Source organism: Salvia hispanica, chromosome 5, assembly GCF_023119035.1.
Source record: "Salvia hispanica cultivar TCC Black 2014 chromosome 5, UniMelb_Shisp_WGS_1.0, whole genome shotgun sequence".
NCBI lineage: Eukaryota > Viridiplantae > Streptophyta > Magnoliopsida > Lamiales > Lamiaceae > Salvia > Salvia hispanica.
Genome location: NC_062969.1, coordinates 18,723,164 through 18,786,803, shown reverse-complemented (window position 1 = coordinate 18,786,803; position 63,640 = coordinate 18,723,164). Strand labels below are relative to the sequence as shown.

The 63,640-nt window shown below is 36.9% G+C and overlaps 5 protein-coding genes and 1 pseudogene across 5 annotated transcripts in view; 2 read left to right on the top strand and 4 right to left on the bottom strand.

The window, feature by feature from the left end:
* Positions 1–6,684: 6,684 nt before the first annotated feature.
* Positions 6,685–8,473, top strand: LOC125188438 (heat stress transcription factor A-2-like). The gene is made up of 2 exons (XM_048085288.1): positions 6,685–7,045; positions 7,743–8,473. The coding sequence occupies exons 1-2, from the start codon at positions 6,728–6,730 to the stop codon at positions 8,325–8,327; spliced, it is 903 nt and encodes a 300-aa protein (XP_047941245.1). The 5' UTR covers positions 6,685–6,727; the 3' UTR covers positions 8,328–8,473.
* Positions 8,474–8,887: 414 nt separating this feature from the next.
* On the bottom strand, positions 8,888–14,297 carry LOC125188439. The gene is made up of 4 exons (XM_048085289.1): positions 14,126–14,297; positions 13,605–13,971; positions 13,469–13,521; positions 8,888–9,318 (listed from the first exon to the last, which is right to left on the bottom strand). The coding sequence occupies exons 1-4, from the start codon at positions 14,166–14,168 to the stop codon at positions 9,128–9,130; spliced, it is 654 nt and encodes a 217-aa protein (XP_047941246.1). The 5' UTR covers positions 14,169–14,297; the 3' UTR covers positions 8,888–9,127.
* Positions 14,298–17,992: 3,695 nt separating this feature from the next.
* LOC125189559 lies at positions 17,993–18,792 on the bottom strand (annotated as a pseudogene).
* Positions 18,793–29,644: 10,852 nt separating this feature from the next.
* On the top strand, positions 29,645–32,464 carry LOC125190348 (IQ domain-containing protein IQM1-like). Its single transcript, XM_048087627.1, has 8 exons — positions 29,645–30,005; positions 30,079–30,545; positions 30,633–30,747; positions 30,841–30,906; positions 31,023–31,199; positions 31,297–31,527; positions 31,604–31,705; positions 31,800–32,464. The coding sequence occupies exons 2-8, from the start codon at positions 30,097–30,099 to the stop codon at positions 32,214–32,216; spliced, it is 1,557 nt and encodes a 518-aa protein (XP_047943584.1). The 5' UTR covers positions 29,645–30,005; positions 30,079–30,096; the 3' UTR covers positions 32,217–32,464.
* A 993-nt stretch (positions 32,465–33,457) lies between these two features.
* Positions 33,458–36,905, bottom strand: LOC125187629. Its single transcript, XM_048084250.1, has 2 exons — positions 36,792–36,905; positions 33,458–36,051 (listed from the first exon to the last, which is right to left on the bottom strand). Exon 2 carries the CDS (start codon positions 36,039–36,041, stop codon positions 33,813–33,815), a length of 2,229 nt encoding a protein of 742 aa, XP_047940207.1. The 5' UTR covers positions 36,042–36,051; positions 36,792–36,905; the 3' UTR covers positions 33,458–33,812.
* Positions 36,906–59,185: 22,280 nt separating this feature from the next.
* LOC125187649 (diacylglycerol O-acyltransferase 1A-like) overlaps positions 59,186–63,640 on the bottom strand; it is an 8,774-nt gene continuing 4,319 nt past the window's right edge. Inside the window, exons 7-16 of the mRNA XM_048084277.1 lie at positions 63,606–63,640; positions 63,128–63,229; positions 62,902–63,038; positions 62,229–62,310; positions 62,085–62,105; positions 61,648–61,710; positions 60,719–60,766; positions 60,565–60,627; positions 60,129–60,182; positions 59,186–59,681 (exon numbers count right to left, since the gene is read on the bottom strand). The exon at positions 63,606–63,640 is cut by the window's right edge and continues 64 nt beyond it. Of these exons, the coding sequence (XP_047940234.1) occupies positions 59,577–59,681; positions 60,129–60,182; positions 60,565–60,627; positions 60,719–60,766; positions 61,648–61,710; positions 62,085–62,105; positions 62,229–62,310; positions 62,902–63,038; positions 63,128–63,229; positions 63,606–63,640 (710 nt within the window). The 3' untranslated portion in view covers positions 59,186–59,576. The remainder of the gene's footprint in view (positions 59,682–60,128; positions 60,183–60,564; positions 60,628–60,718; positions 60,767–61,647; positions 61,711–62,084; positions 62,106–62,228; positions 62,311–62,901; positions 63,039–63,127; positions 63,230–63,605) is intronic.

The window sequence follows — 63,640 nt, the reverse complement described above, 5'->3', positions numbered from 1 at the left end:
GCAAATTTGGTTGAAGAAGCGATGTTGGGTTAATCGGGGTTAGTTATTACGCACTTTCGTCTCCTTTTTCGGACATGGTCCCCACCTTGATTTATTTCCATGGCCCCCAACTTTTCGGACATGGTCCCACGGCGATTCGAAGCGACCCGAGAGGACGAAGAGGACTACCGTCTTCGAGCAATTCCGTTTGCTCTCAAAGGAGAGGCGAACACTTGGTTGCTGAGGCTTCCACCGGACTCGATCAACACGTGGAAGGATTTTAAACTGGAATTTTTGGATTACTTTTTTCCATCTAACAAGACGAATGCCTTGAAGAAGGAGATTCAGGAGTGCAAACAAGAATACGATGAGTCTCTGAGTTCTTATTGGTCCCGCTTCAAGGGGCTGCTGGATGCTTGTCCAAACCACAGGATGATAGAAGCGGAGACTTACTATTTGTTCTATGAGGGTGCAAACCCTGAGTCAAAGGACTTGATGAACTCCTCGAGCGGGGGAAATTTTACTAAGAACAAAGCAAGTGAAGCAAGTGGCAACTAAGAATGCTAAGGGAAAGAAGAAACATCGGGGTGACAAGAAGCCTACTGGAAAGTGCTTCAAATGTGGAGAGAAAGGTCATTGGAAGCCAGATTGTCCTAAGAAGGGCAAGGCTACAGGTATGCACCATGCTCTAGTAGTCGAGTCATATGTTGGCTTCAACATCTACACTCGTACTTGGGTTCGTGATATTGGAGCAGCCCAGTCCTTTTATATGTTTTGATCTACGACTTAATGCGGGTGACGAGGCATTTATGATCGTGAATCAAGTCCAATTTTAAGGCGACGCTACGAAAGTGGCGGCCGTTGCAGTGGGAGACGTTTATTTGCGTTTTTCTAGTGATAGATTTTTTATTTTGAAGAATGTTTTGTTGATACCTTCTTTTAGAAGAAATTTAATTTCGGTTTCTAAATTGTCTTTTGATGGATATTCGATTTCTTTTAATGACAATTGTGTTATTAAGAAAGATGGTTCTTATATCTGTTGTGTGGTATCATGGAAAACAATCTGTACACAATCACTTCTACACAATTTAATCAACGTAAATCAGAACTCAATGCTACATCGAAAATTTCTAAGAAAAGAAAAGAACCTTCAACTTCAATGAATGAAACGTACTTATGGCACCTTAGACTTGGTCATGCCAACGAAAGAAGGATTCATGTGATGGTTGATCAAGATCTTATCAAAGGTCTTGAGAAGAAACCGTTTTCGAAGTGTGAATCCTGTCTCGAAGGCAAGATGACTAAGAGACCTTTTAGGTCAAAGGGGAATAGGGCCAAGGAAGTACTTGAGCTCATTCATATTGATGTGTGTGGACCAATGTCAACCGAGGCGGTTTTTGATATTTCGTCACCTTTACAGATGACTACTCGAAAATCGGATACATCTATTTGATGCGCTACAAGTCTGAAACTTTTGACAAGTTCAAGGAGTTTAAGTCTAAAGTAGAGCGTATCAAAAGCCTGCGATCTGATCGCGGAGGCGAATACCTAAGTGCCGAGTTTTTGGACTATTTATCAGTGGTGGGAATTGAATCCCAAACGACTGCGCCGGGCACACCCCAGCAGAATGGCATGGCTGAAAGAAGGAATATGACCTTATTGAATATGGTCCGCTCGAGATGATGAGTTATGCACGGTTACCTGTTTCGTTTTGGGGTCATGCTTTGCTTTCAGGCATGGCATCCATTTATCTCAAGAGATGTCTCCCAAAACGGCATCTGAGATAGCAGAGATGAGAAGAATACCATATGCCTCGGCGGTTGGTAGTCTCATGTATGCTATGCTTTGTACTAGACCCGATATCTGCTTTGTTGTTGGCATGGTAGCAAGATATCAATCAAATCCTGGCCAAGGACATTGGACTGCCGTAAAGGAACATACTCAAGTACCTTAATCGGACTAAGGATTATGTTCTAGTTTACAATGCAGCCGAGCTCTGTCCTTTAGGATATACAGATTCAGATTTTCAATCTGATGATGTAGATTCGAGGAAATCAACTTCCGGATATTTGTTTACCTTAGGAGGTGGAGTTGTAATTTGGAAGAGTGTAAAGCAGAAATGCATTACAGACTCTCACCATGGAAGCCGAATATGTGGCCTGAGGAGATTTTCGAATTCCTCTCCTATTCCAAAAAGGATTTCTTTTGTCTTCTTTATTTAAGTCCTAGTATTCTAGTAAGATCAGCCCACACTGATATTGGGATACAGTTCGGGAACCAGAGAGAAGATTTGTGGTCTAGTACTCAAAGCATCACGTGGAGAAGAAGCTAGCCATCTTCAATTCTTTGGAGAATTAATTAGGTATTTTTCTGCTCCGTAGAAAAGCATGTTTTAGGCTTCAATATTCTTAAAGCATGATTGATTCAAGTTATGAGCATGATACATGTGATAATTACGCGAATAGGTTTTGTCTAAATAATCTGCTAAATAGATCTGATTATTATGTGATTGATTTATTGTTTTAAACGCACCGCTTCCGCTGCCAGTTCCAACACAGATTTCTTCAGGTCCACCAGCCAATCAATATTGGAAGTCATATGAAAATTACACCCGGAGTCCATGATCCAAGAAGTCTGTATCTTGCCATATATCACATTCAAAACCTCTGCAACCTCTACATGCTCAGTTAAATCTGCAGTGTCCTTGGCCTGATTTTCTTCTGCCTACTTCCTATTGAAAGCATATCAATCTTTCTTGAGATGCCCTGGCTTCTTGCACCAGTGGCAACTCCTAGACTCTTTCCCTTTTTCCTTCTTGCCTTTCTGCCACTTCTGATTCTTAGACCCCTTCTTCTTGCCATGCGTTTTATCACTTGCATTGACATTAAGACTTTCAGCGGTAAGATCCACAAACTTGTTATTATTTTTCTGAAACTCTTTAGCTATTAGGGCCGACTGAACCTCTTCAAAAGTAATCGAATTTTCCCTTCCAAATAACATAACATCTTTGAGATGTTCATAGGATTTAGGCAGAGCATTCAACAACATTATAGCCTTATCCCCATCCTCAATCTTAACATCAATGTTTTCCAGATCATCAATCGATTTATTGAATTCCTCCAACTGTTCAGTCACTCCCTTTACCTTAAGAAATTTATAAGAATATAACTTTTGCTTCATGTACAAACGGTTCGCTAAAGATTTAGTGCAGTAGATACCTTCAAGTTCCGTCCAGATCCCTGCAGCCGTAGTTTCTTTGGAGACTTCTCTGAGAACTCGATCGGAGAGACTCAAGATCAGCGTGCTATACGCCTTTTCCCCGACTTCTTTTTTCTTGGCGAAAGATTTTTCATCGGCCTTCTCGTCGCCCTTTTCATCCTTATCAACTTCTTCTTCGGTAACCAGAGCATCCGCTAGCCCCTGCTGAATCAAGATCGCTCGCATCTTGATTCTCCACAACCCGAAGTCATTAGTTCCGGTAAACTTCTCAAGATTGAACCTAGCGGCTGCCATTGTTCCCACAGACGGCGCCAATTTGTAGTTTGGGCGAAAAGATTGAAGATGAAACATAAGAACTTTTGTAGAACACCAACACACTCACTCGATGGAGAAAATAAGAAGACGACAATTACGTGGTTCGGGTGTAGAAGCCTACGTCCACGGAGGAAAGAGATCGCACTATTTTATTGATCACTCAAGATGGCAGAGATCATACTAAATGAAAGAACCCTCACACACTCAAGCTTGCTCTCGGTTACAAGATGAACTCTCTCTGATTTGCTAGCCTCACAAAGATAGTGTGTGTTACAAGAATGAGAGAAAACTAACTAACTCCTTCTAGCTATACATGCACCTACATATACACGTCAGCTATGGTCCCAACCGGCTCCATCTTGAGCTTCCCCGCTCCAACCGTTTTAGCCAACTCTTCATGTAGCTTAGTTCTTCTCATCACCTTCTATTTGATTGCTTCCATTATTAATAGTCTCTTATACCAATTACCAATGTTGCAACCTTTATCGGAGCTACACTGATTGTTGCCATTGTGCAACTCAAATTAGGATCAACTGAATAGAAAGCTTCGTCAAGATTATAGAACGATTAATGGTATTGCTCGATCCTCCCATGTCTACGCTGAACATAAATGAATTCACAATTACAATGTGTTTAAATGATACATACGAGCAACATGATATATGTAAATTGTGAGCCTCATAGTGCTTGATCATAGTTCCACATTTTATACTCCCCTTGGGCTTCATCTCTTTTTGACTTGTTTTATATCAAAGCTCCCTCTTCGGTATAACAAGATTTTTTTTATGAAAAGAAAAGTGCCTTAGGTTTTATGGATAGGGACTATTTAAATTCTAATTTTCATAGAACATAAAGGGGTATTTAAAATTTGAATGTGTTGAGGAGTATGATATGGTCATGCACAGCAACGAACGAGTGCATGGGAAGTAAGGTGGAGCTGCGATGCGTATGACCAAGAAGTGAGCTGTCAATAGAGCCGTTAGAGTTTGTTGTGATTAGCGGTTGTAACTGATTCGGTGTAGCTCTCATACACCTGAGTTTGAAGAGATGTATAATTGTTAGCTATGAAGCTCATTAGTGTGTGTTCAAGTTCTTGTATCTTCATTTCTATGTTTTCGGTTATTGAATAAAAGAAGTAGCTCTTTCCTTTATCCTCCTCTTCTTCTTCTATCTCGCTCTCAAATAACTAGTGAGCCTCCACTGATTTACAACCAAATGTGTTAAAATAAAAGATGGACTGGAATAATGGAACGGAGGCGAATTTAAGTTTTTTAGTTAAAGTAATAGAGCTAAAAATAGGAGAACATTCATTTTTGTTTATGGCATATATGATTAATAGTTTTTGGTTGTAGTTGGCGAGAGCCATTAAGTGACGAAGTATTTTTATAGCCTCTTATATTAGGTTTCTTAATTATGATAGAGATAGTGGTTGGCGTAGAAAGTGAGTTTATGAAGTATGGGGGTGTCTATATGGCTAATGCGGCTATAAGTACACGTGGCACTATTACTAATTGATCAATATGTGTGTCCCTTATTTGACCACGTCGTTGGATAAGAATAAGATGACTTAAGTATAGGGATGTCAATCGGGCCGGCCCATCGGGTTTCGGGCCAACCCTACTCGGGTTGCGGGTCAATCGGGTGCGGGCTTGCCGGGTTGTGATTTCTTTCGGGTTGTAAAAGTTCGGCCCTAACCCTAAAAGCTCGGGTTTCGGGCTAGCCCGACGGGTTAATCGGGTTGCTACCGATAAGGTTAAGGCTCGAACAATCCAATAAATCATGATGAAAATTAGTTATATTTATAAAATATAAAATATTTAATTATGATAAATTTAATATATATGCTTAAACTCGATCATAAAATACTAATATTTGTGATATTCCGTGAAATTTTAATGCATGTTAAAAATTTTAATATTCTTTTAGTGAGATTAATTTATATAACAATTATTATATTAATAAAAATTCAATATATAATTTATATATTTACCATAAAATTGAAAGTTATCTTTTTTTAGTTATCTATGTCATAAAATTAGTCAACGAAGTGTCGAATTAGGAGTACAAAAATAAAAAATATAAATTTTACCGGGTTATCGGGCTAGCCCATTGGGTTTTTGGGTCTGGCCCTAACGGGTTGCGGGTTAATCGGGTGCGGGCTTATAGGGTTTTATTTTTATCGGGCTAGAAATTTCCGACCCTAACCCTATAAATTTAGCGGACTATTCAGGCCAGCCCACGGGTTGCGGGCTATATTGACATCCCTATATATATTTTCGTGTTGCTCAAGTTTTGAAAGTATATTTTTTCTTTGAAGTTATTTATTGAAATGAAAGCAATTTTAGATGATAAACTAAGAATTCAAGGGACTGTCATTGCTAAACCATTTCATTTATGTAAAAGAGGTAATAGTAAAACTAAAAGATAAAAACCATTGTCGAAAATAGGTGTCGTTTTTGCAATGTTATTTATTATTTTATTATTACATAAATGGCATCGAATTAACTACTCCTTTCCCTTTCGTTTCAAGATAATAAAGCCATTCTTTGCTTAGTTATTCTATGATAATTGAGTTATTTCATTTTTAGCCAAAAACCTTATTCTCACTTTTCATTTATTCTCTTTTATATTACTCTTTTTACTTTAAATATATTAATTTCTTAAATATTATATATAAAAGAAAGCCCAACTACTTTGGAACAAAGAAAATAGTACATAACAATAATAATCCCTGCTTCTCAATTAAGAAGATACAATTGTTTTTTTTTAATTTTTCTCAATGAATATGACACATTTTTATTTTTAATAATTTTTTCTTCAATTAAATGTTTAACTATATTTATTTCTTTATTTAATACTTATACGGACTCTTTCTCACTAATTAATCTTATTAAATAACAAACTCCTAAAATTCGTGTCGATTAAAAAATACAGTATGTAATTTTATAGGCAAGACGGACGGAATAGTTGAGTGATTTTGATCCAATTCATATCTTAAAAATGATTTATTTGATAGAGCAAAGATTTTCCCCATTAGGCAAAGTTGGAAGACAATAGGCACCGCATTCTCTCTCATCCCCATTTGGTGTCCACGTGTAGGCCGAAGGTACAAATGTGTACTCACAAACAAGTCCCCTTTGCACACGGAACCTCTTCATAAAATCGGCCCTCACCTCACACACCACTACCACTCAACTCAATTACTCAACAACAAATGGATCTAAAATCGCCCACCACCACCGCCGAGATTATGCACAGCATCAGGAAATACGATCTGCTGACGTCTGTCAAGGTGAAGGAGGAGCCTCTCATCGAAGAAAGCGAGAAGGGCGCTGTGAATAATGGCCCCGCGCCGTTTCTGAGGAAGACATTTGAGATGGTGGATGATCCCGCCACGGATTCTATAATTTCGTGGAGTCCAGCCAAGAACAGCTTCATTGTTTGGGATCCTCACCGCTTTTCCACTCATTTGCTGCCTAGGCACTTCAAGCACAGCAATTTTTCGAGCTTTATTCGCCAGCTTAATACCTATGTGAGTCAGCTTTATTGTGATGATTTTAACTTAATTAGCTTATTTGTTGCATCTACAAAATTGGGAACTACTTACCCATCCCCAACAATTGTCCACTTAGATTTTGGTGCCGATTTTAAGAAATATAAAGAAATTGATTGAAAAAGTTAATGAAATATGAACCTCTCCGTCCAAAAAAAAATAAGTCTAATTAGTGGGCGTGATTTTTAATGAGAAATTAATAAATTAAGATAAATGAGAGAAAAAAAATAGGTAAAGTACTAGAGATATGGAGAAAAACAGGGTAATGAGAAATTAATAAATTAAGATAAATGAGAGAAAAAAATAGGTAAAATACTAGAGATATGGAGAAAAACAGGGTAAATTATGAGAGAGAACGAGGGAGAAACTTTCTATTTTTAGTAATAAGACTATTTTTATATATTTTAAAATGGTAAAATGGGATTTTTTTCGTGGGTTCTTAGTTTTATAATAAAATGTGAGTGGAATGAGTTATTGAAATGTGGACTGATTATGGAGAACGGACAAAAATAGCAAAAAAGTGGACAATTAATGGGGGACTGATGGGTAATTTTGTTTATTGGGATTGTTTTGTGGATGTTATGAACTTAATTGTGCTGAAATCTGTTTCAGTGTGTGTGTATAAGTATGATATGTTTTGGTTTTACTAAGATGATGTGATGGAATGCAATGACAGAGGTTTAGGAAGATCGATTCAGACAGATGGGAGTTTGCGAACGAAGGGTTCGAGAAGGGCAAGAAGCATCTGCTGAAGCACATTACGAGGCGAAAGCAGAAACAGTCTTGGATGGATGCATCAGCCAAGTACGGGGCGGAGGCAGAGCTCGAGAGTCTGCAAAAGGAGGTGTTGAAGCTAAGGCAGCAGCAAGAGATGACACAGAGTTACGTGGCAGCTGTTGAGAAGCGGCTTCGTATCACTGAAACAAAGCAGAAACAAACGGCCCTCTTCTTGATCAAGCTAATGGAGAATCCTCAGCTTCTTCAGCGCATCACTGAGAAGGTGAAGAAGAATATGAGGCCACTTGGAAGTGGACAGGTCTTGAAAAAGAGGAGGCTGATGGACGAGAGCTGTGATGATGACTCGAGCTCCTCGGAGACTAGTCGAGATGATTTTGTCCTGTGGGAGAAACTATTGGAAGATGACATGATCTATGAAGAGGAGGACGAGGAGGATGATGAGACACACAAATGTGATATTTTGCCAGCGGAATGTGGGACACAGATGAGGGGCCTCGTCGAGCTAGTGGCATCGATTGCTTAGTCGAGTAGGAGATGAATACACACAAGGATTGAAGTAGGATAGACAAAGAAATGGGGATTTCTGTAAATGTGGGCTTTGTAGAGGAACAGTAGATTTTGTATGAATGTTTGGAAAAATTTCAATTCTAGTATTTCTTTCATATGGTATAGGCAGTGAAGTTTATGTCAAGTGTTATATGGAAGCAGGAATTGTACACACACACACCCGCAAGATGAATACAATGTAGTACTATCTTCCTTTTAATCTAAGTGAGACGTTTCATTTTCGCACGTGTTGTAAAAAAGCAGTACACCAATAAATAAAAGAGAAGTAGAGTAAAAGAGAACATGTAAAGGAGACTCTCTTCTATATTATTTTTCTCTCTTACTTTACTTTTTTTTTTTTAAATTTATTTATCATTATTTTTCTAAAGCAACGTGCTAAAATGATTGGCTAATAGCAGCAGCAGTACATTCTTTTTTTAAAAATTATTTATCATTATTTTTCTAAAGCAACGTGCTAAAATGATTGGCTAATAGCAGCAGCAGTACATTGTAAAAGTCTCACCCACAGGCCACAACTGAGAAATGCAGCTTGCAGAATATTTTACTCACGTGTGCAAATGATTGGCTAATCAAATCTTTCTTATCCAAATTGAGTATATTGTTGAGAAGTAGTCCAACTCCTCATCTAGCTCTTCAAAGGCATCTAATATATCACAAATCATCTAACTGCACAAGAATACAACATTCATAGGGTATTTTGTAAAATTTGAAAATACCAAAACCATTGTGTTTATTTCTAAGCATATAAAAAGAATTTCAATCTGTGTCTTCCTTGGGTCGACCTGAATCCTTCTTTGGATGGATGGTCTCAATAAGAGCTTCGATTTCTTCTTTTGCTCGTTCGAACATGTTTGGACCTCTAACATCATCAATATCATCACTTTTTCCATGCTTCTCTCGGTGAAGATGTTTCTCCGACTCATTTCCACCCGCCTTCTCCTTCCATTCTGCCACCAAAATTAAGATTCGTCATTTTTCACAACTAACAATCCTCACCCTCATCCCACATAAACTAATCAACAGATTGGACCTAGATTACTATTTCATATGCAAAAAATGGCAGTTCTCTTTTTTGTACAACGATGATTGTCACTAACACACTGGAAGAATAAATGAGAAACCAAATAACTTGGGGAAAGCTGATAGCATGCATACAAAAGGAGGGGGAGAAGAGAACACAGGCTAACAATACAATATTCAAGTCAGCCAGCTGCCAAAAGAGGAGGAGAGACATCGTAGAGACAATGTGGCAACGGTTAAACGAAGCAGTTGAAGGAAGTTATCATCACCCCCAAGACGGTTGCATGACCATAAAATCATCCTAAAAGATGGTGCTTCCCCAGTCAATATTCGGCCTTATCATTATGCTTCTTTACAAAAAGGAAGCCATGGAACCAATGGTGGCAGATATGCTTCAATTGGGTGTTAAACATAACAACTCTAGTCCTTATGCGAGCCTGGTTGTTCTTGTTAGAAAGAATGATGGATCTTGGAGCATGTGCATTGATTATAAGGCCCTAAATAACATCACCATTAAGAATAAATATCCCATCCCCTCATTAAAGAATTGTTGGACGAATTGGGCTCCGCGTGTTGGTTTTCTAAGATTGATTTGCGATCCAGGTATAGGCAGGTCCATATGGCCAAAGAGGACATTTCTAAAACAACATCAAGACCGACAAAGGCCATTACGAGTATTTCATCAAGACGTTTGGCTTGACGAACGCGGCGACCACCTTTCAAGGACGGATGAATGTTGTTTTCAAGCTCTTCCGTTGGAAATTTGTCCTTTTTTTTCAACAATATCCTGATCTATAGTTGTGATAAGGAGGAGCATGTGAAGCATTTGGAGTTGGTTTTTGAGATCATGCGCTACAATAGCATGTTAGTTAAATGCTCGAAGTGCGCCTTTGGTAGCCGACAGATTGAGTATCTCAGCCATGTGATCTTAAGCCCAAGGTGTGGCCACAAAAATGCAAAAGATAGAAGTCGTTGCTCCTTGGTCGATTCCTAAGAATGCCAATCACGTCTGGACCCGAATATTTGTTCCTAAGCAATAAAAATCAAAGGATTCATTTTAATCCCCCGTATATTTATCAAATTTTACTATCATTGCTTTTGCAACCTCTGTAAAAGTCCGATATGAATCATCATCACACTTGTTCTCAATCTCAGATTCTCAATTTGTAGACAAAGATTGAAAGTGAAAATAAATGTGATATAGGAGTTTTTGATGCACTTAACTCTAAACTAGCATCATAAATTCTTGAGAAAGTGCACAAATGCTTATGCATTCTCCCCATCAATTGGAGGCCCATCCTTTATCATTTTTTCTGAAAGTATCTCATGAAAAGAACTTATTCTTTTTAACACCTGTCTCTACTTTAGTGCAACATCAATCATTTTCTATGTTGAATTCCACCTAATTTTCATATCCATAGACACGGTTGATACACTAGAAAACTTGTCTAGTACAACAAACTCCCTAAATTTGCTCAATCTAACGGGATAAGAATGAAGAACCGCATTCCCGATAGACTTTATTGAAGAACTAAGCTCTTTAATCCACCATTAACAATCAAGGTAAGAATATGACAAGCATATCTCAAATGCAAATATTTTCCATTAATAACTTATTTTTCAATACTCATTCTTCTTTTCAAGTAATCAATTGCACTATCGTTTGAAGAAACATTTTCAACCACCATCGAATACACTTTTTCTGTCCCCATTTTCTCAAACAACCGCCAATCATATTGTCAATTTCTTTCCCAACATTACTTTTGATTTTTGTGAAGTTAATTATTTTTTGTTTTTGCAACTTTCATTCACTATCTAAAAAGTGAGTTGGGACAATTTTGTAATTAATGTTGAATATGAATCCAAGTGTCATTAGTAGTGATCCCTTGGATTTATTAAGAACAATTTGGACATCTATTCAAAACATTAACTCACAAATCACTTTTCAGATATTGATTGGAAGTGCACAAAAGAATAATTAACTTCACAAAAACCACAAGTCACGTTAGGAAGAAATTGGCAAGATGATTGAGGGTTGTTTGAGAGAATGTGGGACAGAAAAAGTATTTTCGAACTTGGTTGATAATGCATCTTCGAATAATAGTGGATTACTTGACAAGAAGAATGAGCATTGAAAAAACTTAGTTGTTTGATGAAAAACATTTGCATTTGAGACGTGCTTCTCATAAATTTAACTTAATTGATAAGGATGAATTGAAAGAGCTTAATTCTTCAATTATGTCTAACAGGCAGTTGCGTTTCTACATTCTTTCCCTGCTAGATTAAGAAACTTTAGGAAGTTTGTTGTACTAGCCAAGTTTTCTAGTGTATCAACTTTGCCTATGGATGTGAAAACTAGGTGGAATTCAACCTATAAAATACTTAATGTTGCACTAAAGTATAAAAGGGTGTTTGAAAGAATGAGTTCCTTTCATGAGATATTTTCATGAAAAATGAAAAGGGTAAAGAAAGGATTGGCAGAATGCAAAAGCATTTGTTCACTTTCTCAAGAATTTCTATGATGCTATTTTAGAGTTAAGTGCATCAAAAACTCCTACATCACATATAATTTTAATTTCAATGTTGAGATTGAGAAAATTGGGTCAGTGTATGACGATGAAGATCGTCGACCTTAAGGGGGCAACTTGGTGAGATTGCCGAAGCCGTAGTGCGAGGGAGGTGAGGGCAAAAGAGGTTAAGTTGAGCGGTTCTAGGGGTTTGGAGGGAGGAGAGTGGTATATATATGCATCAGTAGATTTTTCTACTTTTTTTATATATTTAGTTGTTATTGTGTTAGAGATAAATTATCTCTTAGAGATTGATTTGGTATAGGTGTCTAGTATTTATCTATTAGAGTTTTATTCGTGTTGAGGTCTTTTATAGTCTTATAATTAGGTCTTTGTTTTCTATTTTTGTAGTGTTTAGAAATAAAGTTTCGTTCAGTTGTTTTTGTTGTGACCATCTCAGAGTATGACCTGTCATACGAGAAGTATTCATTTATCTATGTATTTTCTATCTTTGTTTCCTTTATTCTCTGCTCTCTATTATTTTCCAACATTATTGTTATCATGTCAATTGTAAGATATGCTTTGTATGCTAAGATATTAAGGAATGCTTATGGTACTTCACTTATCACTTTGTATCAGAGAAGAAGAACCAGGATTAATTATGCAATCGCACATCTGAGTTTTTTTAATTGATGTACAAGTACAATTCCATGTTATTGACAAAGCCATGTAGATTTACCTAAACGTACATCCCGCCCGACACACTAAACCTGATAGTCGAAATTTATTGGGGGTCATTTATAATCGAAATATGAAATATTGAGTACCTCTCCTCTGTGCAATTACCCTTAGGTCAGGGCATTTTCGATAAAACACTAAAACGATAGGACAATATCGAATATTTACCTTTAATAAAACAAAGATCAGCCGAAGAAGAAAAAGACAAAAACAATATCAAAATGCTTCGGACAACAAAGCACAAGATCATGTATGCTCTCTTTTCAAAATGTGAGGCTAGAGACCTCTTTTACATAACCGCCCAGTGCCCCTAACAACTATGCTGCCCACGTTTTCAGAACAACTTAGCAACATAACCAGAAACTATGAACTAATCAAACACATCAACAGATCAACTCATGGGAAAGTCTAATTAGAATGTTACACAAGTGAGAGTAAGGGTACTTGAATTTCATATGCAGCAAGCTTTCTAAATAATATTTCTCAACACACCTAATGGTTGGATAACTCCGTCTATAGAGCTAAAGGGTTATGCTAGATCCGCGATGATGTATATGCAAGCCATGTGTTTGATAATCCATCAGGAGAGTCCTGACCAGACCATTGCTACTAGGAAACTAAATGTTGGTAAAGCTATGATTATCACGCCCGTAACATAAGAGCATACAAATGAATTTGGTAACAAGGAGCTTCCCTAGATCAAAATAAAAAAAGAACTAATCACACAATACAAAGCATATTTCAGTTTGCAAATGCAGCAATAAAAATTCAAACAACCACATCACTACCTAAAGACATCAAAAAAAGCATATTCCAATTTCAGAGATCATACCTGAATGCAACTCTGACTTCTCCGATTTCGCAGAGCTCTTCGTAGGAGTATTCCTGCAAACAACAACTCAGCATTCAGCACACTCACACACTCTCATTAACTAGACAATCCAAACAAAAACCGCAAATTTTCCAACCTCATCTCTCCGTCATGACTCTTTGGATCCTTCTTTGGATGAATAGCCTCCACAATGGCCTCGATTTCCTCCTTTGCCCTCTCAAACACGTTGGGAGCCTTGACGTCACTGGTTGGAGTGTTGCAATCAATATCTTCCCGCATTCCATGAGTCTCCTTGTGATGCACATGCCAGTGTTTCCCACTGTGCAAAACTGCCTCAAACTCCTCCTTTGCCCTCTCAAACACATTGGGAGCCTTCACATCACCGCTCGGAGTGTTGGAATCGATATCATGAGTCTCCTTGTGATGCTCATGCCTGTGTAGAACAACTGCCTCAAACTCTTCCTTTGCCCTCTCAAACACATTTGGCGCCTTCACATTTTTCCCTGATAAAAACCGCAACTTTCATACAAATTCAAACAATGATTTGCAAATCGCATGTCACAGGAGATTAATTTACTGGAACTTAATTTCTCACAAAATTGCTCATGATTTTGCGATCATAACCTAATTTTTTGAAATTGAATTCAGAAGTGGTACCTGGCGATGAGTTTGATGAAGGATACGATTTGGAATCGGCCATGAAAAAATTCTTCGATTTCTCTCTTCTTTTCCCGCAACTTTCTGGATTGGATTTCTGATCAAAAGTATATCAGAAAAATTGAATTGGGAGAGAATAAAATCAAAGATTCTGGTTAGAAAAGTCTGTGGACCAATAGATAGAGAAGAAAAAAAAGTAATCTAAATTATAATGGATGATGGGCTTATAAATAATAAAATTAATAAAGTATAATAGAGAGGAATATTTAATTATGTGTAGAAATTGAAAAATATACTTCGCAAAATGTACCATAAAGAATTAAATGTATATTCTAAATCAACTCTGCACAAAAATGTTAAATATTGACACAATTTTGGCTATTTTCAATTATTTGCAACAAATTTAAATTTATTTTTAAATATATATTTATACTAAAAGTAATTTTACTCTAATTAATTATTTTCAAAAGAATATTCTATATCTACTTATTTTTTTATACCTTTTCAATTATTTTCACGTGCTTATTTAGTTACATATTAATCCCACGGCACTTTATTAATAATTTAAATTAAATTATCTTTTTATTAATTTATTTATGCATTAAACATACTTTATATACAAAAAACCACACTAATCAAAATACACTTCACATACTATAATAAATTAAAATATAAATCAAAACATATTTTAATGAGTAAAGATCAATCTTGGTCCTAAACATATAACCAAAAATAAGAATTTGGTCTAAAATATTCACTTTTTGAAAAACAGGTCCATAATAAATGAAATCATTGTCGCAGAGATCTTTTTTTACGTTTCCGTAAAAAAAACTAACGGTCATGCCTTTGTGCAATAAGCTCAGTTAGTGTTTTGACAGAACTAGCAAAAAATTACTATTTCGGCCACATTTTCATTTGTTATGCACCTTTTTTTTTAAAAGTAAATATTTTGGACCAAATACGTATTTTGGTCATATATTTAGAACCAAAATTAACCTTTACTATATTTAGATATATCATATCTAAAACACCATACAACAATATGCATATAAAATAGCAAAATTCAAGACTCGGAATTTGTATATATTTCCCGCAAATGATCAACTAGCATTTCAAAGTTATAGATGAGTATTTTTTATTCTTTATAGCATCATATCGAGTCAAATGCTTTTGAAATCGAGTGTCTTCATTTGTTATTGTAATTTGTTGTTTGTGTTTTAATTTACATTAATTAAATAATAATGGACTGATTTGCAATATCTCATAATTTTTTGCATTAACATCATATTTGGTGTTATTTCGTAAAAAAACTCAAAAATAGCTTTGAGTTTGGTGTATGGTTGAAGATGATTTTTACACCATAAATGGGTTTTGGTGTATGGCTGACTTATGTACTCCACCGTCCCTCTTTAGCTTGTAGTTGATTCATATTCCTTTTAAATTTTCCATTGTAGCTGAGTCATTTTTTTGGCAAAAGGCAACACATTTCTTTTTGCTAACTTTATCATTTCTCTTACTTTATTCTAGTTTCATCTTTCTACTTTTTACCTTTTTTATTTTATTCTCTTTTTCATTTAACTCATTTACACAATTTCTTAAATCTTGTACAAAAAAGAAATGTTTCTATTAAAGAGGGACGAAATGATCATTTTTTTAAAATATTATACAAAACTCCCATTTGGACCATTATTGAGCTCAAAACTTCACTCTTTAGTCCACTTGCAATAAAACTTGGGCCATTCAAATCGTCATCCTCGATGGACTTTATCCCAAACTTCTTGAATTAATCCATTAAGGGGTATTCGGTTGTAAGATTATATCCCACAATTAAATATATAGTGTGTTTGGTTCATGAGATTCAATCGTAGATGGATAAGTATTTGATAATTAATCATAACTAATCCATATGACTAAAATAATCTCACGACTCAATCTTAAATTATGTCGTAGCATTATTTTATCTAGAAAATCGAATGCCACCTAAGCGTATATTTAAACTTCTTTGTTCAAGCTCTTGTGATCGGTCCAACAAACACTTCGATTGACTTTTGAAACATCCAACCATTGGTAGCCATCTAGCGAAAACACTCATAGTCATTGCATGGATTATTGTTATTGGAGAATTATGTTGCAATCGTGTGGATACATGAACATTACATATACAAGAGAAAATAAAATAAAATATAAAGAGAAATTGAAGGATAATAAAATTTTGTTGTTGATAAAAAGGGGAAGAGAGGAAAAATAGAGTTAGAAAAAGGTGGGGAAGTGTCGTTGTAGTCCTAGCCCAGTTGAGTCACGTAAAGAGTGTGAAAGACTGAATGATAAGAGAGAAATAGTAAAATAAAAATATATTGATTTGCCTAATGGTGAAAAGTGTCCAAGTATGATAGCCAAACTTTGTAATTCTGTTGGTATTTATATTCACAAATAAATTGGATTTGGATAAGAAATTTTAATATAATTAGTTCCAGGTGGTATTGATTCAAATCATACTTATATAATTCACATTTATTTATTTATACATTTATAAAAGGTGAGTGCTTTAATTTGAATTTTTACTAATTATGTGGATGAATTTATATATTTACAAGTTTTGGGTTAAATTTTGAATATTTATAACTTTTAGGCATAACTATATTAATTCATATAAAGGCATGACCATTTTAATGCAGATTCGTTTTAATAGTAAATTTTATATCAATATTTAATGTAGCAAAGTAACTGAAAATTTGTGAGATGATGCTTTCAATGGCTAAAATTGCTGCCAGTTAATTTTCAAAATTTATTATTAATATAATAGTGTAAATAATGGAACGTCCAACTTTATTACGCATTTAATATCCAAATTTATGTAGATTAAATTTTAAGATTTGGAGCGTTATATTATAGAGTATCTCATTTTATTTTAGGTGAGTGAATGTAAGTCAGTTTCTTTTAGAATTAATGAAGTTGTTTCATTATATGGTTAAATACTGAAAGTGACCGAGAGATAACCTCCCCTATTCATCTTCTCTTTCGTGTCAATGATTACCATTTATTTTATATTATAGATAATATTACACAAAATATTTTTTTTCATTTTTTTCATATTATAGATAATATTATACAAAAAAAAAATCATTTTTTTAATTTAAGTGAGTGGATGTAGATCAATTTCTGTAAAATAATTTTTTTTTGTGCTTGGTATCATTCTGACTCTTTAGTAATATCTTTTTTTTTGCACAACTTTATGCACCTTATGATAATCAATCATCCCTTTTGAGTGGGAGTAGTCCGTGTTTATAAAATTTATAAATGTATTTATTATAAACTTTTTTTATCATGCATGGTAATTGTAGTAATTAGTGTTTTTAAGTTATTTTAATTGATTATATTTGTACTTTTGTAGCATTTTATGGTTTTTCGTTCTTTTAATGTATTGAAATTTTATTTTAATTCATAATTTTATTTAAGATTAAATCAAATATAAAAAATTAAATGTTAGTAGTAGTATTTAACACGAAATTTTATTTAATTTAAATATTCCTCAAATTAAATTTTAGTAGTGATAATAATAATTTAATTTGTAATTTATAAATATTAAGTTTTATACAGTTTTATATGTGATTTATTAACTCTGTGTAGTTTAATCTTTTATCATTTTATTTATTTAAATAACTTTTTTATGTAAAAAAAAAAAATCAGTGAGCCGTGCAACTCACGGGGTCGATACTAGTTCACTTAAAAATGGATCTCATCAACTGTTACAAAATTGGAGTTGGTACAAATTTGATCTAAACTGTATGACCGTTGGAATTAAGCAATATCTCTTCCTCATTTGGCATATCTACCATGAAAAGTTGAATATTCGATTTCGAGTTCACTTTATATATTCCCCTCGTACTCCACACGAAAGAACACCCACTGGAAACGACGCAGCATCTCCAGTGCTGACTGATATTGCAAACACAGTGAGGTAGTTATGGCGAAGATGGGTGGATAGCTTGTACGTCCATGTGCAACGCACGATAAGATTGCTCCCGATCACCCAAACATACACCTGCAACGTTCCAAACGTACAAGTACATCACAACCTACTTGCATATTACACTAAGCAAAAATATCATTTTCTTAATGTATCAAAGTGTTCCCTTACCCACTTCCTCCCATGTAACAAGTGTGATACGATTTGTGGTTTGCTGAACTTGAAAATCCAAGTGAAACAGCTGCTCGATAACGAAAGTAAAAAAAGAGTATTGTTACAGATTTGTCAATTTAATCGCATGGATATTCGGAAATCAAATACATGAATTTTGTTTTCTATGCATACCTCAAGTCCCAATCCCGTGTAATATCCCAGTAGAACGAGTACAAAGAGTTCAATACACTCGACTCGATATTAGCCATAGAGGTCGATAAATATTTGTCCAACTTTCAGGGTAAACATGATACTTGAGGGCTGCGGTTGAATACTTTAAGCTGAAACAAAAATATTTAACGACGCAAACAAAATATGATAACGCGGCCATTATATAAAGTATAAACCGAGGCATAAAGTGGTTTTATTAATTGCAACTTCTTCAAGCAAATGCGATGAAAAAGCATACTGTTTAGAAGACCAGTCTTCTCTCTTGTATCCTTGTACTGCCGAAGACATTGGAAGAAACGGAAAATATAAGGCAAAACAAGAACTATTGGTATTGCGATAGAGTGACTCCCGCAAACATAGTCTGCCTCAAACCATGCGATGGTAGCAACCTGCACATACATGAAACCTCAGAGCCGAGTTGGAAAAGCTTTATGAATATAAATTTCTTACTATTCCACTATGCAATTAATTCATACATATAAGAGGGACTTTTGTACTACTACATCCTTCATCCCACTCTAACTGACTCATTTTTCTTTCAGGGATGTCCCATTCTAGATGACACATTCTATAAAATAGAAATACCGCTCTCTTTTATCTCGCTTACTTTATCCTCTTTCCACTTAATTCACACACATGGCGCAATCGCTAATAAACTCGGCCATATCGCGACGCATGGATACGATCTTGTGGTTCATGGTGTGCACTCCGTTGCTATATCTTGTAGTATAGGGTTCATTATATCTTCGAAAGTGATGGGAGTAGGCATGAAGACGAAGGATGAGAACACCAATGATACGTATTCGTTAAGGATTAATACGTATTGAGAAATAATTTGGAGCGTAAAGAATAAGAATGAAAGGTCACTGGGAGAGAAGAGAGGAGAGCTCACGACCGTGAGAATGATAAAATAAAGAAAATAATCAAATCCTAACAAACTAACTCTTTTCTTAATCTATTCTAGTCTTAACAATTTAAAAAAGAAATCATAAAAATACTAAATATTAATATATAAATAATTAACTACATTCATAGTATTATACATATAAGAATATATTCGAATGAAAAACCTACAACAATATGGAGTACTTAAAATATAAGAATATATTTCGTATAAAAACCCTACAAGGCTACAACAATAAGTTTTGGAAGGCCCAACATTCACTTTTTCATTTCTAAATTCTAACAGCATTCATCGGCCCAACTCTAATTATTGGTCCAATATCACTCTCGCGCGAACACATTTATGGGGAAAACAAAAATATACTGTATGTTTTACTCCACAGCATTAAAATTATTGCGAGATTATCATATATACCAATAAAATATGAATATCCAAAATCAACAAATTAAGAAAAATCTGTATAGATCGTTCTCAATTTCTTTTTGTCACAAAGAAATTGCACCCCATTTACCCCAATTTCTCTAAAACTTGTTGAGTTTTGTTTTGCTATCAAAGCATGTAACTGAACAAAGTAAGAGTGGCCCTAGTAGATTGAATATAAATTGCAAATAATCTTTTTTTATTAAGTCATATACAAAGAAATTATAGTACTACAAAATTTATGATAGTTACTACATAGAAATATCATCCGTTGATAACTATCTTAAATATAATAAAATAAATTATTAATATAATGATTAATTATTAATTTAAGATAGTTATCAAAAATAATAGAATCTACTCATAATTATGGCACATGCGAAGTGTATACGTGCGTAAAAACCACATAAAAGTGTGTGTGTGTGTACGTTAAATAAAATAAGGAGGGATACTGGATACACGATAATTGACCGATATACATTTTAGTATATCTTTTGATGCTAAAAGATATGTGGGACTATAGCACTTCAATAGCACTTCAATAATATTTTATACGTGCCGACTTGCCTATCTACTAGTATATCTAATTTTATTCTTGAAATGATGAGTGCATTAATTCAAAGCCAGCAACAAGGAATTCTAATTCCAACTTTGCAACCAATAATTGTCTTCGTCAAGATTAATTATATATTTATATTACAAGTGACGATTTATTTAGAATTCTATTTATCATAAACTGGCTAGTCTAGAACAGTCTCACATGATATACAAATATTAAGTTTATACTTTATAGATTATATGTGATTTTTTTATTACAATAATTTTATTGATATTCTCTCCCTCCCACTTGTGTCTACATTATCGAGTGACATGAGATGATAAAAGGATTTGTTAGGTGAAATAAGAGCATCTCCAACCATTACATTAAACTCAAACTCATTTTAGTGTGTCACACTAAGGGCTCGTTTGATAGGTGGTGTGGGATATTGTCAAGGTAGGGCCCGATAGAGATTTATGTCCTAGTTATGGAACAAAAATGATTTTGCTTTTGTGTGTTTGATAAGCTAGTTAAATAATTCTATATAAGCCACTTATGTTTGATAGAAAATTTTTATATCAAGATAATAATAAGTATTTACCTATTTATCCTTCTAAAATATTCATTATCCCTAAGGTGCTCTTACTCTACCCTAGGTGGGAAACAACCAAGAAGAGTCTTTCTCCCTCGCCTTTTCTCCCCTCCTCTTTCTTGCAGCGGCCAGCAGCTACTTTTGTAATTCTGTTGGATTAAAATTGAAGAATCTCTTGCATTGTTATATGAAAGATAAAGCAGGCTTCCTTCCAAGTGGATCTAAAAGAGAAAATATATGTACTGAAAAAAAAATCACCTTCTTCATAATCTAAAAGGGAGAAACATATGTGCTCAAAATCAGTCACAACAAAAACATGACGGCTGCTAGCTTGAATTTAGTGGAGCTAATTACCATCGAAATCAACATAATCACGAAAAAAATCGCCAAAATATTCCCCAGATCGGAAAACCTCCATCGGCCGGGAGCTGTAGATCCTCCCTCCAAAAATTAACAAAGACATAGATATGACAACAAAAAAATATACATCTAATGAAATTTTCGTAGTTGCTGGGGTGATTAGCTTGGAGAAAAGTTGGAGATGAAAGAAGATTTGGAGATGGAAGAAGGAATGACAAAGGGTATGAATGGTATAGTTTCCTATATCTGGATACACCCAATACAAGGCGGATTGCTATACCACAAAAGTTGTAAGTTACAAATCCATACATTTCTAGCCAATTTCAGCGGGCCTAGACGGGTCATACCAATAAACAAGGGCTTGTGTGGTGGGCTAAATAGGTTATCAAATTGTCGAAAATATGAAGATATATATCTATTTCTAGGCATTACTAAGTTATCAAACGAGCCCTAATTATTGAGTTTGCTCTAACCATTTACACTAAACTCAAATCCAAAAGAATATTCCTCACCCATTAACATTTTATACTTTTCAATTATACCTATATATTTTATCTAAATTACACACTAACCCCATGACACTTTGTCAATATCTAAAATTAACTTAAATAATGGAGGTATAATATATATATGATTTATTAATTAATAAATTACAAAATTTAGAAAATTTAAATACAATAAAAATTACTATAAAAAAATATTACAACGTACACATAAAATAACTAAACTCAAAATTAAAATTCATTTAAAAATACCACAAGTACCTAAAACATACTACGACGTACTCATTAAATAACTAAAACTCAATGTTCGAAATTTGCATATTGTTCCATAAATGGTCAACTAGTGCATTTTGAAGTTCAAGATAAATACTTTTATTTCTTATTGCATCATATCGAGTTAAATACTCTTGAAATTGAGCATCTTCATTTATCGTCATCTCAACTTCTAGTTGTAGCACCTCTCTAGTATCTTTAACTTTTTGTTATATTAAAGGAAAAATTTATTTTCAAATATAGAAAATGGATATCTCAAGTAAAACAAACTAAAAAAGAAAAAAGGACATTAAATGAGACGAAGAAGTGTTTTTTATTCAATGTTATGACAAGAAACATAGTCCTGCAATCATGTTCATTAATTCATTATTTGGTAGTATAACCATGCATATGTGCTTGTTTGTCTTTATGTGGTTTTTATGTCCACACCCTCCAATTTATTAATCCATTATTGAGAAACTAATCAATTGTAATAACTGTTTTTTTGTCGGTGTTAAGATTTTAAATTACTGTAGGACACCGAAATCTCAACAAGAAAAAAAACAGTCAACTTTAATCATGTAATGAATTTCATTATTAGTATAAAAAGTGGATATGTATGAAGTTAGGTATAAAATGAGCAGTTTACCTTACATTAATAACCAAAAATTGGAAATAAATAGGAATTTATTAAGTCAAGGTGGTCCGAATGCCGTACAGACGTACAGCTTGGGCTGCAAGTTGAACTGGATTGCCATTTTCAAATATAAGAGCATCTCCGGTGGGAGGACTTCCCGCACGTCCTTCCCGTCGCCCTTTCCAAATACACCACCTGCAACGTTATAAGGACTTCTCACTGCACAATCCGCCCTTTTCATTGCCCTTCCCGCGCGGACTTCCCGCAATTAAAAGAATTCACAAATATTCAATTTACGTTACGGAATTAAAATTACATAAACATTAAAAAAAAATTACAATTCAAACAAAAGAAAATTAAAATATCAAAGTCTACCCCTCCGCGTCCAAAGCTCTTCTATGATATCATTCTGAAGTTGTATATGGGCTTGGGTTTGCCGCATGTCAGCAAATGCACACATCTGATCGGCCTCTTCTTGAGGTACCCCCATACGTACATTCGCGGTAGCCACGCCGTGGCTTGGACCGCCCCCCGTAGCATCTTCATTGGTCCACTGAGTCAGTTCAGGACATTCGCTTTCGACAATCATGTTATGCATAATAATACATGCATACATGACATCGTCGATGCTGTCCATATACCACATCCGTGAGGGACCCTTCACTACCGCCCATCAACTCTAGAGCATACCAAATGTCCGCTCCACGTCCTTGCACGCTGCCTCCTGACGAGCCGCAAAGTAGATCTTCCTATCTTCTAATGGGCATCTAATCGTCTTCACAAAGATGGACCAGTTTGGGTATATCCCATCCGCCAAATAGTATCTCATATTGTGCTGGTTGTCGTTAGCGACGAAATTGATGCCGGGACCAACGCCATTGCAATGATCGTTGAACAGGGGCGATGACTGGAGGACGTTGATGTCGTTGTTCGACCCGGCTACTCCAAAATAAGCATGTCATATCCATAGCCGGTAGTCAGCTACAGCTTCAAGGACCATCGTGGGATGCTTGCCTTTGAAGCCGCTAGTGTACATCCCTTTCCAGGCGGCGGGGCAGTTCTTCCACTCCCAATACATACAATATATGCTGCCCAACATCCCGAGAAACCCGTGCACCAAACCGTGCATATCTATCCGCTGCTGGTAGTCTGTGGGGCTGGGATTCTGAAGATACCAATCCCTGAATATCTCTCTAATGCCCTGGCAAAAAAAATCCAGACGCTCGATGGTTGTCGACTCGCCAATGTGGAGGTACTCGTCGAACATGTCGGCCGCGCCTCCGTACGCAGTTGCCTGATTGCGGCAGTGCAATTCTTTATGGGCGTGTGACCGGGTTTGCCAACCGCATCCTCCCTGAACCTGAAATACCCGTATCGATGCTCTAAAGCACTCACGATACGCATAAACAGAGGACGATGCATCCTAAAACGTCGCCGGAATATGGCATCATTAAAACGCGGCTGCGGAGCTAAGTAGTCCTGAAATAACTGATGGTGTGCAGCGATATGGTCCCGAGGTACTATATTTCGACGACTGATCGGCTAAGGTACTGTCGCCTGCTGCTGCCGCTGGATCGCCTGACCTAGCAGGCGATCTATCGCCCCTGTCATAGCGACCTGCAACTCGTCATTATCACTATCACTATCACTATTGCTCCCGCCCTTGCCACTCGTACCTCTACCAGCCATTCTAGATATACTTGACAACCGAAATTTAGATTTAGAGAGAGAAACTTGTTAACACAAGTGGTGCGAATGAAATGGAATTCAACGAGCCGTGTATATAGAGTAAAAAAAAAATTAGATACCTGATGTCCGCGCCTCGCCACAATGGCGGACGTCCGCCCGCCCTTCCCGCGAAAGCCGCGGCCTTCCCGTGTCCTCTCAGGACGTTCGCGTCCTCCCCTTCGAGCCACAATGGCGCCCTTCCTCACTTCCCCGAAGCCTATCTGAAGGGCGACGAGAAGTCCGCCATTTAAGATTCTCTAACTTCCTCAAAGTACATCTCATAATAAATGATTTGATTTTGCAAAGAAAATATAAGTCGAATAAGTAATTTAATGTGAATTCTAACTTTTTTTAATGGTATAGACATTATCTGGTAGTAGTATAAAATAAGAATGAATGAGAGAATTGGATAAGAGTATGGAACGAGTCAAAATGTGCTGAATCATAAAGATATGAATTTATTAAGGGATAAGTTACGAAAAATAGAATGACTTAGATGAACGAACGTGTCCATTGATTCAAGATATTTCAACCGTATTCTTTGTTGAAGTAATGACTAGCTAGATGAACATGTCGTAATACGATTAAATAACAGAAGGTACAGAGAAATAAAAAAAAATAGTGGTATGTATAATCATCCAATAAAAATACGAGCATATGATATATAGCACAAGAATTAAAATAAAATAAGTAGTATTGGAGGGTAGTGAGATCATTATTATTATTATTATTATTATTATTATTATTATTATTATAGTAATAATATAAGTTGTTATTAACTTGATTTATAAGTGTAATAAATTGTGATAATTTTCTATAAATAAAATATTTTTATTTTAATAAGATGAATAAAAATGAAAGTATATATATTTTTATGTGATATAGGGAGTACCACGGTCGGTATGTATTGCCTAGGTCGCCGCAAACATTGACACAATAAGTTTAGTAGCTGCCTTTTATCAACAGAGCAATCGAATTCAAAGCACAAAAAAGTTCAGTCCACTTACCCAAATTAGAAAACATACATTAAGGCGAATTTGATTAATTTTTAATATATTAATTTGACCGTCGTTTGCCTGATCTCAAGAGTGAAGACTAAAATGTCATACTACGTATTTCGAATGGAACACGAATATCAATAGAATGAACTCTTAAAATGGCCCTTAAATTTTGCCATTTAGACTTGTGTGAGTCGTAAATTTTAAAAATATCATTTATAGTTACTGGATTTTAATATTTGCATTTTTTTTTTACTTTTTGCATTTTTTCGATCTAAAATGCCTCTCATGAAGGATGTTTTATTACTCTTTCTCTCACATTTATATAAGTTTATTCTCTACTTTCATTTGTATTAGTTTAGTAGTAATATTTTTATTTTGTAATTGAGTGCTTAATATCTTTCACATTATCTCCATTCAATTATGTTTAATATAATTAATTATAAATAAATATGTAGTACTTAGTTAAAATTTAAATTAACGTGCTAAGAATAATCATTTATTCATGAAAATATTGATTTGTAAAACTTCCTCCAAAAGAGGGGAAATTGCAACTTGCCGAAAATTGTAAACTAGTACTCCCTCCGTCCCACTTAAAATGCAACATTTGGGAACCGGCACAGGATTTTATGTAGTGTTGTTTTGTGAGTTAATGAAGAGAGAATAAAGTAAGAGAGATGAAAAAGTAGAGATAGAGTTGTTTCCATTTTAGGAAACGTTTCATTTTTAATGGGACAACCAGAAATGGAAAACGTTTCATTTTTAATGGGACAGAGGGAGTATATTATATGCAAATGTATATTTCACCTTTATTTAAACTGTAAAAAGAATTAAAATAGATTATGACTTATACTTGAATCTTAATGAGACGAATTAGTAAATGAAATGAAAATTTTGAATTTACCAACACGAATGAGTTAATAAAAAAATATTAAAAATAAAAATTATTTACATGCAAAATATATAGAGAGAGAAATTAAAGTGTGTTAATATAAATGAATTTATAAAAGAAAAGTATAAAAATACCCTGCATGGTTTGGGGGCATTTCGGTTCAAAAAAATAAAGAATGTGCAAAACAACCTACGTGCAAATATCAAAGTTCAGAGACCGCTAATGACATTTTTAAAGTCCAGTGACCATATAAGCGCAAACGGCAGAATCAAAGAACCTTTCAACGATTTTTTTTCTAGTTCACTCATGTAAAGAAATGTGTCATCTTGACTAAGACGGAGGAAGTATTATTATTAACGTGTGAATTGTTGGCTCTTATATTTAAAAATGCTATCACTCTTTACTTCATTAAAATATTAAATTTTTTAAAAAACAATGTAATTTATGATTACTCTAAAAGTGAAGAAAACGCGGCATTTTAGAAAATTTTCTTAAGACTTTTGAAATGTGAATCACTTTTTGTTATAAATTATTATATTTATTGATTCGATTTAGTTTTAAGGAAATAGAATACGTGCTTTATAAATTGATTTTTGTTCTAAGTTAAAATCCAATATTCAAACTTCAAATTTTTTATTTCACTTTTCTTAGTTATATAAAAAGTTGACTTTTTAAATTTATTTTATTACGAGAATTCGAGAATAAAAATAAAGTTCCCTTCTAAATTTTTTTATTTAATTGATTATGAAAATTTGAGAATAAAAATGTGAAAATAGATGGATTGTAATAGGGGTGTGATCTGTTGTTAACTTTTCTTAAGTTGCTAACTTGCTAACTAATTAATGCAATGTATTAAAAATGTCAACACGATAATACTAAAATGTCAACATAAACTTAAGTTGATATTTTAATACATTATGTTGACATTGATATTTAAATGTCAATACAACTTATTAAAATATCAACACAAATACGTGTTGACATTTTAATATGATCGTGTTGACATTTTTAATACACAACATTGATGAGTTAGTAAGTTAGCAATTTAAGAAAAGTTAGCATCTTAACGCATCCCGAATTGTAATATGTGTAGTTTAATTTTACAAAAAATTATGTAATTTATTAGAAGAAGATTAATTTCGTTTCTTAAATTTGAGTTTGAGGGGTCGGGTTAAGTTTATTTTTTTAGGTGGGTTTGATTTAAGATTCTAGGATTAAATTTGGAAGTTGATATTAGGAGAAAGACATTTGTTTGTATTCATTTGGGATGTTAATTCAATTTGAAATTCATGAATATAGGGTTATACTCTCTCTTTCCTAAGATATTAGACCTTTATTTTTTTTTGGGATGTCCCAACATATTTGAGTCATTTTTATTTATGGTAAAAATTTTCTTCACTACCAACTCCACTTATACTACTAAACAACATTTCCTAAATTTCTGTGCCCAAAAGAAAGGATTCTAATATCTAGGACGGAGGAGTATATGGTTAAAAATTTATAATCCAAAAAATTACAATTTGAGGAGCCTTAAACCGAATAACTCGCAATCCTACAGGGTTAGCGTGAATCCGAGCGCGTTTGTCGTTATTGGCATGTCAAGCTATAATTAAATATCACCTATAGTTTTCATCTTCTTATTTCACCCTTTGATTGATATGCGGTTGATTAAACGCTATTATCACCATATAAAAAATGGAGTCCATACCAAAACTTTTTTCTACGTTTGCCCTTGATCACACCCCAAGACAACTCTATTTGTTGATGTTTTTATAAGTACTAAAATTGATTGCATTTGGAAAAATCAATTAAAGAATAGTGAAAGGCAAAATAGGATATCACATCCACATTAGCTTAATGTGATAACTTTGATAACTAAGCAACACATTATATTAAAAATCTCAATACATTGACATAAGTATGTCAACGCAAATTCAGACATTTATATTTAAGACGGTATAGGTGGAACCAGACCCAGTTCACGACGTCGTCTGATTAAGACGAAGGCAGCCAAGGCTATCCGTAGAGGAGCTGCCTCTTGCAATCCGGATATTTGGTGAACGCCAACACTACCCCTACGGTGGAAAGACAAAAATTTGTGGATGATTCGGTTGTTGTAGCCCTCCAACAAAAATTGGGTCTAAACCCGAACACGTCGCCGCCATCACCAGATGAGTAATTTTTTTTTACTATGTGCTTTTTAGGATTTTAATATACTAATTTCTAATTTTTAATTTTTAGGAATTTGTAATATAATTTTTGGTATTTTCAATGAAGTTTTATTAATGAAATGTTTTTTTATTAATTGTATTTTAAATTGAAGAAATAAATGGTGAGACTCATAAATGATGGAAGAAAGAGATGATTAAGTGATCTCTCGCCATCAATTCACGCAAAAACACTTAATGAAAATATTCTGGATAAATATATGTGAATTTTGAAAATGGTTGCAAGTGTTGAATAAGAGATGGTATAAAAAATGATGCATGCTCATAAATTGTGGAAAATATAAATGGATAAACAATGACTTTTGTGGATGATCTTAACTAACTTTCTAAAGGACACATGTCTAGATATGCTCAAGGTTTATAGTTCGGGCAATTAACCATGAAACCGTAATCAGTGGTTATGGTTCCAAATTGGAACCTTGAGATTTAAACGGAACCTAAACCGTCAGTTTTGGAACCGTGGTTCGATTCAGGTTCCAAAATTCAAGAACCGAAACTGTGCCTGAACTACCGATTTCGGACGGTTCCAGACTAGAACCGCGAAAAAATCACCGAAAAACTGTGAAATCGAGCCGGAACCGTAAAAAACCACCGAAAACCGGCGGTTCCGACCAAAATTGTAACCACAAAACACTCTCTCGGTGCAGTTCTGGTTCAATAATTTTGGGCACAGATTTTTAGGAGTGCAAAAGTAGAGAGAAAAAGTAGGAGATGAGATAAAACAAGAGAGCTCTAGTATTATTTTTTTTGACAAAAAAGAAAATGTGTAGCCTAAAAATGAATAATAAATTTTTATTAGTATAATTTAAACTATGACACTGCATGGAATTGACTTGTAGACAAGTCAAGACAGTGTATTTAGTATCGTTGTTACGTGTTGGCGCGTTTTTTTGAGTCACATCCACGTTCATGACCGACTACAAAATTTTGTTGGTTGACCCTCTTAGTCTTACATTTATTTTTTCACTGGAAATTTATATCTCCAAATTGAATTTCTTTATTCGTGGGTGACTCTTCATGGAAGCAGCCTGAGACTTGCGTTCTTTGACCAAAATCTATACACACACAATCAGATTGTATATATATATAGCCTGCTTTCGAATGTTTTTAATTTTCCCTGTATTTGGCTGCTGTTAAAGGCGAAAACTTTTCCACTACAAAGAAAAACAAAGTGCTTAAAAATCCAATCTTTGAATCTTCGTGGGTAGAAATCTTTGAATCAGACCCACCATTTCCATTTTTTCTGCATTCCCATTTCAAGAAAATATTCAGAAACTTCTCACTAGAATTCAAACTAACTCCCCTTCCCCTTCTTGCACGCCTGCTCCTTCGTATTTGAAGGTTTAGAAGACTCTAATAGTCAATTCCATTACTCCTATACATATATATAGGTGTGGATTTGTATCATTATTGCATCCACACATCACAAATAATAGATATCTGACTTCAAGATTAACCTAGGGTTCCTCAATTTTTGGTAAGAGATTCTTGTTTTTTGGATAATAGCATGATTGAATGCTCTTTTTGCTGACATGTGTGTATTGCTTTAGGTGGGGGAGTGAAATTTGATGGGATTATCTCTCTCATTGCTTGTATCAGCTTGGCAAGAAACTGTGAACCATAGGCTTTTCAATTTGGCTTTTGGTGTTGATTTTGGGGGTGGAAAAATGTTGAGAACCAATAGTTTTGGGAAATCAGGAGGGTCTGTGGCCATGACCATAACAAAAGGGCTTAACACCATGACCAGGAAGAATTCCATAAAATTGATCAACTGTGAGCCTGTTAAACTGGTTCTTGAAACCTCACTTTCATTCAAGGACTTGGTTCAAGATATAAGGAAATCAGATGGTGCTAATAAGTTGGTGTCTGCTGTTGATCTCCCGGAGCCTGCTGTAATGTTCTCCCCGCACCCTGTTAGTGAGCTGGATGCAGCTGCAGTGAAACTCCAGAAGGTGTACAAGAGCTACCGGACTAGGCGAAACCTTGCTGATTGTGCAGTTGTTGTGGAGGAGCTATGGTGTGTGTCCATTCTTGATCATATATATTTGTTGCCCCTCTCATGTTATTTGTTTTGCTCACTTGAGATGGCTGGTGATGTGTATAGGTGGAAGGCCTTGGACTTTGCTGCTTTGAAACGGAGCTCTGTCTCGTTCTTTAACGTCGAGAAGCCAGAGACTGCTGTCTCGCGCTGGGCTAGAGCGCGCACCAGAGCTGCCAAGGTTGGATTTTGGATTATTCAACTTACATTTTGATTCTTTGATGACTTTATTTTTGTGATCAGTATTAGAGCTAATTGTTTGAATGTGTTGCAGGTGGGAAAGGGGTTGTCTAAGGATGAAAAGGCTCAAAAACTGGCACTTCAGCACTGGCTTGAAGCTGTAAGTTTTGACATCTATGAATTCCATTTGTCCAAACAAAAGTTTTTTTTATGAATCTCATATTCTGATATATAATGTTGAGTTAGGGTTCTGATGTTATCTCAACTCCTCTGCAGATTGATCCGCGTCATCGTTATGGACACAATTTGCACATCTACTATGATGTGTGGTTCAAGAGCGAGAGCGTGCAGCCTTTCTTCTACTGGCTGGACGTTGGAGACGGGAAGGAAGTGAATATCGAGAAATGCCCAAGAACCAATCTGCAAAAGCAATGCATCACTTATCTAGGACCAGTAAGTCTCTAGTCATCGATGAATCCTCTGCATTCCAAGTTTTGATTCGTTGAGCTTGTACTTACTGAAGTGTATCTTTATGATTCTGTTTCGACAGAAGGAGAGGGAATCGTATGAAGTCGTGGTTGAGGATGGAAAGCTTATGTACAAAGAAAATGGTATGTTGGTGGAAACCGTCGAGGGATCAAAGTGGATCTTTGTTCTTAGCACAACAAGAACTCTGTACATCGGGCAGAAGAAGAAGGGAGTTTTCCAGCATTCGAGTTTCTTAGCCGGAGGAGCCATCACAGCAGCTGGAAGATTGGTGGCCCATGGAGGTGTTCTTGAGGTAAACAAACTAAAGACAAGAGATGATAAACACATCATTTTTCATGTAAACTAACAATGCTGCTGATCATTTGCAGGCAATTTGGCCATACAGTGGTCACTATCTTCCCACGGAAGAAAACTTCAAAGAGTTCATAAGCTTCCTCGAGGAGCACTCTGTTGATCTTGCAGACGTCAAGGTATACATTCGCTACATTTTCCAATCAGTTCCAACTTGCCATGATGATATGATGTGAAAATACGAAGCTTCGCTGATTCGTGCGTTTGGTGCAGAGATGCGCTACTGATGATGACCGTCCTCCTGTTACGAACGAGCTGCCAATTTCGCGGAACACATCACAGAGCAACCTCAGCCAACAGGAGAACGCCACCACACGCGATCAAGACGTTCCATCAATGGAGCCACTGCGTGATCACGAAGATAAGATTGGATTCAACTTTGCCAAGCGTATGTCGTGCAAGTGGAGCACAGGAACTGGGCCGAGGATCGGGTGTGTGAGGGAGTATCCCACGGAGCTACAAACACGAGCACTTGAACAAGTGAATCTTTCACCGAGGGTGGCGAATGGATGCCTTGGCAACTACGGGCCAATCCCTTCACCCCGGCCTAGTCCAAAGCTTCGACTTTCTCCTAGAGTTTCGTACATGGGACTGCCCAGTCCGAGGACTCCCATAGCTGCAGCTAACTGAGGAAGAGAAACACCTTCTTCAATAAGAGAACTAACTTAAATCTTTCTTCTTTTATTCAGTTAATAAGTTTGTAAATGTCTCATTTGCATGCCAAGTCTTCTTTTTTCCAGTTTTGGCTGCTTTTGACCGTTGCAAACTAAGGATTAGTGTGATGTATTGTTTCATTTTTTTGGGTGACGAAATTCATGTATGTTAAGATGTTGGACAATTCCTCTTGTATTGAAATGAAGAAACAAAGCTACAAAATACAAGGTGCTTACAAAATACATATACACACACATACATATAAGCGAAATTTCAACATACAAATACGAACACACACACGTGAGCACATTCATTTAGTACAGTTTATCGTTATTTTGTTTTAAATTTATTTAATATATTTATTTTTATTTTAATACATTAGTAACGTTATTAATTCAACGAATGTAGAGTTGCCAAATGGGCTGGAGTTGATGCTGGCATAACGTCATAAGTATCGTTATGCCGGAGTTGATGTTGTATCCAATATATGTTTTGATCAAGCTTGTATTGTACATCAATATATCTTGATGTTATTCCCAATATATGTTATGATCAAGTTTATATTGTATATCAATATATCTAGTTGGAATTTATTCTATACAATATACTTTCTACTTCCACGAAAAATATACTTCATTGTGAATGATATGAGTTTCAACGTGCAATTGGTAAAGTAAGAGAGAAGATAAAAAAGTAAGATAGAAGTGGTGTTAGTGGAATGTGAGGTCCATATTATTAGTAGTGTTTAATTGTGTTAGGTAACAAATGTAAAGTCTTTTTTTAAACTTGGTCTATTTTTCGTGGACAATCAAAAAATGGCAAATTTAGTCTATTTTTCGTGGACGAGGGAGTATAAAACAGTTTCACAACTCTTAGCACTCTTTAGAAAAAGAATTAAATTGAGCGAGTAGCGGTCTTGATTAAGTAATGATCTTATACGATCTTAAACACGAGAAATGAATAAATAGAAAAAGTGCCAGATTATGTGATCTGGATTTGTATAGTAAATTAATATTATAGTGACATCTGAAATTGGACTAATTTAACTAAGTACGGTCTATTAGAACAAAATGTATTCACATCTCATTATATTGGTAGCCAAACTCATTAAAAACTACTTCATCCATCCATGGAAGATGATCTATTTGTTGGGCGGCAAATTTTTTTATGAAACTTTAGTTGTGTTGAGTGAAAATAATAAAGTAAGAAAGAAGAAATAAAATAGAAATGAAACATTAATTCAAATCGAAGTTTCCGTACAGACCATACAAAAACTTTAATTTGTGTGTTTAAATACTCCCTCCGTCTCATTGGTTCAAATCGAAGTTTCTGTACAGACGGTACAAGACACTTCAGACGAGACATCAAGATAGAAGAAAATTGGTCCTTAAACAGCCAAAGAGGGTACTACCATTTGTTAGCAAAAGTCGCGTTTGTTTTATGTATCGAGGAAAAAACACAAAATCCACATCCAGTTAACCATAAATCTTTACCAGCCTTGTAAACAAATGTTCTTCAGACGAATGCATGATTAACTCAATTAGTGCCTTCTAAATCCAGTCTTATCGGACCTCAAGAACTCCCTGTCGAAGAAGATTTACCCCTTTCCTTAGCATATTTGGGAAGTGAGTTCCCAACGCTAGGATTCTTATATCCACGCTCGATTTTGGCTCTCTTAGGAAAATACAAGTCATCGGGGTTAAGAGGTAAGGAGCCAGGATCAAGTTCAAATGAACCTACCGGCACTCCCTCTCGTTCCGTGCCAGTCAATTTGAAACTGGGAACACAGTGGGAGAATTTGTACAGCTCTGTCAGCCCTATCAGAAATGAATTACTCTCACTTTGGTCTGCTCTCTGGAAAAGGCTCACAAATCCACTAACCTTTTCCAAATGAGCAACTTTTATGCCAATACCTTCAGCAAAATCAGAGAGCACCTCTACAATTTCATATCTGAATTCCTTATGATTCTCTGGGTTGGAACTCCAACTGATGCCCCAGTCTCTGAAAAGAGCCCAGACCTCGCCTACTCTCGGGTATATGAAAAAAGAACCTTTCTTTTTGCCTTTTATACAATGCACTTGATGAGAAAGTGACAAGCATTCTGATATAGTATCAGGTTTACCAAGTTTAAAGCTTCCACAACCAACAGGTAACTCCCTCTCTACCCATCTTTTACAGGAATCATGTATAGGAACAGCTTCCAGCCATGTAATATGCAATTTAAACGGAGAAGAGCGTACCTTCCTCACCTTAGCATAGAATCTTGGCATGCTATCGAACGTATCATAACAAGCCCAAAACTGATTCGCACAAAATAGGCTTTCATCGTGCATCTTCTCAAAATTGTAAAATTCTGGATCAGGACACTCCAAATAGCCTGTATCTGAATCATTACTTGAAGATAAATCTATGTCAGAGCTTTCAATTTCCACTACACTAGACCCACTGCCAGTTTCGCCTCTGATCTCATCTTCTTTGTCAGAGCTCTTATTCTTTTCCTTCAAACCTTCTTTGGGGTGATCAGCTCCTGTCTCTTTGTTTTCATTGCCATCCTTATGCTTCACAACATCTGCCTCTTCGCTTGTTTGAGCTCTCTTAAGAGGTCTAGAATGATAATCTTCATCAGCTTTCTTGTACGATACATGCTCTAGCTCAGTATCAGAATCATCACTGTATTGTATCACTAACTTCCTCACCCTCTTCTTGCCTTCCGTCCCGGTCTTCAAATTTTCAGCACTACTAGCTACCTTGATACTCTCGGAACAACCTCCTTTTCGGACACCTGCCTCTGGTTGAACACTTTTCATGCTGGCATCCCCTTGTGATCCAGCTTTGATATTTTGCACACCATTTTCCCGATTTTCATGACTAGTCTCTTGAGAACTATTAACTTGTGATCCAGACACTGAAGAGATATTTTGCAAACTATTTTCACGATTTGCCGGATTAGTCTCTTGAAAACTATCAACGTGTGATCCAGACACTGAAGACACTTGGATATTTTGCACACCATTTTCATGATTTTCCGGATCAGTCTCTTGAGAACTATCAACTTGAGAACTATCAACTTGGTGTATATCAGGTTTTGATGGCACATGCTGAGAGCCTTGGTTCCCCGAACTAGTTGAGGAAACACAAGGAGCAGTCATTTCATATGCATCAAAACTCTTATGGCATTTGATGCACTGCAAACATCTGTTGATATATTGTCTCAGATACTGGTAGATTACTTTGCAGAACGGGCATTGTGTCCAGAAAACCGAGGTAGAGTCCGTATTTTGATCTCGATTCAGGCTGCTGAAACCATCAGATGCATTTCTGTTTTGAGCACCATATTGATTATTTTCCTGAAAGCTTCTGTTAGTCTGATGATTCGGAGGGTTTGTAGTAGATCCGGACCAGGCATTTATCTTACTGTCGTATGCATATTTCTTTGCTGGATCTGAAAGCAATGCATTTGCTTCACAAATCAACTTAAAAGCCCCCTCAGCACCAGGGAATTGATTCTTATCTGGATGCAGAATAAGTGCTAGCCGGCGATATTGTTTCTTGATCGCAGCCTCGTCATCCGACTTTTCAACTTGAAGGATTCCGTACCAGTCCTTTTCGGATCCTAGAATAATTTTCTGAGCTGAGCAGTGCACATCACAGATGCTCAGCATCTGCGTAATATATTCGAGTTTCCGGTAGAGGTTTTTTCCCTTCAAAGCAATCTTACGGGCGCCTTCGAAGTCATTGCTCTGCATCTTCTTCTCAGCAATTTCCTTGGCCCTGATAGCCTCATCTTTGTTGCAATCCATTGAAAATAACCTAATTTCCAAATTCAACAATGAGCTATCTAAGTACACCACACATGTAGATTGTCAAGTACTTCATCTTCAAACAATTCATGAACATTACTTACAACATTGTGTAAGCTAACAGTTTGATGTCATTAGTAAAATAGAAATATAACATAACCGCAAGGCACAGCCAAATACCCAATAATTGGAAAAACACATATAAATAATAGTAGTAGTAGTAATTAATATTCATAATAACTACTAAACCTACTCAAAATCTAGGAGATCAATTCTATCTCAAAACAATTACCAATAAACAAGACTCTGTCAACAACTAATAAATAACTAAAGATAATGCTGGAAAAGTGAAGAAGCCGATTCGTATCAATAAATTTCCCAAATAAAACTTATTTTATTCATAATATTTGCTTATACTATTAAATTCTAGTAAAAGTGTAATGACTAAATTAACACACAGATTGCCAAAATCCAGAAGTATATCAACTTTACTTAAATAACTGTTGTCGTTAAGTATAGAACAAGATTTATCCCTGCAAATATGAAAAAGTCTCATCTACCTCAGCTGGAGGTATGAAAGAAGAGTGATGTCATGATATAGCATAAAAACAGTATAATTGAAGAAATCACGCTACAATAAACGCATAATATAGAACTAATCAAACATTTCTGCACTTCAATTTTCATACTCCGACTCAAAATGCAGAGACAGAGTTAACGAATCTCACACCATGCAACCAAGTAACGTACCTTATGTGTGGCTTCAGAGAAAAGAGTTAACGAGTGAGAAGGGAGGTGAATGTTTCCATGTAATGTTTCAACGAAGATTTGTGCAAAAGAGAAGGGATGAAAGGAAAGAGAAATTCAATTCATCATAAATTGTGATTAGCCCATACACCTAAATGAGGGTTTGTGGTCACACACCTATTGTGTGTGAGTTGTGTGGTGAGTGAGTGGTGAAATGAGGGTTTTTTGGTCATAACAAAAGTTATGGAACAATCTAGAATATGGATTTAGAGTTGGACCAAACTTCATTACATAGGCCCTATGGGCCTTATTTCTCTTAAAATATAAACAATGATACACTTAGGTCATTCACAACCCTATATTTTATTCATATCTTCACCATCTCATTTCTACACTATCCATATGCTTCGTACTATTTTTTACTTCATTTCTTGATCATGAGATAACATATGCATCCCGCTTTTTACTTCTCTCTCTTAAACTTCTTTTCTCTTAACTATACATGGTATTTTTATTTTTTTCCAAGCAATTTAATTTAAATTTAGATTAAATATTTTAAAATATAAAAAATGACATATTACTAAAAAAAAATCAAAATTTACAATTTATTTTAAGTGATAAAATACATAGTCCTAAAATCGAAGCGTTCATGGAAATTCGATCCACTAATGGTTGTCAAATGTCGCTCAAATATGATTTGATCTTCGTAGAGTTGGGTTTGGGCGACAGAATCACGCGTAGTTTCCCGATGAGCTAATCGCTCGCGAAATGACATCGATGCATTCTGGCGTGGGGAACTACTTGCAGTGGAGTTGTTGGTCAAACCAATTTTCCACTTCCAGTCATTCATCTTCAATTATGATGTTGTAAAGACAATGCACGCATGTATGATTTCAGTGAAGTTTTGCAGAAACCAAGAAAGACCCAGAGCTTTGATAATCGCGAACCGTACTTGTAGAACCTTGAACGCTCTTTCAACATCTTTCCGAGTAGGATCTTGACTTTGCGTAAAAAGAACCGTTTGGGATTTTGTGGCATGTTGAGCGTCTTCACGAAGGTTGGTCACCTCGGATAGATCCCATTGGTGAGGTAGTACCTCATGTTGTATTTACAGTTATTGACCGTGAATGACATCGACAGTGCTATACCTTCTAAAACTTGATTGAATAGGTTGGATTGGTTGAGGACATTCATATCGTTGTTCGATCCGGGGACCCCGAAATACGCATAAATCCATAGGCGGTAGTCGGCGACCGCCTCTAGCACAATCGTCGGGTGGGTGCCTTTGTAGCTACTAGTATATGCCCTTCTCCATGTCGTGGGACAATTCTTCCAATGTCAAATGCATACAGTCAATGCTATCAAACATCCCGAGCAAGTTGTGTACTACTTCGTGAAGACGAAGCAATTGTTGACAATCGTTGGTGGTGGATTTTTTTTAAATATAAAAAATCACTTTTTATTTAAAAAATTGATTTTTTAAATTAAAAAAAATAAATAACTATTATTTCACAACGATCCATACTAAAAGACGGATCCGTGAATTTGTGAAGACTATATTTTGTAGAATATAATCCTTCTGCACAGAAGGAACGCCTCTGGGCGGTTTCCTCATGCTATCTTTCTTTTTGCAGTAGTAGGAAATAAAATTTATTTTTCTATTTTTTTGGAATTTTTCCAATTAAAAGAAAAAAAGTAATTTCAACGAATCACATCGTGCCACGTGTAAGGGTGGCGCACTAGATCATGTCTCGGCAAGCCAAGATCGAGCCAACAACAAGCTGCATTGCGGATTGCCCTTAGGACCCGATCAACTTAATCATAGATGGATAATCATATGATTATGAAGTTATAGCAACCGAATGACACCTTAACCTCAAACTAGTAATACTATTGGTTTTGAACTATTGAGGCTAATTGGCTATGTTTTTTAATAAAAAAAACATATTACTACCTTCGTCTTTGCAAAATAATTTTTTTTGAAATGACATTAGTTTAATTGTATAACTGATGAAGTAAGAGATAGAGAGATAATTAAAAAAAATATTGAAGTATTGTTAATTGAGAATGAGTCTCACTTTATTAAAGAGAAATTTATTTTTTTAAAGTAAAAAAAATATAGAAAGTTTCCCTTTTTAATTTTAAGAGACAAGACAAGAATAGATTAGTTTCTTTAAATAACGGATGGAGTATTGTGCGATTCCGTTAACAAGTAGTATAAATTTGATTGATTCTACATTTATAATCTATACATATATAAAATGCGAGTTTTGGATTAAATATTGAATATTTAAAAGTTTTGGGTGAAATTTTAAATACTCATTGTTATTGAACGTTTCTTAAGAATTTGATATCAACGTAATTGTAATCACCATAAAATAAAGTAATACTAATTTTCATTCAAATTCTCAATGATTATTGTAACGGTTTTCCGCTAATTAAAATATTAAATTACATACAAATAACTAGCGTTTAATTTTAGAAAGTTAACTAGCATTGAATAATGTAAATTTAGCACCGTTACATAATTAGAGAATTAACCTATCCTATTTAAATTCATGGCTATAAATATATGGCCCATACGTGCAAATACCATATTGTATTCAGCAAAATTCTTACCACAAGTTTAGGAAAAGAGAATGGCCGTTGAAGTTGTCCTCATTGCAATAGTTGAGTATTGTAATTGTGTGACAAGAATTTTCAAGCAACCCCTACATTTCATATTTTTTGATACGTTGGAGGGTGAATTTTGTATGTAAAATGTAAATGGAGAGCTTATTATGATGGTCTTTGGGTGTGTAGATGACCCTAATTGCTCGGCTGTAGTTCATCGTCGAGTTCAAGGAAGCTTGGGTAGAGAAGGTAATCAACAAAAAATAACATCTTGTGATTAGTTATATCTATAACGTCTTTTTTGATATTTTTTTTCATTTAAATTAAGATCCGTATTCTTTTTTTGAACTATAAAAATATGACATGTGGTATTATAAATTCACTCACTCTTTATTTTCTATTACATGTCACTGAATTTTCGATAAACTTTATTCTTTGGATGCATCTTTCGATTGGATAGATTTGATTAATTATCATTATTTATGTAAATGCAGGGATTATACATACTACGTGGATTGTGGTGTTAGAGGTAATTGTTTAAGCATAAATTTTAAATCATTTCATGTAAGTTTGAGATTTGTAGTTTATTTCGATAATTGATATTGAGCTACCAATATTTTCTTTATTTAATTATTAATCTAAAACTTAAAGTAACACTATCTTTTGAGATAACGAATTTAATGTCGAATCTCCAATTGATCGAGAATAAGAAGAAAATGGGATGGATACGTAAGCTGCGGCAGAAGTATATTGCAGAAGAAATTAACATCTGAGTGAAGAAGAAGATTTGACAATGTGTTTATGTTAGATTAATGTTTTATTTATTTATTTGTTTGTTTAATTTATAACTATTTTTATGTTTGACTTCAGAAATAATTTTCATGCATAATTATTATAAGCAACATGTCTTTTTTTTCGTGAGAGAGAGTATGTGAATGTTTTGAAAATTTTAATTTGTATCTAGGAGATTGATGCAAATAAATTTTCCAAATCTTATGAACTTCGTATTGTAAATTTTTTTATGTCCCCCATACTTAACTACTTTATCTCTATATTTTATTGACTCTTTAGTATTGATGATTATCTCTACTTTTATTGATGTGTATGGTATTGAAGCATTTATATTGTCTATTAATACAATGTAAAATTATGTTTGTTGTTTTGTGGTAGACATTAATACAATATAAAATTATGATTATTATTTTTTGATATAGAATAAAATGGTCATTTAAATTGCTTTATACATCTATGATTTTTAAAGCACTTGGTTGATTTATAAAGTTGTTTAATTATATGTTTTAGGGTTGTTCATTTAAATAGTATTACACATCTGTAATTTTTTAACCATGAGATCATATAATTGTATATGATTTTAAGCAATTAATTAGTTCAAAATATGAAGTTACAGTGATGAAATTAAATCAATCCGTGCATCGCACGGGCGTGATACTAGTAGCAAATAAAAAATGAATGTAATTAATAAGTAGTTAGATAAGATTTCATAATTGTACACAATTTTTGATGGAATGATTACATCTTTCAAGTTTTTACGTTAAAGAATCATCGCCCCATGAAGTAGTTGTATCTAGATTGTGTGCATAGTAAAGAATATCAAGCTTCCTGAGTCCAGCGAATCCACTAGATCACAGGGTCTAGGAACTCACGGATCGTTGAAAGTTCTCGGTCGTCGGACACACTGATAAGGCTAATTTCATGCATCGGTAATGTGCGAAAAATGTTATAATTTGCTGGGTCTAACACTTTTCCTAAGCCAGGTGTGTGAAGAAAATTGCTAGATCAAGGAAGTACTGAAGGAAATGGTCTAGCAAAGGAAAGGAGCGAAGTGAGCAGGAATTACAAGGAAATTGGCGTGACAAAGGAGTCAATAGCTGAGGGCATCAAAGTCTTATCTATACCTCGTTGGACCCCACTCAAACGCCTATATATAGAAGAGCATGCAACGCAAGAAAATAATCACTTTTCACTCTTCTTAGCTCACACACATTACACACACTTGGAAATGGATCTGGGGTAGTCGGGAACGGAAGGTTACTTTTTAGAAATTTCGTGGTTGGCAGCACCATCCGAGTGAGGGCGAAGATACAATTACCTTTAATTTCAGTTGTTTCGCTTGTTTTTACCGTCGAACTTCACTTTTGGGAGTCGACCTTGATGTTGATGATGCTTAATTGTTTTACCGTTTGTTGATCTGCGTTTAGCAGTTAAATTTCAAGTCAATTTGCATAGATCTCTCTGCTGTTAGTTTATTTCTTCAAATGTTATGTCGATCTCTGTTTATTTTGATGTTGAGGTGTTTGATATGGAATTTGGTGACAGATCTGTGGTTGTTTGAGTATTCGGAGTTCTTTGTTTAAATCTGATGTGATGGAGAGTTTCTGTTGTTTGGAGTTCATGTCGGACGCTTGGATCTGGAGTGGATTTAGTGTCTGAGGTTGGATTCGACGTGTGGAAAGATAGTTGTTTGACAGATTCTGTTTTTCTTCTTGATTTCTATTTTACTTCGTCTAGAGTATGCAGATCTGTTTAGTTCTTTGTTTGTTATGCATTAATTTGATTTCAAGTCAGTTGCTCTGTTTTAATTTTGCTTATGTTGCATTTCTTAAGAAGTTTTACGCAATTTGGTTGTAGAAGACGATGTCACTGTCAGTTAGTACGAGAGTTAGTTATTCTGCCAACTTTTCATTCGTACCTTGCTTTTTCAGACATGGTCCCCACAGTAGCTTTATTTCCTAGGTCTAGTAGTGTAGAGGTTCTCTTAGATCAAGTGTCGGGTAGTTAAATTTCCTTTACTACGCTCTTTCATGATTTTGCCTAGGTCTAGCTGTTAGCTTAAGAATTTTTAAAAGTTCCCAAGTCAAGTTAATTTTTATTTTCCTCAACCCAAGAAAATGCGTGGCAGCAGCCAACACCAAAAACACACCCAAATCCTTGAACATGAGTATTACGCCTCCTTCTCGGTGGGATCGATCCCTACTTCTCTATACTTGGTTTAGTAAAGTGGTTGAGGATTTTGAAAGCAGTACTTTGTGTGTCTGACGACCGGGATTCCTCGCGTTCAACGAGTTCTTAGACCACGTGATCTAGTGGATTTGCTGGATCTAGGGAACCTGTTATTCTCTATTTTTGAATATACACACACAATTAATCTACCATCTGCCTTTTCACACACAGAATACCTCTTCAAAACCCTCAACCACATATACTAAAATTAGCAAAGGGAAGTAGGGATCGATCCCACAAAGATGAATGCGCAAATAAACATGTTCAAAGACTCGGGAACTATTTTAGGTGGGCTGCTGCCACACAATTTGGGTTGAGGAAATTAAACTAGACTTGGTGTTGAAATTTGCTATGCTAACAACTAGATCTAGGCAGAAACAGGAAAAATGCATATAAACCGGAACAAGTGAGACAATAACTAGATCTAAGAAAAACTATTCCCTAAATTACCTAGACCTGAGAAAACAGCTGACAGTGGGGACCATTTACTGAAAAGATAAAATACGGATGAAAAGCTGTAAAACAACTAACTAAAGTACTAACTAACAACGACATCATCTTCTTTAACAATTGGCATGAAACATCCAGTAAAACAGAGTGAGAACGTAATTCGAAACGAAGCAACAGAAATTAAAGCGACAAAATCGAAGAACAATTAAAACTAAGGCAGATCTACGGCTACTAGACGAAGCAAAGTAAAAAGAAAGCAGAAAGTTCAAAATCCATGCACAACTCGGTTTCCCCTGTTCAGATCCACACTTCGGATGCTAAATCCACTCCGGATCCAAGAATCCGAAACAAACTCCGTCCAAAATTATATCCATAACTACAGATTCGCCGATTCACCACAGATCAACAACAACAGCACAGATCCACAACCTATTTCCCAAATCAAGCACATAAACATCCAAAACAGAGAATAACATTCAACCTCTGAAATAAAACCTCAAAACACAGAATCAACGTAAATCAACACAAAATAAACACAATCGTGACGTAAACCAAATGCATAGATAAACGGTAAGTAGCAAACAACCAATCGACTTCGGAAACGTTGAAGTTCGACGGAATAAAAGTGCAAAAACTAAATGTAAATGATTGTATCTTCGCCCTTCGTGAGGACGGTGTTACCACTGACTATCTCGAAGATGAAACCTCTAACTACCCCAAAATCCCCATTTTCCCAAGTGTGTGTGAGTGTGTGAGCTGAGAGCTAAATCATGTATATTTCGTGTGTTGCATGCTCCTCTATATATAGGCGTGGAAGTGGGTCCAGCAGGGTTCTCTTGTGTGAATAGTCTTCTTTGCCCTCAGCTTTTGACTCCCTTCGTCCAACCATTTTCTCCTTGAATTCGCTCACTTTTTCGCCTTTTTCCTTCGCTGGTCCACTGCCTTCAGCTCTTCCTGGACTTAGCGATTTCCTTCACACACCTGGCTTAAAAATTGTGTTAGACCCAATAAAAAGGTGATTTTTCACCACATAACCGATGCATGAAATTAGCCTTATCAAACTGCTCACACTTAAACCATACTTGTCCTTAAGTATAAAGACAAGAAAAAGGAATAAGGCGAATTTCAACGCACGGTTATCCCCTGACCGACTTTCTAGACTCTAACTTAACACAGACTCCTAGACCTAGACATAAACTGACGCACAAATAACAAACACTTAAAGAAAAAAAACACATAAACACATATGCATGAACTAGCTTCAACTTTTAGGCAACCGTCCCCACAAGATTAAGGTCAATCCAACAGGCTGCACTTCTCCAAATTGGCCCCTTCCCTTCTTCTACCTAATCAATCTGTCAGTTCGTCAAGATAGCCTTTCACCTCCCCAATTATTGGATTCACTCGATCACTCATTCCTCACAGGGATGTTAGGACCGAATCTCTCATAAGTTATTGCCTTACCACTGAAGCGTCGGGTTATGAGAGTTTTCTCCTTTCTACACTTCGTTCCCCCTTTTTTTTGCTGGGTCAGGTTACTATTGCTTCCTGCCCTTAGACATATTTCCCCTGGACTTCGTCCAGCTTATACCTCCTCTTTTTTTTCATTCATTTTTTTCTCTCTGGACTTTGTCCAGCTTATTCCTCCATTTTCTTCTTTTTTTTTCTCTCTGGACTTCGTCCAGCTTATAACTCCTTTACCTGGACTTCGTCCAGCTTATACCTTCATAACCCAATTCCCCTATTTTTCTCCTTCATGACTCTTCTCCCTAAGCATTCAGTGGCGGCCCCATTTACATGTGTTAGCTCAAAATTGTTTTAGGCTTATAACTCGCTCTTATAGTGGGGCTTCACAACTAAGTCAGCTAAGGCATCTTCTATCGTTCTTACTTCATCCAGATTGACCTCGGCTTATTAAAGGAAAAGGCTTCTAAGTTGAAATACATCATATCTTCAATTACTCTCACTAAGGAGATCATGCCGTATTATATTCACCAGCTCATGCGACACAAACAAAACCTAGACTTAACGACTCTTAACATGCTAAACAAATACACACATTAACTCCCCTCCCCCTCCCACTTCACTCAAGCTTGTCCCCAAGCCATCGTCGTGAAGGGGGGAAACAGGGTAGTCAATTCAACACACAACAAACAATATATCCAAATAAAACTTCTCACACTTAGACCGAGCATCGGGCTAAGTGGGAGAAGACAACAGGAAAACAGAAAACACAAACTTCTCACACTTAGACCAAGCATTGAGCTAAGTGGGAGAAGGTAAACACATATAGCAATTATTAACAGAGACACATAAATAACACAGACATAAAGAACAAAAAATTACGCTAATACAGAAAATAAAAGTTACTTGGTCATGGGGGCAATTCATCTTCATTCCGGGTTCATCTCCACCTTCTTCTTCGGCAGCTCCGGCTCTTCTTCCTCCTTCTCTTGCTGATCGGACACTGGTTTCTTTAACGTCAGGAACTTTGATTTGGATGGGATTAACACTGGCTTGGACGCGGATGGGGTGACCACTTGCTTGAGCGGGTGTGGGGGTTGCTGGAGGGAAGAACTGCCTTGGCCGGGCTGCTTGACCTCACTGCCGGATCCAGGAAGAACCTTCTGCTGGGTCAGGGGGAGTGTCTTTTCCAACCATTTTAACATTTTCATTATCAGCTCCACAGCCTCCGTCATCCGCTCATTCTGCTTGGAGGACTTCACCGCCAAGTCTGCAATGTTCCCCCGCAGTGTCTTCACCTCCTCTCTGTTCCCGCTTAATTCCTTCCGCATCCCACCAAGCTCTCTCACCATCTCCTTCCTCATCACTTGCATTTCTTTCCTCAACTCTTGTACATCTTTCCTCAACTCCTCGACCTCCTCACTGGGCACAGCCTCCACCGCCTCCGTCTCCGTTTTCACCTTGTCTCCTACCTCGTAGAAGAAAGTCTCTTTGCCGTGAGCTTGGAGCAACCCTTTGTTGAAAAAGTATTCAACGCTGAAAGTCTCCGGGGGCTCGCACATCACGACCAAAGGAGCGGTTTTGGCTATCTTCATGTTGATGTTCCGTTGGAGGTAGGCGCCGAGGAGATGGCAGGTATACATATGTCGAGCAGGGTTGCTTGTCATTTGATGACATGCTTGAGCCAACCAGTAGCCTAGATGCACCTTCACGCCTTTCGCCATGCACCAAGTGAAGTAGAGGTCGGTAGTTGTCAGAGCTGAGTTCGCCGTACCCATTAGATTGTAGCTAATAAATGTCTGGGCGAATCGGAGGATGCGGTCTTCAATGTGTGAGGCCTTGGAGTAGCTGGATTTGAACGTCCCTGCCTTGGAGTGGGTGACCAGCTCCCATGCTGCCTGCACTTTAAACCCTGGCGTGTTCTTCGTTACGCCGGCCATCCTCTCATTCTAGATGTCTTCGTCATCTTCAGCTTTGGTAAACAACCCCATCCTCAAGGACCACTCCCTGATGCTCATTTCATGTTCTTTAGTCGGAACGTTGAGAAAAACTCCCGAGCTAGGTCCACCAGCACCTTTGCCTGGCTGTGCTTCAACAACCACTCGAATCCGATCGCGTATATACACGCGCGGAAATCCTCATCGCATGCAATCATCCTAAGCTCCTTGGGATTGTACTGCTTACCTGATTTCGCCATCTTCCCCGCACTGCATCTCTCTTTGTACGCCGTGGCCCGTTTCTGATCGTTGAAGCTCCTCATCGACTCCAGCAGTTCCCTAGTCAGCCACACCTCCGGGCGCTCATGGCTAAACTCCTCGTCAGATTCTCCAAGTTCGGAATCGGACCCAGGAGTAGGCTTGGCTTGTTCCTCGGTGGAGGGAACTTCGGTCACTGGGGAAAGTGGCTCCTCAACCTCCTTGACGGAGGGAGCTTTCCTTGACCGCTTTGACTAGGTCGCAGCTGCTTTTCCTTTCCTCGCCCTTTCCTTGGCCAGGCGACGATCCTCCGCCTCTTCAGCTTCTGTCCCTCGGGCAGGGAACTCCTCTTTCTCAGAATAGACCAAGTCATCCACTTTGTCTAGTAGACTCCTCCTGGCCCTTCGCCTCTCTGCTCTCTCGTCTACCCGGGGTTCGTCTTCTTCCTGGTCATCCACCAGGTCCACAATCAGATCTTGTCCTTCCTCGACGGGCTCTGGTACTCCAGTAGTATCTAGGTCTGTCTCTTCCAAAAGCTTTTCTGGTTTCCCCCACATCATCCACCATTGGGGTCCCCCCCTCGATATAAACAGGGGATTCCCCCCTGACATCACTCGGGGTCGCCCCCTCCTCCATTGGTTCAAGGGTTGCTCCCCTAAAATCCTTTGGGGTTTCATCCCCGGTCTCCATAGGGGTTTCCCCCTCAGCCATCATCTCTAGAACAGGGGTTTCCCCCTCAGCAATCTTTTTCAAAACAGGGGTTTCCCCCTCAACAAACTCTACCATAACAGGGGTTTCCCCCTTTTTCTCACCCTCAGAGTTAGGGTTTTCATCTCCTTGTCTCTCGGACTCCACCGTCTTATCATCATCACTCCGCCCTCCATCTGCCGCCAGTTCACCCGTTGCCTCCCTCTTGTCCGCTTCCAGTGGGCTTGTGCTTGAAGCGGTTTCTGCCTGTTGAAAACCAGAGTCCGATACCCTAGTTGAAGCTTGAGACCTCTCGTCGTGGGGAACTGCGGGTTCGGCCGCCGAATCAACAGAGATCGTCGGCGGTGGTGTGGCATTCGCGGTCGTCATTAGGCTGGCTGAGAATAGAGCGTAAACCTCATTCGCCTTCTCGACGCTTCCCAATTTTTGCGTCAGTTCTGCCAGTAGAACCGCGTCGTACACCTCCGGCTGCGAACTTCTGGTGGCCTGAGTTGAATCCATCACCGTAAATCTGAAATCAAAAGAAAACTAGGTAGAAATCGGGTTAGGGTTTGTATTTCTTGAGAGAGAAACAAAGTAGAGAGAAGGGAGAGAAAATGCAGTTCGTCGTTTGGGATTATTGGAGAGAGAAACTGCCGGTTGGCCTTTTTGGTGAAAAGATGGTGCAGTTGCAGGCGTGATGTAAGCAACCGTACACTTCCCATAAATATCGGCCAATTTGAAATTCGAATTAACTTCATCCCTCCTAAAATTCCTTCTCTAGACTCTCCTTCCCTAGTTGATTTCCCTGACCACGACTTTACACTTAAAAAGAAATTGAAAACGCCAGACTCCTAAGTCAAGGATAGAATACAAGAAAACGGTTTTCCTACGGAGTTTGGTGCTTCGAAAATATTTTTGGAAGATTTAGATTTCCTTTTTTTTGGATTTTTACCTGAATTTTTATTATGCAATTAAATTATTTACACATTCCTTTTGAGTATTCCCGAGATCCCCTGGTTCAGTGTATATATTTAAAATGTAAACCAATTTACCTGACCCAGGAATTCATCGAGAATACTTCCTTGTCTGACTAGGTGATAATAGGGAGTGCGCGTAGTGGCACTTCCTCCACTACACACAACTCAGAATTATCCCTATAGACTTTCACTCTGTGACCATTAACAAGAAAATGGACAGAGTTAGAGGCACTTCCCTGTCCATTCGCGCGGAGGCCGACAATGGTATATGGACCGATCCACTTAGACTTCAACTTCCCTGGCATCAGCTTGAGCCGGGATTGGAAAAGGAGCACCTTCTGTCCCACATGGAGTTCCTTGACCCGGAGATTCTTGTCATGCCATAACTTTGTCCTTTCCTTATACCACATAGCAGACTCATAAGACTCCAGCCTCAGTTCCTCCAGTTCTTGTAACTGTAACTTCATTTCTTCTTCACAAGCCGAAGGCTTCATATTCATCTCTTTTACTGCCCAGTACGCCTTGTGCTCTATACCCACGGGTAGGTGGCACATTTTGCCAAACACCAGCCTATAAGGCGACATTCCGATAGGAGTCTTGAAAGTAGTTCTGTAGGCCCATAATGCATCACCGAGCCTCTTACTCCAATCTTTCCTTGATGGATTAACTGTCTTCTCCAATATTTCCTTGATCTCGCGATTAGAAATTTCTGCTTGGTCGTTAGACTGAGGGTGGTACGGGGTAGATACCCTATGGTGAACACCATATTTCTTCATCAGAGCCTCGATGATGCGATTACAGAAATGTGTACCTTGGTCCGAGACGATGGCTCGAAGAACTCCGTATCGGTTGAAGATATTGGCCTTCGAGAAATTTTGCCACCTCCTTCGATTCACATGTTGTGGTGGCCTTAGCTTCTATCCATTTAGACACATAGTCTACTGCAACCAATATGTATGTGTTCCCGCAGGATGATGGAAATGGTCCCATGAAGTCCATCCCCCATACGTCGAAGATTTCGCAGACAATCACCGGGACCTGGGGCATCTCGTCCCTCCTTGAAATTCCCCCTGTCTGTTGGCACCTCTCGCAACATTGACAAAACTCAAAGGCATCTTTATTAAGCGTCGGCCAGTAGAACCCACTATCCAATACTTTCCTTGCTGTCTTCCTTGGTCCAAAGAGACCTCCACACGCCAAAGTGTGGCAATTATTTAGCACATCTCTTTTTTCACATTCGGGAATACAGCGTCTGATCACTTGATCTGAGCACATCTTCCATAAGTACGTATCATCCCAAAAGTAATATTTGGCTTCACTTTTAATTTTCATCTTCTGGCCCAGGAAACTTCTTCTGAACTTGGCACCTCTCCCGTGACCAAGTAGTTTGCCAAATCAGCAAACCATGGTTATGCGTTTAGTGTTCGCTTACCCTTGTCGGATTCTCCTAGACCGGTTAATGCCAATACTGCCTCTCAACTGATTGGTCTAGGGAATTCCCTAGATGATACAAATGCTCTTCAGGAAAAGCATCTGGTATGGCCTCTTCTGTTTCCCCTTGAAAAATTCTGCTCAAGTGATCGGCTACTCTATTCTCTGTTCCTCTTTTGTCTCTCACTTCCCAATCAAACTCCTGCAAAAGCAACACCCAACGGATTAACCTCGGCTTAGACTCCTTCTTCACCAGTAAGTAATTTATTGCTACGTGATCTGTGAAAACTATAACCCTCGACCCAAGAAGATAGGGTTGGAATTTTTCGAACGAGTATACGACAGCCAACCTTTTCTTCTCTGTGGTATCATAGTTCTTCTAAGCTTGATTTAGAGTCTTGGATGCATAGAAGATCACATAACTTTTCCCGTCTATCTTTTGCCCTAGGACAGCTCCCACAGCGAAATCACTCGCGTCGCACATTATCTCAAAAGGGTGATTCCAGTCTGGCGCCCTGATTATTGGTGCTGGCACGAGTTTGTCCTTAAGCAATTGAAAGACCTTCTTGCATCTTTCGTCAAAGACGAATTCCACATCGTTATGTAACAAATGAGTGAGTGGTTGCGCGATTTTCACGAAATCCCTGATAAACCTCCTACAAAATCCCGCGTGACCCAGGAAGCCTCTAACTTCTTTTTGGTTCGTGGGGTAAGGTAACTTTGATATCACATCTACCTTTGCCTTGTCCACTTGTATTCCTTTTTCAGAAACCACGTGACCCAGGACAATACCTTCAGTCACCATGAAGTGGAATTTTTCAAAATTCAACACTAGGTGCTTCTCGTGGCATCTTTTCAATACTAGGTTAAGGCTGGCCAAACAAGTGTCGAATGAATTCCCGTATACGGTAAAATCATCCAAGAATATCTCAATGCATACTTCAAGCAAATCCGAAAAAATACTCATCATACACCGCTGGAACGTTCCTGGTGCGTTACACAACCCAAACGACATTCTTCGGTATGCATACGTACCAAAAGGGCATGTGAACGTGGTCTTCCCTTGATCTTCTGGGTTAACGTAGATCTAGAAATAGCCACTGTATCCATCAAGGAAGCTAAAATACTGTTTGCCAGCCAACCTTTCTAACATCTGATCAATGAAAGGTAGGGGAAAGTGATCCTTCTTCGTGGCCTCATTCAGCTTCCTTTAGTCGATGCACATCCTCCACCCCGTCACCAGCCTGGTGGGCACCAACTCGTTCTTTTCATTCTTGACAACCTGTATTCCAGACTTTTTAGGCACCATATGGACAGGACTGACCCACTCACTGTCCGGAATGGAGTAGATGATCCCTAGAGAGAACAATTTCAACACCTCCTTCAGAACTTCTGATTCAGTTTCCGTTGTGCGTCTCGGTGAGCCTTCACACCCTCTTCTAAACGGTTGTGGTGCATACAGAGATCAGGGCTGATTCCTACTAAATCAGAGAGGGTCCACCCTATTGCTTTTTTGTTCCGCCTGATCACTCCCAATAATTCTTCCTCCTGCTCCTCGGTCAAGTTACTGTTGACTATTACTGGGAATGTCTCGTTTCCTTCCAAGTAAACATATTTGAGGCCTGGTGAGAGTGTCTTCAATTCCTTCTTTGTATCATTCGTCTCCTGGGGCAAGGGTTTTTTTCTGCAATAGCAGGTAATGTCTCCTTCCCAGATCCAGGAGAATTCTCCAAACTAGCAACATGGGCTGATCCCCTTGATCTAGCTGACTCGGGATTTTTGCAAAACTCCATGATGGCTTCTGTTAGTTCCTCATCTGTCAATTCCATTGTATTCATTGCTGCACACCACCTTACAACTTCTCGGTCGATTAAATGGCTCAACTCCGAGTTGTCAATTTGTTCTTGTATCAATTCCGTCTCAAGATATTCTTGGACCAGGGGGTTAATAACATCTATAGCATACAAATTCTCAACATCTAATGGCCTTTTCATTCCCTCATCTATGCTAAATGTATATTTTTCCCCATTATAGTCCAAGCAAATCGTTCCATCAAAGACATCGATAATGGTCTTAGCAGTGCGCAAGAATGGTCTCCCTAAAAGCACGCCACTAGACTCAGCAGACTCATCATCATTCATTTTGATAACATAGAAATCAGCAGGATATAGAAACTCATGCACTTTAACTATGACATTCTCTAATACACCTTCAGGACGAATGCAAGTTCTATCTGCTAACTGGATTACCACCTTGGTATCGACCATCCTAACCCCTGTCAGTTTCTTGTAGATCGAAAGCGGTAAAACATTTATAGACGCCCCTAGATCACACATGGCATGCTCGACTCTGATGTCCCCTAGAGAAATGGGTAATGTAAACATACCTGGGTCTGTGCATTTTGAAGGCATCCTTCTCTTTTGTATCACAGCAGACACGTTCTCCCCGATCACAATCTTCCCGTCTGGCTTGGTCTTCCCTGCTATGAATTCCTTGATGAACTTGCTAAAGGCAGGCATCTTCAGGGCTTGCAAGAAGGGCAGGTTGATTTCCAGCTTGCTAAAAATTTCCATGAGGTCCTCTGTATCATCCTTCTTTTTCTTGGCTTCCCCTCGGTGTGGAAACGGCTTTACTCGCTTCACCGCATTTGTGGAACTCCCAGCTGGGGTTTCGCCAATTTCCCTGCTCACTTCCCTATTTCCTAACTCAGGCTCGGGATCTAGGAAGAATGGATCAGCTGCTCGAGGTAAAGATCCCTCCAAATCTCCCTTCTGGAGGTCATCCTGAGCATGAACTTCTCTGGGTCTAGGGCTATCCCCTTGAAATACTTGACTCTCCTTCCCCTTACTTGCCTGTGCGGGTACTTCTTCGTCGATCTCCAGCGTCGGTCCTTCATAGCCTCGCCCTGATCTCAAGGTGATCTGACTAATGTTTGCTCGATCAGGTGGCTTGACTGTGGCAGGGAGTTTTCCTTCATTTCCCCGCACCTCATTCAAAGAAACCGCAATCTGAGACAGCTGCTTTGCCATCATATCCATGGCTGTTTTGTGCTCCAACGGGCGTCTTGTAGTTTATGCACCACGTCATTGTTGGAATGCAGATTATTCTGCATGAACTGCTGCGAATTCACTAGGTCATGGACCATGTCATCCAAACTTCTTTGCGGTCTAGAGTTGAATTGATTCGATTTGACCCTTGACCTTGGTTCTGTCCCTGGTTCTGCCGATAATTCCCTTGATTTCCTTGGTGGTTATTGTACTAGTTGCTAGACCCTTGATTTCCTTGGTGATTTGGTTGGGAACTCTGGTAATTTCCTTGGTTATTCCTCTGGTGAGGTGGCACATAGGAGCTCCCTGGATTTTTCTGATGTTTGCTTCCCAAATTAGTATGGTCCTGATTCCTGTATTCCAATTGCAGTTGCCCCTCTTGATTCCTCCCTGGCCAGTTGGACTGCCTCTCTGGATGGTGTGCATAATTTGTTATCTGCAGTGGGGGTGGCTGACTTTGATCATTGTCAGTCCATCTAAAATTGGGGTGAGTCCTCCATGGGGCCTCCTTTTGCCTTCCTTGGTTCCAACTTCCATCCGGATTCCAGCTCCCCATCGAATTCGCCTGGGCTTGGCACTCCCCTTCACAAGGTTGACCGTAATAAGGTTGAAGTTGTCTTTCCTCTGGACCAGGGGGTTTCTCATTTTCCGATGGAGCATGAGGGTTACTTCTCAATTGCATTTAACAGTGCTTTCTCCAATTTATCTATCATGTCGCCCACTTTCTTGTCATCTTGTTCTGTTACTGCATTGGCCGATCCCCTTCTCAAAATGCTCCGCGGGTTATCATAGGCCTTTTTCGCCTCGATCAATCTTTCCAAAGTTTCTCTGGCTTCACTTGCTTTATTCTTGGTAAAATTTCCTCCGCTCGAGGAATTCATCAAATCTTTTGATTCAGGGTTTGCACCTTCGTAAAACAAATAGTAAGTCTCTGCCTCGATCATCCTGTGGTTCGGACAAGCATCCAACAGTCCTTTAAAACGGGACCAATAAGAGCTCAGAGACTCATCATATTCTTGCTTGCACTCCTGGATCTCTTTCTTCAAAGCGTTCGTCTTGTTGGACGGGAAAAAAATAATCCAAGAACTCCAGTTTGAAATCCTTCCATGTGTTGATCGAGTCTGGTGGGAGCCTCAGCAGCCAAGTATTAGCCTCCCCCTTAAAGGCAAACGGGACTGCATGCAAACGGTAGTCCTCCTCAGTCGCCTCGTTGGGTCGCTTTTCGATGCTGCACAGCGTACTAAACTCGTTTAGAAATTCGTAAGGACATTCATTCCTTCGTTCAGAGAATATGGGCAAAACCCCGAGCATTTGTCTTAATATCGATAAACCTCCGGCGCGGGTTCGAGACTATGGCATGGGCGGGTTCACCATCCAGATGCGCGGTGAGTGAACCTATCTCCGGATCGGGATCCACTAAGTGTGCCATATTTGCGTCTTCCTCACCCTCGGTCTCGGAATGCTCTGTTTCTGTGGACGACTTCGGGTCCTCTTCTCCTGACGAGTTCCACTCCTTCTCACTCTCTGATTCGAACGGGAATGGGTCTACTGTCCTTAACACCTGATCCGGTAGTGACGGTGGACGTAGACTCCTTGACTTGCCACTTGTATCGGGTGTTTCCTGACCCAGATGAACTAGCCCAACTTTCAGAATGGAAACCCGTGTTCATAAACTGTCAAGAAAAACAAAATAACAGAAATTAAACTATTTACACCAAGTCCTCAAACGTATAAACAATTTACGCCATCCATCCCCGACAACGGCGCCATTTGAAGTAGTTGTATCTAGACTGTGTGCATAGTAAGGAATATCAAGCTTCCTGAGTCCAGCGAATCCACTAGATCACAGGTTTAGGAACTCACGGATCGTTGAAATTTCTCGGTCGTCGGACACACAGAATACTTCTTCAAAACCATCAACCACATATACTAAAATTAGCACAGGGAAGTAGGGATCGATCCCACAGAGATGAATGCGCAAATAAACATGTTCAAAGAATCGGGAACTATTTTTGGGTTGGCTGCTGCCACACAATTTGGGTTGAGGAAATTAAACTAGACTTGGTGTTGAAATTTGCTATGCTAACAACTAGATCTAGGCAGAAACAGGAAAAATGCATATAAACCGGAACAAGCGAGACAATAACTAGATCTAAGAAAAACTATTCCCTAAATTACCTTGACCTGGGAAAACAACTGACAGTGGGGACCATTTACTGAAAAGGTAAAATACGGATAAAAAGCTGTAAAACAACTAACTAAAGTACTAACTAACAGCGACATCATCTTCTCCAATAATTGGCATGAAACATCCAGTAAAACAGAGTGAGAACGTAATTCGAAACGAAGCAACAGAAATTAAAGCGACAAAATCGAAGAACAATTAAAACTAAGGCAGATCTACGGCTACTAGACGAAGCAAAGTATAAAGAAAGCAGAAAGTTCAAAATCCATGCACAACTCGGTTTCCCCTGTTCAGATCCACACTTCGGATGCTAAATCCACTCCGGATCCAAGAATCCGAAACAAACTCCGTCCAAAATTATATCCATAACTACAGATTCGCCGATTCACCACAGATCAACAACAACAACACAGATCCACAACCTATTTCCCAAATCAAGCACATAAACATCCAAAACAGAGAATAACATTCAACCTCTGAAATAAAACCTCAAAACACAGAATCAACGTAAATCAACACAAAATAAACACAATCGTGACGTAAACCAAATGCATAGATAAACGGTAAGTAGCACACAACCAATCGACTTTGGAAACGTTGAAGTTCGACCGAATAAAAGTGCAAAAACTGAATGTAAATGATTGTATCTTCGCCCTTCGTGAGGACGGTGTTACCACTGACTATCTCGAAGATGAAACCTCTAACTACCCCAGAATCCCCATTTTCCCAAGTGTGTTTGTGTGTGAGCTGAGAGCTAAATCATGTATATTTCGTGTGTTGCATGCTCCTCTATGTATAGGCGTGGAAGTGGGTCCAGCAGGGGCTCTCTTGTGTGAATAGTCTTCTTTGCCCTCAGCTTTTGACTCCTTTCGTCCAGCCATTTTCTCCTTGAATTCGCTCACTTTTTCGCCTTTTTCCTTCGCTGGTCCACTGCCTTCAGCTCTTCCTGCACCTAGCAATTTCCTTCACACACCTGACTTAAAAATTGTGTTAGACCAAGTATAAAAGTGATTTTTCACCAGATAACCGATGTATGAAATTAACCTTATCACTTCATTCATTAATAGTTGAAAAACATGTACTATAAATGACGAGTATAAAAGCATTTGAAACATAACTTTTATGGTTTGTTTATTTGTAAGACAAAACTCACTAATTAGGATACAATGAAATAATTATTCATGGAGCGGGACAAGCTCTCCTATTGTCGTTGCTTTTCTTTCTATTATTTCAAAAATAGTTGCTCCACTCAAGAGCTCAATCGGTCATTCATTTTCTGCTTATTTGATATGAATGAGGATTACATAAAACAAAAATTTGTGGTGCGTCAACGGTCAACCACTTGAAAGTGAACTTGAGTTTTAGTTTGGAAAAATTCAATATTTATATCTTTGTCAGTAAGTAACGAAGTATATCAAACTTTGAATATGAATTGCATGTTGGGGGGTGAAAATCCTCATTGTGGTCCACTGGTCTGTGGACAGCAAACAAGAGTTTCCTGATGTTGTTCGGGTAGTTATTTGTTTTTTAGTGTTATACTACTATAAAATATGGAAAGTTGTTAATCAATAGTATTAATTTAGTTTAGTTTCATTTCATTCCTTTACTAACTAAGGATACTTTTTAGCCTTATATTTACTAGATTAAAGTCCATTTCTGCTCCTTTACCTTTGCATTAAAAAATATTTTGATCAGTGCGATCTTTTGGTCCCAAATAATATGTTTTGATTAAAACTTAACCTTTTTCGTTAAAACTAACAGTTAAATGTGTTTGACCAAATAAATGATTTAATTATAATCTAATTAACCTAATTAATTTAATATTAAAATTTATTAAAAAATCTTTAAATAAAAATTGATAAATTAAAAGGAAATTTGCTTTCCACAAATCGTCACAAAATTGCTTTAAAAATTAATCCCATTATAGTAAAATACTCCCTTAGTACGATTAATGAAAAGCTTCTCTTTTTCACAAAGTTTTAGCGTTTATCAAATTGAGTAGATGGTGAGTATTACATAGAGATTATATATGAACTAAATTCATATTTAAGTCATTTTTTTAATAAATTTTAATATTAAATTAATTAAATTTATTAGTATATTATAATTAAGTGATTAAGTTGGTCAAACATGTATGGCCGTTAGTTATAACAGAAAAAGTTAAATTTGGACCAAAACATATTATATGAGACTAAAAGGTCAAAAGGTCACACACCTAATGTATAAAATCAAAAAGTTTTTTAAGTGCAAATGTAGGAGATCAAATTGGACTTTTTGTCGATTTTCTAATGTTTTATATAAGAAGCACATGTTGGACGAAAATCAGTAGCTTATCCATTAATCAATTTGTGAGTTTTATTCTTTTTTGAGTTTTCTGTTGAATTTTTAACTAAGAAATTTAACCAACTTATCAAATGAATAATCGTGTTTGAGGATTTACTTCAAAGAAGAAGATCATCTAGATCTTCTACAACGTTCTTGGGCGGATTTGTCGTCAAACCATAAACATAGTGACATCGATTATATCAAATCCCAACATTTGATTCATGGAGACGTACGAGTCGGCGCTTGAAATGGACAAGCAATGCCATGTAAACTTCCTTCAGTTGCCCTAAAAAATGTAAGTTGTGATGTGTTTTTCACTAATTTTTGTTTATAATTTTTTTATTTGTAGTTTTAAAACTTATGTTTGTAATTGAGGTTTTTAATTTTTTGAGTTATTTTATTTTACTACCAATTTTATTGTTTTCAAATACTGAAATTATAGATAAGTTTTTCCTCCCTAAAAAAATAAAAACTTTTAGAATGACATAAGTTTTAACGCAGAATTGATAAAATAAGAGGGAGGTGAAAAGAAAAAGTAATAAAATACTCGTTAGAGATTTTTTTTTTTATATTGAAAAATTGAGTGGACTATTTTTAATGACGAACAAAAAAAAATCTCTATTTTAATATTAATGGACAAAGAGAGTATATAATTTTAAATTGAAAAATTGGCTAAAATGAGGCTGAAAATTGGGACACCATTGTGAATGACTTAATGACCGGCGTACCTACTACACATTTAATGTTTCGGGTAGCCCTACCATGCTATATTTTTCCAGGCTATAAATTGTTATAAGTTTCATAACCCTGGTTTTAGTTAGTTTCAGTTAGCATTGACATCCTCACTACATTGAGTGAAATCATATACTCCCTCTGTCCCATTAGAAATGCAACGTTTTCTTTTTTGGGTTGTCCCACTAAAAATAAAACGTTTCCTAAAATGGAAATATCACTCTCTCTACTTTCCTCTCTCTCTTACTTTACTCTCTCTTCATTAACTCACAAAACAACACTTGCATAAAATCTTGTGCCGGAAACCAAATGTTTCATATTTATTGGGACGGAGGGAGTATATTATTGGGAATTTTGAGTTTTCGAACAAGAGACACCTTGCTAGCCAAGTGTTAGCCAAAAACTAACTTGGTAGACTTGTCCCATAATTAATGTCACAGTTTCATTTTTAGTTTGTCCTACAAAAAATATCACATTTCCTCTTTTTAAAAAATTATTTCTCTCACTAATATAAATATATTATTTTCTCTCTTCACTTAACACATAAAATAACCTCTTCTAAAATCTCGTGTCTTGAAACTAATTATATCAGGGACAATTTTTAGAGTTTGCAATAGCCGAAAAAAATGATAATTTATGAGCTCGCATTGCTAGAATGTCAAAACTAGCTCGGTTGGGGTAGATAGGATTCTGGCTAATACTCCATATACCACGGCCTACTTGCAACCCAGAATTATAAGAGCTCACAACTTTAGCTACAAGTAAATGCGTCAAAAATTTTATTGGTGTATCATGAAATTTCGATTTTTTTCCAAAGGCACTACTCTCAATTTGTTAATAGAATATATTGCGAGTGCAGAAAAGACTTCACTTTGTTAAACATAATTTGCTGTGAAAAGAAATAGCTGGGGCTATATTTGATAACATTTTAAATAAGTGAATAAAATATAAATAGTACTATAACATAAGAAAAGTAAACCAAAAGAATGGCCATAGAAATAAAATGTGCACTAATTTGGAAAAATATACTCTCTCTGTCCCATTAGAAATGAAACATTTTCCTTTTTGATTTGTCTCATTAAAAATGAAACGTTTCTAAAAATGGAAATAATACTCTCTCTACTTTTTCAACTCTCTTACTTTACTCTCTCTTCATTACTCACAAAACAACATTGCATAAAATCTCGTGCCGAAAAGCAAATATTGCATATTTATTGGGACGGAGGGAGTAGTATATCTTGGCCTTGGCCTTATCTAGGCTACCAAACAAGCACTAAATATACGATTTTAGGTCTGGAAATCAAATTACAGTCCACATACAACACGAGCTATTTTTTTGCGAAATTTACAAGTTGTGATAGATAGAACAGAAAGAAACGATGTACAAATTGGAGGCAATCTCTGAAAATGACGATGCTTGATCAGATTTAAGACCATTCTGTACATCCTTGAAAAATAGGCCCCTATGCCCCTTACAACAAATCATAAACTCGTCTTGCCATGGCAGATAACATACTACTCCAAGCTGTTTCACACAGATAAGATGCAGCATGTTCTCTATCACCACAGAATCCGGAATTTCCGTTTCTTCTTATTTTTTGGGTGAGCAGGGGGTTTCAGTTTCTACTTGGAAGATCATCTTTTCAGGATGGTTATCCCTACCTTGCGCTAGCTTTTCGATTCATCAAGTCATGGTAGTACAGCAGAACGCACATGGGTTGGCCGAAGATGCAGAAGAAGAACCAGAACATCATATTGCCCACCTAGTGGAGAAAACAAATTACCAAGAGCAAAGCAAAAGGAAGCATGCACGGCAAAAATGTCTGTAGCTATTTACGAATTATTCAAGTATTTTGTGATCAGCAAAACATGTAATTTGATACAAACAAATCTTTTCACATGTACACCCTCCTTTGGATTATTCATCCGAGACCAAGTAGCCGCTACTTATGTTAAATAGATCGCTCCGTGCTAATAGACTTCTTCCAAACTATGTGCAGGAAATAACCTTATACAAGACCAAAACCAGGAAGCTAAGGATAGGATTCTTAAGTTAGTTAATCAATCAATGTTAATGGTGGATTAACCTATTTTATTTTCTACTATCTATTTATCCAATCACTCTTCATAAGGTCAAGTCAGTCACTGTGAAAGTGATAAGAGAATGAATGAACAGAAGTAGTAAATGTGATAAGAAAGAGGAAACCAACCATTGAGTTTTTAAATTTATCTTGCAAGTGACTTGTCACGATTACAAGAGGAACCTGTTCAAATGCAAAGTTAAGGACAGAATTAGAATTTATCTTTCAAGTAATTTGTAGCATTAATAAGAGTTAAAATGTAAAGCATAAGGTGACAACTGACAAGCATAAACATCATTGCAGCAATTCTGCCATGTTTTTGTTGGATGAAGACAGACTGATGATGGAAACCATCAATTTTCATCTGCTTTCTCCTTTTACTTTTCTCATTTAAAAATTCCACACGATATATAAGTTGATTCATTTTGTGGAACGCCAATCGACACGATATAAAGGCAAGCCTCTTCGAATCAATAAGTTGTTTATCTAAAGCTACAAAATATCTTCAAAGAATGGCCTCATGTCTTCTTGGATAATGAGATTTACAAAGTAGAGAATTTCATACCTGGAGCATGATACCAGAGAATGCCCAAAACTTGAATATGTGACAAGGGACAGCAATGCACAACTGTTTGGCACATATAATCCATGGTTATATATCTAACTGCTAGCTTTACTAAGTTCCATAAATCTTATAAACCATGATAAGGTCATCATACCTCATGGAAAATTGCAGAAACAAGAAATGCAATCAAAACTGCCACCATCTGCATCAGAAACTGAGGGTCATTTAAAGATAAACAAAGGAGACACAAGTAGATGGTGATGTGCTTCACATAGTTTACTTACAGCCGGATGGTTTGATCTATGTATATATACATCAAAACCAAATCTTATATCAAAACTAAGGACAAATTTGGTCCATTAGATTAAAAAGTGGATGGTGTAGATCTAATTTATTTTGCGTTCCTTATATATAAAAGAATCCCACCGGGTAAAAAAGTCAGACAAACATTTAACTCACCATATAGAATTTCGAAAATACACAAATTTGAAGTTAACTCATTGAATACATCGTACTTGGGTTATTAAACAACTGCAACGGACTTCATTATAAGCAAGTTATTGGAATATTACTGCCACCATCCCAAGTTAGTGTAGTTGTTTCTTTTGGCCACGAGATTTAAGAAAATGGTGTTAAAAGGTTAAGGTGGAGAGAGTATAAATATTTTTGATAAAAAAAATAAAATTACTCAGCTAAAAAGATTTAAGTGTTAAAAGCGATGGATAGAGGTCATTCGAACCTATAACAAAATTCTAGTATCAAGTATTCACAAATACATAAACACGGAGTATTTCAATTAGATAACAGTTGAAGCTGATGACCCTTGAGTCTCAGTTAGAGTTTAACTAAGGCACACTAGAAAAGCATAATAAATTAACTAGAAGTTGCTGAACCAGTGATGTCAAATTGCGTATATACCTTTACATGTATAAACACATAAAAGAGGACGTCATGCATAGAAAAAGGATAATGTGGTGTTATAGAATAAGGAAGCACCGGAAAACTAGCTGCCTATAGCCAATAAATCTGTACAAGCATTCATACGAAGTTGATTTAACTAACAAACAAATTATAAGAGAATACCTTTGGCAATCCATTTTGTAAGCATGGGCAATATATATGTCGAACGATCCATTTATGAACAGGCTGCGATGAACAAAAGATAATAAGAAAGTGTACGACAGAAGATAGTAACTACAAGAAAGCAGTGGAACTAAGAGATGGCCGCAGAAATCAGATATTTATATACTGTATGATGCTCCACTGTATTTATCCCAAAATAGAAACTAATACCTACTCGTAAATACTAGTAGTTGATAATTATGAAAACAGATAAACAACAAGTGATAATCCAGCTAGCCCAATTAAAATTGCAAAAAATGCACAGTGAATGGACATTTTCTAATACAATACTAGTTGTTCAACATGTCAAATTGTTCAAACATCTAAAGATAAATCCGGTCAATGGGTTCAATATTCCCCTACAATATAAATCAGCTCTGAAAAACTAAAAAGCTCACCATATTCCACATTCTCCAATACTGACAACAGCAGCAACATTGTCCAATCAATACATAGTAAGAACATACAAAAAAATTGTCAGTCATGTTTATGTTCTAATAAAGAAAATAGCACATAGACAATAGAAAAGGGTAGTATTCTACCTCCTCAACTGTCTTTGCATTCCACCAATCCTTATAAAACTCACGGTCCCCAAAGCATAAAAGTTCAGCAAGTATATTTAGCCTATATCATAGCACTGCATGTAAGTATATGATCAGAGCAATGCAACTTCAAGGACAAGCTAAGTTTAAGTGGTAAACCTAGTTTCTCATCATATAGAGGCTACAAAAGTTAGAGAGAAAAATATTCTATGAACTGTATCGGTGCTTTATTGATAAGGTATTTAAAACAAGCTCCAGCCAAACTACCTCTACAAAGTGGCATGCAAAAGAGAACCGACTCTTCAGCTTATCCAAATAAATATCAAGGGTCCTAGGAAAATCTGGTGAAAAGAAGTTGAATGGATATCTATCCATGACTAGTTAACACCCCAAATTGAGTCTTGGAACTGGTTGATAGGGATTTCTAATTGAGTGAGAACATTTGTGGTCTTTTTCGGTGGCTTAAAATTTCATCGTTTCATATACTTCAGGGAGATACATGCTCTAGAAAACCATGTTAGTCATATTATGACGAGTTATTCAGAAACTACTCAGCTTTCAGCCAGTATACATGGTTATTACGTAAAGACTAGTTCACAAGCAGAAAAGACACAGCCATATAAATGCTACTATAACGTAAAAATATTCAATAAACTTTGAACAAAGAACATACCAGAGGTGGAAAAAACAATAAAACATGCAGAGCCACACGTATAGATTTGGAACTGAAAGCTTCAAGACTCTCTCAATGGCATACAAAAGATTTCCTTTCAGGGGATGTTGAGAATTTTGAACAATCGGGTTTATATACTGCATCATAGAGCAAACCATATAAAGCCATGTCACACAGTTATATAAGTTGAATGATCTCAATTTGAAGAGGAAGAAAAGGAAATGACCTGTTCAATAATAAATCCCATGAATCCTGTAAATATTATCAGCTTAATGAGTTGCCTTACAACCCAACCCTTCCGAATGCATGATGTTTGAGGGTAGCTTGGCTACAAACAGCAGAACTTCACTTAATCACAATCATGTAAGCATAAACACTTACAATGGAGGTTCTACAGACCATAGTACTGCTAAGGACTTATGCATTAAACAGTCCACAAAATTAAAATAATTTAGTAGTATTAGGTAACTGAGAATGGTGTTTTCTTCTATATAGCTACTTGACATTACAGATACCAATGTTTGTAACCTCTGCAGAATATGGTTCCAAATGACATTTATTCATCATGGCGACTGAATATGCACTACCAAGATTGGATATGCAATTTGAAAAAGCACCCCATCCAGGAAACCAAGGCGTTAAACTAAAAATGATTGAAGAGTGAGTGTGATGTCTCTGTTGATGAATTGCAAGAGCATGTATACCTGGTAACACAATGTAGGAGCAACCATGAAGTACA

Coding starts and splice junctions, on each gene's coding strand:
- LOC125188438 (XM_048085288.1), top strand. CDS start 6,728: ATGGATCTAAAATCGCCCACCACCACCGCCGAGATTATGCACAGCATC. Junction 7,046..7,742: donor TTCGCCAGCTTAATACCTAT/GTGAGTCAGCTT, acceptor ATGCAATGACAG/AGGTTTAGGAAGATCGATTC.
- LOC125188439 (XM_048085289.1), bottom strand. CDS start 14,168: ATGGCCGATTCCAAATCGTATCCTTCATCAAACTCATCGCCAG. Junction 13,522..13,604: donor AGTCATGACGGAGAGATGAG/GTTGGAAAATTT, acceptor TGTTGTTTGCAG/GAATACTCCTACGAAGAGCT. Junction 9,319..13,468: donor GAAGTCAGAGTTGCATTCAG/GTATGATCTCTG, acceptor TTTTGGTGGCAG/AATGGAAGGAGAAGGCGGGT.
- LOC125190348 (XM_048087627.1), top strand. CDS start 30,097: ATGGGATTATCTCTCTCATTGCTTGTATCAGCTTGGCAAGAAACTGTG. Junction 30,546..30,632: donor GTTGTTGTGGAGGAGCTATG/GTGTGTGTCCAT, acceptor TGATGTGTATAG/GTGGAAGGCCTTGGACTTTG. Junction 30,907..31,022: donor TTCAGCACTGGCTTGAAGCT/GTAAGTTTTGAC, acceptor ACTCCTCTGCAG/ATTGATCCGCGTCATCGTTA.
- LOC125187629 (XM_048084250.1), bottom strand. CDS start 36,041: ATGGATTGCAACAAAGATGAGGCTATCAGGGCCAAGGAAATTGCTGAG.